Consider the following 72,089-nt stretch of genomic DNA (forward strand, 5'->3'; position numbering starts at 1 on the left):
GGCAGTATTATAGTAGTTATATTCTTGTACATAGGGGGCAGTATTATAGTAATTATATTCTTCTCGGGCAGTTTTATAGTAGTTATATTGTTCTCGGGCAGTATTATAGTAGTTATATTCCTGTACATAGGGGGCAGTATAGTAGTAGTTATATTCTTGTACATAGGGATCAGTATTATAGTAGTTATATTCTTGTACATAGGGACAGTATTATAGTAGTTATACTCTTGCACATAGGGGGCAGTATTATAGTAGTTATATTCTTGTACATAGGGGGCAGTATTACAGTAGTTATATTCTTGTACATAGCGGGCAGTATTATAGTAGTTATATTCTTCTTGTACATAGCATTACAGTAGAAAAGGTAGATTTGGATCCAGCACTCTTATGCCAAACACGGAGACGGTCCAATGCAGAAAAAATATGATCCTTTATTGAAGATAAAATCATGCGGACACACAAAAGCTGATTGTAAGGGATCAACGCGGTTCGGCAGGAGCTGCCTTAGTCATGATCATGACTAAGGCAGCTCCTGCCGAAACGCGTTGATCCCTTACAATCAGCTTTTGTGTGTCCGCATGATTTTATCTTCAATAAAGGATCATATTTTTTCTGCATTGGACCGTCTCCGTGTTTGGCATAAGAGTGCTGGATCCAAATCTACCTTTTCTACACGTTTGTTGGGCCTGTGGACGGAGGCCTGTTTCCGGAGCACCTGCCGTGAATTGGAGTGCGGACTTGTTATCTACACCAGTGGTACGGGTGAGCCGGCGTTTCTTTTTTCTTGTTTTATGCTATTAGCATTACAGTAGTTATTCTTGTATTACAGTAGTTATATTCTTGTACATAGGGAGCAGTATTATAGTAGTTATATTCTTGTACATATGGGCAGTATTATAGTAGTTATTTTCTTGTACATGGGGGTAGTTTTATAGTAGATATATTCTTGTACATAGGGGGCAGTATTATAGTAGGTATATTCTTGTACATAGGGAGTAGTATTATAGTAGTTATATTCTTGTACATAGCGGGCAGTATTATAGTAGTTATATTCTTGTACATAGGGGGCAGTATTATAATAGTTATATTCCTGTACATAGGGGGCAGTATTATAGTAGGTATATTCTTGTACATAGGGGCAGTATTATAGTAATTATATTCTTGTACATATGTGGCAGTATTATAGTAGTTAAATTTGATGAAAGGGCAGGATTTTAATATATTCAATATTAAATTTTGTTCTTGTAATAGTGGTACAGTAGCTAGGAGTACATAGGAGACAAAATCCATCTCTGTTTTCTCTGTGTTATACATATATGAAACTAAAGAAAGTTAATTAAAACTTTGTTATGTGGCTCTGAGTAACATTTTGCGAACTCCACCCATATCACATGACCCTGCCTACTACATTGACTCCACCCACAACAAGGGCCACTCTTAGAATTTTTTCCAGGGCCTCTTTAATTTCCCAGTCTGCCCCTGGACATCAGCTCAGGACACTGAAGCCAGAGCACTCAAGGTATACATATGAATGAGGACAGCATGTTTGTAATTGAATGACCTGAAGCATGTAATGAGTCACATGCTTGTGACATCACTCCAGGTCCTATTTTCTTGCTACAGCTCATCCCAACAAGCCTCCTCTCTTCTTCAGCCTTCCTGTGTGGTTTCCCATGGTGACCAGAATACATGACAAATGGAGATTAGCCTGGTAGGACAAGATAATTCCTCTGCTAGCAGCTAAACACCTGCAGGTTACAGTAAATTAAAGTAAATTGCTTATTTTTGGTTAGTGCAGGGGTAGGCAAAAGTTTTTATACTTTACAGTTGCACTTTAAAAAATATAGACCCAATTGAAAATCCCTTCTTAAAAAGAAACCACTATGGCAGTCAAACACATTGGCAATATATTATATAGAGTTGGTGTACAGTAGTTGTATTAAGTTGAACTACTCTTTAAAGCCATTGCTTATGCTCCCTGATATATAGTAGAAGTGAGTTGTCCTCAGACGTCCTCAGACGTCTATTTGTGGCTTATGAATGTGTTTCTGTCACTCATCTTTGTTCCATAGACACTTGTTAGCACTTGAGAGTATCTTAACAAAAGTATTTGTGACAGCACATTTAATATTTGGTTGACAAAGGAAAGGTTTAAAGCCACTCTAGTAACTCAGGGACAATAATCTCTAATCAAGAGTTGTCTATCCGGTCCACTACAGGCATAAAATGGTCTCTTATATCCAGGATAATAATATTTTTTATTTCTTGTAATCATAAGATTGAAGGGTCAATTAGAGGTTGTTGGTCATTAAGTAAAGTAATGAAACAGAAGAAGGCTCTTCATTCCACCTGATTCAGTTAGCAGATGAATATTGATGCAGGCTTAGAGCCGCCCCGACACCGTACAGCTGCATTCTGTATATTCGGTTGTATGTCAATGACTGAACAAATTAAATTAATTGCTCACAAATATTCATAGCATATTCATAGCATATTCCAGCACTGGTGGATGCAATTGATGGCTGATAGACTCAATTGATTTTAACTATTTTATTTGTTATTTTAACAGTATTTTGTGTGTGCTGTGATAAGTAAGTGGACCATTGCTTTTATATCCAACACTGATGTTGGCTAAAAAAAATTAGAAAAAGTTGTTATTGCTCAGGCGGTCATACATAAAGATGCAAAAGTTTGGACATTATCTAAAAAGACTGACATTGAAAAACAAAAAAAAACCCAAGAACAACACAACTCCACTATAAAAGGTATAGGATTGAATCATATAAATGGAATATAGATTTGTAATATTACAACACTTCCATTGCTGATTAGGTTTGCTGCCTCTCATTAACCTTACTGCAGTATAAAGATCTTAAAAATATTCCATTACAAAAATACTGAATTCAATTTTTATGGCTCATATTCAAATATTAGTTTTGGCATTTAGGAATCCAATAATCTTATAAGAAAAATATGTTAAATGTGATGTATGTTGAAAGCCACCCATACTCAGAATGTAAAGTTATTCTTGGACCAGTGAAGTGCATTTCATAGGCACACTTACACTAACGTTCCTAGATCATGGCTGTGAATTTCCTCATTCTTAGTAACAAGCTAAATATTGCTGAGCATTTCCCATGCCACATGATATCATGATCATGATGTATATTTTATATAAATGAAAGGATTCATTTGACTATTCACACCATTGCTGCTTTCTGCCATCCAGATGTCACTTCTAAATGTGCCCCCATGTTTTGTTTAGTAGGTCCTCAGTATCAGATGCAACACCCACACCCAGCAACACCATAGCTCAGCTCTTCGCAGCAGTTGATAAACAGAAATTAAAAAATTGAGCAGACCGCTCTGAGCAGTGGTCATACCAGGTTACTGAATATCAGCTTTGATGTAACAATAATTAATCTAGTGCAGTGGTGGCAAACCTATGGCACGGGTGCCAGAGGCAGCACTCGTAGCCCTCTATGTGGGCACCGAGCCATCACCCCAGATTACAGTTCACCAGACAGGGCTCAAAGAATGCTGGCCCGATGATTCATCCTGTACACAGGGACTCTGGAGAGAAGCTGCAATAGTCAAAATTTGCTCTCCTCCTTTCGACTGTGTTGCTGTCGACAGCAATAAATTACTGCCTAAATTTCTGTGCTGACGCTTTGCCATAAATAAGTGGCCTTTGGTTGAAGTTTGGGCACTCGTGGTCTAAAAGGTTCGCCATCACTGATCTAGTGTGTTCCACTCAGCTATTATGCAGAGAATAAAGCTGTCTGTTTCCTGTTCTTTTAAGGGGTGATGGCTGTTGAGCCCCGCCAATCTGATATTGATTACCTATCCCAAATAAATTTAAAGACCCTTCCCAAATTATGTAATTTATATCCTTATGTTTATCCAAGGTTACTCTCTACAAATTATTCACCTGTACTCTGATCCTGAATAATTTTGCCTAGTTTTCACACATATAGACAGAATAGCTAATATCCGGAGATTTCTTTTGAGTGGACACGAACCGCAAAGTTCAGGTTTATTCTACTCGTTAAAAGTCAATAGCGAAGGCACTGGTGGCAGTTAAATCAATGGAGCATGTTAAATCAAAGGATGACGTTATCAGGAGCGATGACCCTCTCCAAAATGGCTGCATGTCACTGTCATGTTAGTCCTGGCACACACGTGGACACAGTGATGTAAATGCAGCCAGAAGTGGGGTCTGGGTTCAGTAACCTAATTCAAACAGATTTTCCACATTTGGGTTCGGCCGAGCCCGAATTTTCACGGGTCCAGTTATCACTAATGAATATATAAACAAGGGATGGCTAAGGAATCAGCCTGTACAGGGGTATTTGTTGTTGCCTACAATCAGGGAGACAGATAAGTCTTTGTAGGAGCTGTATAAATAAACATGTAGGATATTTTTTTTTTTTAAATTGCTATACAAACAAAAATTTGGTTTTATTGTATTGTAAGGCATCTTGCGTTTTTTGAGCTGATTTTGCACCAACCTTCCAATTCCTTTCCAACAGAATAAGAGATTCATAATAGGGAGCTACCAATACAACCTACAAACCGCAGCCAGAGGCTATAACGGTCACATGGCTGTCTATGTGATATTAATGCTCAGCCTATGTATACAAACAGAAGACAGTAGTGACAAGTACTTTCCACACTGCACTGGAGTGCTTAGGTACAGTCAGTCCTTGAATTAAGAATCTTGGACTTACAGACTATTTCTAAATGGGAAAAGACAATGGGCTTCAGGGGTGCTTTGATTATATTAGGTGTAGACACACCCCTGCACAGCCCCAGGAGGGCTTTGAGGACCCTCCTACCTGGTATTAAATCCAGAACCTTGGAGAAGTCATAGCTTCTCAAGGTGAAGTCGTAGGGTCAGGGTTCTGGTATCATTGGATCCAGGTGAATCCCTGGATCGCATTGATATCAAACTTGACCCATTTGCTAAGGTCCCATCCCACGTTATTTATATCTCTGAACACAAGGATGCTATAATCTAATTATATCTATATCTACTCATATCTATATGATACCCCGGTAATACCAAATCCAAAAATCTATTTGCCCCTAGGCTGAGATGGACCATAACTCCATAACCAACATGTTATACTGGGATTTTTTAGAATCATTTGTCTGTTGCCAAAAAATATGGAGGGAAGCCTCTTAAACAGTGGGTGACAGGCTGGCTTAGGGAATGCTCTAAGGCCAAATCTCCTGTGGGGTTCCACTTCCAGCTTTAACTCAATTGGACTTATCCAGATGAGGCTGATGGAAGTAAAGGGCTATATATGGCTTGATGAACAGCAGAATGCCCAGCATGTGAATTACAGGCAGTCCCCGGGTTAAGTACAAGATAGGTTCCATAGGTTTGTTCTTAAGTGGAATTTGTATGTAAGTCAGAACTATATATTTTATAATTGGGACCAAAAAAATTGTCTGGAGATACAGAGACAATTGGATTTTTTGCTGTAATAGGACCAAGGATAATCAATAAAACTTAATTACAGACACCCTACAGCTGATCATTGCAGCCTGGGACTATAGTAACATCCAGAGAGCTTCACCAGAGGGGTCTGTCTGTAACTAGGGGTCATATGTAAATTGGGTGTCCTTAAGTAGCGGACCACCTGTATGTTCATCACAACCATGCTTTATGTCATGTATGTGTGTAGATCGGTATTTGGCTGTTCAATATATACTAGTTAAAAATAGACTTTTGTTGAAAAGAGATCCTGCCTGAACCCCTCCGAATTCTGGATTTATCCCTTTTTTGTCTTTTAGCCAATGAACACTTAACCTTTACTTTGGCAGTCAATATCTTAAAAAAGTAAGTGCTCCAGGCCTATGGCTGAGAATACTTTTTAAGAATTTCATTCCTATGATGTTTTAAAGATGTTTTTTCCACTCTCGTGGAGGTCGCTGTGGTTGATAAATTCTAGAGAAAACACCAAACAAGGAAACTGCAGAAATTGGAAACAATTCTCCTTTTTTGCATACAAGTAAACAGTGATTCTCTGTTGCACACACCACAGGCACTGCTATGGTAACACCCGATGCATTGAGAATGATACTGACAGTGCTGAAACAAAGAGAATGTGCACATGCCAAAAAAAACCTTTAATCCTCCTAAATTTACATACTATTTACATTTACAGTTATTAAGTAGCTAGAATTTAATCCAAACATGCAATGCTTATAGTTTACTTATCTGCATGCTTTCAAAAGAAAAATCAAAATGTAAAAGGCACGTCAAAAATATTGCACCCCTTCTTCCTAGTTCTTTTTCTGTCTAAACATATTACCCATTTTGTTCCTTCCTCAAACTGTCCTTAATGAACCTACCTCTGTAAAGATGGCCAAATACTTTACAGTGTGTTCATATATTGCATATGCTACAGGGTTGTCTGGGATTAATTATCTTTTTTTCTATGGGGCCACGGTGTACAAAAACGATAAAAAGAATATACTTATGCAACACCCCTGTTAATGTATTAGCAAGGGGGTAGGTGCGAATAAGGCCCTCTACCTGTCAGGATGCATCTGGTGAGCCTGTGCAACTCACACAAGGGATAATGCAGGGAGATCTCAGGTAATCTGCAGCTATAGCCTCTGCCTGGACAGGCAATAATGAAATGGGTGTAAGATGTTATCCAATTATGTGGCTGTATCTTAACCTGAAGTGTGATTGGAACCTGACCAGGGGGAGAATAAAACCCCTGTGGAGTGGAAGCACATGGTCCAGTCTGCAGTGGTCTTACCACAGAGTGAACAGAGAGACAGTGTTCAGTACACCCACAGAAAACAACCCCAGGATCTGAGTCAGGAGACTCTAATCCAGAGTTGCAGCTTCCACAGTTCTGGTACAGCTCCATCTCAATTAATACAACCTGCATCTACTACCAGGCTGGTGCATTATTCCTGTGGACCCCTCTCCATGACCACTCCAGTATCAGAATCCAAATCTACTGTGAGACCATTTAGGCCTGTTGCCTGCTACCTGTTGTTCAATAAAGAACCATGAGTTGATTTGCACAAAGTTGCCTCCGTCTGATCCCTGGATACGGCCGTCTACCACCAGGGGCTCCCCATCTATTACCCACGGACTAATCTTACAAACACTCAGAGGTTGCCCCAGGGAGAACCAGTACATCACCCTCTCCCTCCATATTTCTTGCACACACCACCTGCTGGAGACGTGCCAGGCTGTAGGACAGCCCTCTGGTTCCCATACCAAGCACCGTGACACCAGCGTGCCCTAGGCCACAATCGCCAGCCACTCCTGTATTCTGGGCCCCGGCTGCCTCCAGGCCCCAAGAAAAGGGGGGATGTTGCACTGACCTCCCTCTGGTGCTCCATTGCAGCACCGCCTGCCACTGTTTGTAAACATATCAACAGCTGCATGCCCGTGACAACCTCTTGCTATATACAAACGGAGTAGGTGGTGCCACACTAATAATGGATGTTTAATAGAAGGTTTTGGCCAGTCTATTAAAATCAATAGGGAATGGAAAGTGAATGAATGATCCACCCTTATATTATGTCCCTATTAAAAAAAATTAAAACAAAGTGTGGGCCCTTTGCAGAATAATCTAGGGGTCATGGTGGAGGGAGCTTTGCAAAGGGTCAATCTACTGAATGTCGCCTTCTCAACTGTCTTTACTCAGGAAAATACCATGGTGGAAGACATGATGAGGAATAATGTAAATCCTCCATTCTTAACCCGGGAAGAAGTATATCTGTATCTAAAATACACATATTGGGGCTTATTTATTAAGGGTCCCTCGGCCGCATTTCCGTTTGGTTTTCCGTCATTTTCGGGGATCGCGCCGCTGGGACAGGGGTTTAGAATGGGATTATGTCACACGTGATCGGACTTTGGCGCATCGGCGCTGGCTTTCATGTGACAGAGATCGGGGAGCGGGCCGTTGGACGGTCTGACTGATTTGGACAGAGCGTGGGATTTAACTTTAAAATTGTGTCACAAGCCAACCACTTACATGCACCGGGAAGAAGATGGTGAACTCCGGCGGACCTGAGCGGGGAAGCGACACATGTAGGATATCGGGAACACGATCTTAGTGAGTCGCGGCAGAGTGCTTGAGCGTCCGACACTCTGGATCAGGGAACGCGCAGGACCGGGTAAGTAAATGTGCCTCATTGTAAGGCTCAGATGGCATACTCCCCAGGGTACTCATTGAGTTATGTGCTGAATAGACATACCATTATCTCTAATATTTGAAGATTTGAAGATGCCTCAATGCACATAACCTTATAACACAGTAGTGGCATGGGTTTATGAGGGATTTGTCCTATCAGACCAATCTGATGGACTTTTATGAGGAGGTAAGTTCTAGACTGGACCTGGGGGAATCTGTGGATGTTGTGTATCTGGATTTTTCCAAGGCATTTGTACAGTGGTGCATAAAGAAGTAATCCTGTTCTACCATCGCCATAGATAGGGGGCATTTTCTACACCTAGAGGAGAGGCGGTTCTACCATCACCATAGACAGGGGGCATCCTCTACGCCTAGAGGAGAGGCGGTTCTACCATCGCCATAGACAGGGGGTATCCTCTACACCTAGAGAAGAGGCAGTTCTATCATCACCATAGACAGGGGGCATTCTCTACACCTAGAGGAGAGGCGGTTCTACCATCGCCATAGACAGGGGGCATCCTCCACGCCTATAGGAGAGGCGGTTCTACCATCACCATAGACAGGGGGCCTCCTCTACACCTGGAGGAGAGGCGGTTCTACCATCGCCATAGACAGGGGGTATCCTCTACACCTAGAGAAGAGGCAGTTCTATCATCACCATAGACAGGGGGCATTCTCTACACCTAGAGGAGAGGCGGTTCTACCATCACCATAGACAGGGGGCCTCCTCTACACCTGGAGGAGAGGCAGTTCTACCATCACCATAGACAGGGGGCATCCTCTACAATTAGAGGAGATGCAGCACTACCATCACCATAGACAGGGGGCATCCTCTACACCTAGAGGAGAGGCGGTTCTACCATCACCATAGACAGGGGGCATCCTCTACACCTAGAGGAGAGGAGGTTCTACCATCACCATAGACAGGGGGATTCTTTACTGCAAGAACAGTAAAAAGAGTACAACTCTCTGCCACAAGATGTTCTAAAGGCTGATGAATTGAAAATGTTCAAGAGCGGTCTGGATGCCTTTCTGGAGATCAATAATATACCATATTATGGGAATAAAACTTTTTGTAAATAGTTTCTGTTGTTCTAGGGAGTTATTCTGACTTCCATATTAGAAGTCGGGAAGGGATTTTTTCCTACGTTGGGCAGCATCCTCTGGATCAACACTGTATAATGTAAAGTTAATAGGTTGGACTTCATGGATGGATATCTCTTTTTAAACTTTTTTTACTATGGTACAGTCTAAAAGTGACAGCATAGATTGGGCAGTGCCAGAATCTTCGTTCAAGTCTCTGTGTGATAACATCAATGTGCCAATTTATCAGGACTTGGGCTAAGTGGCCTTGTGGTGTTTTTTTTAATTTATTCTACTTACGGGGCCCCCCACCAACAAATGGTGGATTGGTTTGTAAAGTGTGGGGGAATCGCCCACTAGGTGTGCAGGGAGAGAACTGGGTGGTATACAGTACCAGCCCGATCATCAGGATGAGAATGCTTTCCCTAATGTGAGCATTCTCATCCTGTATACTTAATGGGGCTCATTTACTTACCCGGTCCTGTCGCGGGTCTGCAGGGATTCACTAAGGTCGCGCCCCAATATCCAGCAGGTGTCGCTGCTGCGCCGAAGTCCGGCGGAGTTCACCTTCTTCTTCCCGATGCATGTAAGTGCTGATCTTGCGACACATTTCTTTTTTTAAATTTCCAATGTTTTTCCAAATCCGTCGGGTTGTCCGACGGCCACGCCCCCTGATTTCTGTTGTGTGGAAGCCGGTGCCGATGCGACACAATCCAATCGCGTGCGACGAAGTCCCAGGGCAATTTGACGCAAATCGGAAATAATCGGGAAACCCGAAGAAAAAGTGCGGCGTACGGACCATTAGTAAATGAGCCCTAATCATGACATGCCAGCGTGAGTAAAAGAGAAATAGCACAATGTAGAGTTATGAAAAATAATGCTTTGGAATGCTTTGGAGAGGTAACTCACTAAATATGCTTCAATACATGTGAAGAATACAGAAGATATACGGACATTTTCCTTTCTAAATAGAGAATGACAGAAAACCATATCCAGATATCCGGATTATGATTTATTGTCAGTCCGTAGTCAAGGAAAGACTTTTCCACCCACCACTTGTCAGTGCACGTGCTGGAAGTTATGGCAGAACAAAGTTTAAAAATACCAGACTCTCATCACGTAAATTATAACCTTAGAGGAAGCACTGTACCATTATAGCTTTTTATAGCGTGTACTATGATACGATTATACACTTACGCTTGGTATTGTGTGTCTATCATAATAAGGTTGGTCACATTACAAAGAACGACAAAGCAAAAATTAAAGTTGGTAATCATTTTCATTAACACGTGGGGTCACATTTCCTAAAACGTCTTCTCTACCCATTTAGACTCCACAATCCTATATCCTTGTTTTTTTTCATAGATTTCAATGGGCAAAAAAAACGTCCTACCATTACTTCTTTAAATAAAATCTTGGGTGGTTGTTATGGTCATTCCATGTGTGAAGCTATGCTTATAACTGGGTTCTGTGATGATTATATTGTGTGGAAGTGGTAGATGCACTAAGGTTTCCACAAAGTACTTTGGCTGCTTGGAAGATGAGGTAAATTGCATAAATTTTATTTTATTTTGATTATATTATCTCTGTACTGTTACATACTATCACAGTATATAGTATATGAGTCTGGAAAAAGAGGCAAATCAATCAAGTCTAACCTTTAAGAATTAAACAAGTGGCTTTTCCCCATAACCTGTGATATTTTGCTCTCCAGAAAGTCATCCAGGCCTCTCTTAAACATGTACATAGAGTCCGCCATTACAACCTCCTGCGGCAGAGAGTTCCATAGTCTCACTGCTCGTACAGTAAAGAACCTTTGTCTATGGTGATGGTAGAATCGCCTCTACTCTAGGCGTGGAGGATGCTCCCTATGATAATAGTAGAACCGCCTCTCCTCTAGGTGTAGAGTATGCCCCTTGTCATTGGTGATGGTAGAACCGGCCTCTCCTCTAGGTGTAGAGTATGCCCCTTGTCATTGGTGATGGTAGAACTGGCCTCTGGATCTGTGGAGTGATCCTTGTTCAGGAATTTGTACATTGTAATGAGGTCTCCCCCCAGCAGTCTTTTTATCTAAACTGAATAATCCCAAATTTTGTAATTTATCATTGTATTCTAGTGCCCCTATCCCCTAAAAAACTTGGTTGATCTCCTCTGCACCTTTGCTAGTTCCACTATGTATACCCTGGTACCCAAAACTGTACATAATATTAAGGACCGGATTAAGGTTGGTGGGGGTCTCTGGGCGCAAAATCTGGTGAAGGCCCCCATTGAATGTAGTCTAGACAGGGAAAAGAAATATCTTTATACAGTAATAACTATATACAGCTCACAGTATTCACTATATAGAGCCCCATTTAATCATTATATTCAGCTCCCCCAGCAATCACTATTACAGCCCCCACTAATCACTGTATACAGCTCCACCAAAAATCACTATATACAGCCCCCAGTAATCAGTATATACAGACCCCCCAGTAATTACTATATACAACCCTCAAGCAATCAGTACACACAACCCCCTAGCAATCACTATACACAGCCCCCAGTAATCACTGTATACAGCTCCCCCAGCAATCACTACATACAGCCCCCAGTAATCACTATATACAGCTAACCCAGCAATCACTTTATACACCTCCCAGTAATCACTGTTTACAGCCCCCAGTGATCACCATATACAACCCCACAGCAATCACAGACATCAGTCATCACTATATACAGCCCCAAGCCTTCACTATATACAAGACCCCAGCAATCACTATATACAACCCCCAGTAATCACTATATACAGCCCCCCAGCAATAACTATACACAGCACCCCAGCATAACTATATACAGCCCCGCAATATTCACTATATACAGCTCCCAGTAATCACTATATACAGACCCCAGCGAACACTATATACAGCCTCCCCAGTAATAATTATATACAGCCCCCCAGTAATCACTATATACAGCCCCTTGTTATCACTTAATACAGCTTCCGAGTAATCACTATATACAACCCCCAGCAATCACTGTATACTGCTCCCCCAGCAATCACTATATACAGCCCCCAGTAATCACTATATACAGCTATCCCAGCAATCATTATATACAGCTCTCAGTAATCACTGTTTACAGCCCCAAGCATTCACTATATACAAGACCCCAGCAATCACTATATACAGCCCCTGGTAATCACTATATACAGCCCCCCAGCAATAACTACATACAACCCCCCAGCATGACTATATAAAGCCCCACAATATTCACTATATTCAGCTCTAAGTAATCATTATATACAGACCCCAGCGACCACTATATACAGCCTCCCCAGTAATATTTATATATAGCCCCCCAGTAATCACTATATACATATTTGTACACTCATACATGTTTATACAATCACATACATTTATACACACACACACATTTATACACTGTTACACACACATATATATACATTCATTTGTACACTAATTCACTATACAGTATATACACTTTTTATATGCACATACAGAATGTGCATATAAATACCCACATACTCACAGTATTTACATATCAAATACAAAAGCAGTTACACATACAGTCTATACACACAATATATACACATCTATGCAGTATAAACACACATAAACATATATACATACAGTACCATTTGCAGACATAGGGGGCTATTTATCATTGGATTTCCTTGGATTATCATCAAGGGTTTTTGAGACTCTCACAGGACTACATACACCTCTTCTTTAATCTGAGGTAAATAAATCAATTTAATGATAAATAACCCCCATATAGTATATGCAAACATACATATATCATATCCACACCACATACATTCATATACAGATGTACACATCACATAAACACACACAGCATATAGATACGTTCATACAGTTGGGCTCAATTATTAAGGGTCCGCGGAGAGCATTTTTGCCGAACAGCGCCCCATTTAACAGGGTTTTTAACGCACGTGATCAGATTTTGGCGCACTGGCGCCGGCTTTCACGCAACACAAATCGGGGGGCGGGCCGTCGGACGATCCAACGGATTCGAACAACGCGCAGGATTTAACATTGTAAATTGTGTTGCAAAACATACACTCACATACACCGGGACGAAGAAGGTGAACTCCGGTGGACTTCAGCAGGGAAGCGACAGATGCAGGATCTCGGGCGCACGATCTTAGTGAATCGCGCCGGACTTCATCTTCATCGGACCGTCCAGATTGCGACAGGACCGGGTAAGTAAATGTGCCCCAGTATATACACACCATACACTATACATTGGATACACATAAATATACTCATATACATAATATGTATCTAATGGTTGCTACCACTGGGCATGTGCAACATATCAGAAATGAATGTTATATTCTGTGTCTCAGTAGTATTTACAATAAACCATGTACTAAATTTTCTGTTTCATAAATTCATATAGAAACGCTTTCTCAATTGAACATGACCTAATAATGTAATACAGGCATCTACGTATAACACAACCTGCATCAATTAAGTTGATAAAAAATGATAACAATGTAAACAATAATAAACAACTTACTACATTCTATAAAATGGATGTGTTCATTGCGCTCTTATTTCTAATTATAGTAAAAGAATAGAAAATGTTGACATCTTTGCATACATTAACACCCACAGGGCTCTGCTGCATCCTTGTGTTTGCATTGGAGGCACTATACATTTATTTCATCCTGTCATGGGGTGCAGCTGACCTACTATGTGATTTGCATTACGCTTGTGTCTGTTTTCCTTGCATTCCAGCACTGAGTGGGTTAAGTGAGAGATCTGCGACCACAAGTCCCTAGAAGCTAAAGGGCAGTGAATGAGCACAAGGTCTGCCCTATCCTCCAGTGACTCCTCCTCACCCTGACAGAGCCACCCCACCCATACATTACCTGCCCCCTGACATCATCACCCTACACAGACACCAAGGATCTTCACCACATCCACAGACCTCTGCAAAACTCGTGCCTGCAACCTGACACAAAGAAGCTTGTGCACACAGCTCCCCTCCCTGAGACACCATCCTGACAGCAGCAGGAGGCATCTGGAGGGCGTCCTGGGAGGCGACTACAGAAGAGCTGTCACAGGTGGAGAGATGCTGCTGCTCATGTAGAGAAGGGAGGTCCTCCAGCCAGCAGCTGCCCCTCTCCTCCACACTTCTGCTACTGCTGGATATACTGGATGACCCACATATCCACATTGGAAGGAGACTATGCTCAGCTGAGATTTCCATGTGCCAAACAACAGGAGGCTGAAGCCATCTCCAGACAGCGCCCGCAGCCCTGTAAGTAAACCATGGATGCTGTGCATATGTGTGACCCCCTCTCTGCAGACAAGAAGCACAGCCTGGACACGACTCCATGTATATTCATTGAAGCCACATCTGCTCTTCCCCTCTGCATTGATCTGCTCAACATCAATCTCATTTTAATGTGATTGTGCTGTGCTGTCATTTACTTGTGAATGTGTCCATTATTGATCAGTAGCCATCACAGGGAATATATTCCAGTTCACAACTGTCTATCTGTATTTATATCTTTCATCTGTTCTATATCATCTGTCTTCCTATCTATCTATAGTTTGGCATTCTATTTATCATCTTTTTTATCATATTTTTTATTAATGTATGTTATATACATATCTTTATATGATCTATACACCTCCTGTATGTATGTATCTATATGTATCATCTGTCCTATTGCCTTTCTTTATGTTCTTCCATATATCAGATATCTGTCATTTTGTCTATCTTCTATTTATTCTAAGTTATCTGTCCTTCTGTTCATCCATATCATCTGTCCTGCCTTTCATATGTTATTCTATTTATCAGTCATTTCTTTATCTGTCTGTCTATCTATCTCATATCTTTCTATCTCTATTAAGTCTACATGTGTAGACTATTGCATAGCTTATAAAATAGGCAGCATACTACTAGGCTCCTTGCGTGTACATGGAATGCTTATAAAAATGTCTATAAAATTAAATATTGAGGACATGCAGTATATAACTGTCCTCTTGTGGCAGCGGCTTAAGACATTTTATAAGTTAAAATAAGGTGAGTTTGAACCATGTATTCAGTGTATTAGACACGCAGATTCATCACCATTTTTCTTAATAATGGGATGTCTTGGATAATGTTAATCTATCACTAAATACTTATCACCATGGTGACTTAAATTTTGCTACATGACTGTTCCTGAATGATAATTCTAAGCGAGGCACATTCTCTTAGACTGCCACTACTACGGAAAATTGTATTGGCACTACTACAAGAACATATTTTTCATGTGCTGGAGTCAAAAATGGTACAAAAATATTGGATCATTGGATGTAGTTGCTATGTGTATGGATGGAATTGGGTTCCTTAACCCTTATCTCTGATGAGAAGCCAGTATTCAGCCTTTTTGTGAAAGAATCTCTGTTCCACCAGATGACTTTGTGTTTTTAGCGACTTTGCTTGGATGGCTTGGCACATACAGCTGAGATGACACTGGCATTCATGCATTGCAGATGTTGTGATGACTATATCATTAAAGAGCCTCTGCAGGGTAAAAATAGAAGACAAGGGATCAGATTTTAGCACAGCTTATCTACATGCTGCACTGAGCACATGTCTGACAGGCTCTAACTGTCCAGATCTGTGATAGTTTCTGTATTCTTTGCAAGCTTCAGCATTTCCAGAATTCAAGTGAAAACAGCAGCCAATAAGATGCAGCAGGGAAAAATAATTCAGCTGTGAATAATGCTGATCCTTGCCATAATTATACTGCAGTGCAAAAGCAAGGGTTCTAGTCTGCTGACTAACTGACTGGCAATGTACGGTATACTGCAATGCGTTGTGCCTTGCTCAGTATACAGTTATGTCCTCTACATCTTATCTATGATACACTGCATTGTGTAAGGACAAGTTGCTGTGTATAGACCTAGTCATGAACAGTGTAATCTCAGTGTTGTAACACATTAGGTATTGTTTAAGATTTACTATATAAATATTCACCATGTAGATTGGTATCTTATGTAATCATTATTATCTTTGTATTTACAATCATCAAAGAATATTGATTGTTGTCATAAAAAATGTCAGGAAATATTGCTCAATGTGTATGATCAATATTTGCTATAATATATGGCAAATATTGTACAAGGTGAGTGTTTTATGTCTATAAGACATCAACTTACTTCTGGACCTCTATGTACTGCACAGGGGTGGGTGAAGCCTGCAATGGGCCCCGGGCTGTATGTGTATCACAGCCCCTACAAGTCCAGAATTCACTTCATACATAAGGTACTAGAATTAAGCTTCTTGGAGAATGGGTCATGTGTCCCTTTGACCTGCTTTCTATTTGCGGATTCAGGACCTTTGTTGGACCTCAAATGGCTTTGAGAGCAGGAACAGATGTGAGGATTTCATGAGTGAAGGTCATTCTGAGTATAAAATTGGGGGCTGGTTTGGGTGGCCTTGGGCCCCAAGCTATTGCCCAAACTGCCTATATAATAATCCATTACTGGTACTGCTTAAGACCTTACGTCACTTTGGTGGCCCATGAATAGTAATTAATCCACTATTAATAGAAAATTTAGAAATATTGCTTTAAAAATATCATCATGATGACTAGGTTGCCAGTAAGGAAGTCTGTCCCATAGAAATATATAAGGAGGGGGGGGGGGCTATGGGCTGGGTACTATGTTATGGTTTATTCTGTTGCACACTTAGGCATCATACAACGCTTTTTTTGTAGCACAATACATAGTTTGTGGGTTTGTGTTGTACAACCTTCTTATGGGGATAAACTGGACCTAAATATGCCCATGATTTCTGTATGTCTCTGAGACACTTTATCAGATGTATAGACTACATATTTCTCAGGCTACATGTTACTGTACAGGCTCCTTACATATGCCTTTGCAATATATATATATATATTATATATATATACATAGCAAAGACCTCAAGACCCTAGCTCCCATCCCATAGCACAGGTCAATGTATTATAATGTGTTCCATACTCATGTGTTCCCAGACTGTGCATGCTCTAGGGTGGAATCAGGGTCAACTCCAGGTTTCAGTAGGCCCCTGGGTGGCAGAGCCTAAGTGGGTCCCTTTGCAATAAACTCACATGGCAGGATTAAAAATTCAGAGACTAAAACAACCTCTTGTTCCCTAAAATATTTCCTAGTTCATCATACCAATCACCCCCCTTATGGTTATTTTATATACAGACCCCTCATGGGTATTTCATATAAAGCCTCCCTCACACCCTATGAATTTATTAGATACAGCCCCCATCAACCCTATGGTTTCCATTTGTACAGCCTTATGTGGGCCCCCCCAGCAGCTCTATGCCCGGCTCTTGCCTGGGCATGCCCAGTGCTGGCGCCACCCCTGGGTGGAATAGTTGTCTCCCTAAATATATGTAATTTTAGCTCTACTGGTAATGTTTCCATCCTTCAATAACACCTTATATGAAGAAATTTCTGTACTCAATAGCATTTTTTTCCAGACTCAATACTTATTAACATCTGTTCATGAGCACCAGTCATATGTTATATACAAACACTTTGTGAGTCTTGGAATAGTCTGGACTACATTACAAATCCTCTCACCTGCCGTGTTGTTTTGTAATAACATTTGGCAGATAGCAATCTGACTTTGCAAGTCTTTTATCATTATAAGGTTGGTGACTTCATGGGTTCTATAAACATGTTATGGTGATTACACGTGTAATTATTTATTGTGGCGAGGGTGGAGTAGGTGTGTGGTACGAATTTGCTGCTGAGTAAAGGGTGGGAACTGGAAATCATGTTGTATATTTTAATAGCTGGTCATTTGTATGATAATGTTCATTGTCTGAATGTTTGCCGTTCATGAAATGAGATGTAGAGAATGTCCTGGGAAGATAAAATGTGTGAACCTAGGCATAAAGAGAATTTATGTGGTACCAAGGCATAAAGAGAATTTACTCTACAACAACCGTCTGGTTTACTATAAATGGTTTTGCCATATTTCTAATCAAGAAGGCATTTTTTTTCCACTTTGGCCAATTGGCATTAGCCTTGTAGGTTTGTTTGCCTTCTTTTGGAGCAACAATGTTGGATTACAAGTTGGACTAAATGAACCATCTACTATCTATCTACTATCTACATATACTATGGTAATATAATATATTCACCATAAATGCACAAAGCATACTAAATTAGCAAATTAAGATAGCCTTTAGTAAACTATTGCTGCTCTCAGGTTTGCGGGCATTCATGTATGTCCTGCCCTGGCATCACTACCGATCCTGCATGGGTGATGAATTATGGAAAAAAAACTGATGTCAGAATGGATCTCAGCCTTCTATACAATACTTGTTACAAACCACAAAGCCACACCTGTGCAGAGGCAGAATCAAAAAGCACTACATGCAGCGTTTTATTTTTCTAAAAAGGATTTACTGTGGATGGTTGCATCAACCGCATCAGAAAATCATCACTTGGGTCCATCACTGGTATTTGTGAACACCCCTATTGGTCTACAGATGTGTCATTTAAACACATGACTGCTGCAGCCTATCACTGGCACAGTGCTAAGGTCAGAGATTGACTGCAGTGGATTTGTGTGTAAAAGGTGGAGCGTTGGGGAGCGTTGGATGCAAGGGAAGAAATAGGTGAGAAGGTGTTGATGATGCTATATTTGTGGACCATACTGATGAGTATAAGACATGGTTATATCCGTAATCAGTTTAGGAGTCAATAAGGGGGAGTTGTATGATGGAGGCAGCGCCCAAGGATGCATCCAACAGCCAGCTTGCACCGATGTATCACCTGTGAACATTAAGTAGTGTACACGACTTGATAAATCTCCCCAAATGTTTATTAGCAATGGCTTTCAGTGTTAAGTTCCTAAAAATGTCTCTATTTCTGTCAAACTTACTAAGTCAAGAAGAATTTTGGACAAGTTTATTGAATCCCAGTGCTTTTTTGTGCAGATTATATTAGTGTTTATATGCTTACAGGAGAATTTTGGAACTATTGAAATAGTTCAGGCCAAGAACATATAATAACACCTGTTACCCACCATTTATTAAAAACTTACAATTTTCTGCTGTGCACACAGTTTATGGAATGGGATGACATTGTTTTTCAGTAAACACTGAGCTTTGTGACCATAACACAGGATTTCCTGACGGATGTTGTTTGCTTTAAACAACATCCTGGAGGAATGCTGTGAATGGGAAGTAAGGTTGACGTTTCTGAGCCGGCCCGTGACAATGGACTCACATTTACATCCTTCCTGGTTGTACATGTATCATACAGGACTGCATCTTACTGTGTGTTCCAAGATATTATAACAAGGGGACTGGCATTTTATTATCAGATCCACTTCCTATAAAATCTTTATACTGCCTTTCGTAGAATTTCATTAACCCCATCTCGTTGGCTGACAAACTAACTGAATCATCTTCAGTATGACTACAGCTAGCATAAATAATTCCCTTGTACAGTCTATGGGGATTTCCAGGTCTTCATTTATAGAGGCCAGAATAAAGTATGGCAATCGGTGTTGGTGAACTAACTTTAGTTTATCTATTTGGAGAAGCCAGTTGATAAAGTCCAGGGTCAACTACACCTCTCCAAGCCTTCTGTACATGTGTGTAGTTATTGTAACTCTATTAATGCAGTCTCGTTCAAGTATGAATGAAAGGCATTTGACTAATAAACCCCAGTGAAATGGACAGTCGTGGTCTGCAGTGTTTACCATGGTCCATTTGTTCTTCCTGTTAATGGAGGTCCATTTCTCATCATTTATAAAGTGATGGAAAACTTCTAAAAAAGGCCAGCAAATAAATATTCAATAAAAGAGGTAACTTAGCTAGAACATGGGGAAATTTATTTTATTTTCTTTACAAAATTCAGGGATTAGAACTTCTGTTTAAACAAGCTTCATACTTTTTTGTCTAACACTAGACATACATAGTGATGTGTATCTGATCTGTTGTGCTCACTAATTTTGTTGGTATCAGCGGATCATCTGTTGTGTATGGTGGTCTGCTAACTATTCCCTGATTCCAGAAATTGAGGGAGAAAAGTATTTGGGAACTGGATAAGGACAGCTCAATCCTTTTTTTCTGCTGGGGAGGCCTCATTGTCAGACTGGTGTTATTTGGGCCCACCAGATAAAAGTATCCTGGGGGTCCACTCTTCATAGTACCATCCACCCTAAAAATTAGGTTTACTTCTGCTGTATCTTTGGTTTTGAGTATTAAGTTACAGTTTAGGCTGACCAGAGGACCCTCTAGTACTTTAATGGGCCAGTCCATCCTCTATCCAAAGTTTTATTGGCTTTTTTTCCCTCTCCCTGCTCAGGTCACATGCACCCATTGGCTGTGCTGAGTATGCATGTGTTGGCTTAGTTTAACAAGCATTTGGTTTTAGCTATCTGAAATGTATGGCTAGAATTAGATGAAGAAGACACTGGCAGACATAATAAGGCATGATGGGTAATAGGCTGAAGGGAGAACATAGGATTACTCCATAGCTTCCGCTTTGTACCCTGATATTCCAATAATAGACTATTGAATAATATTTTATGTGACTGCTGGTGAATAAACTCTTCACTCCTTCACTATTTTATATATGCAGCTCTTGTAAGGTAAACACTTGTTCTGCCCATTGATGTAATTAATATATGGAAGTCTGGCAACCCAAGCTATAAATGTTAAGTGTTACTTATATAGGGGCAACACCTGGTATTTGTTAATGTTACAAAGCCCATGAGTGAAGGGTCTAGGTAAATCATTCCATGTAAAGCTACTATATAAGGAAATTTCACTGGCCACGCTTCAGCTATAACACAGTATAACATATCTTGGCTGTGTTATATTGGACATGCTGTTTTTTCTGTTTGGGACGTTTGCTTGGCTTATCATAAATCACATCTGAGTTTCATTATTTCTTTTTGGAAAAGAGGGATAATGGACTTAATAGTTAATATACATTTTATAGAAAGTTATTAATATTCCAGGAGACCTTTCAGCTTTTTTTGTTGGGATCCATCAATTATAAGTTTACATTTTCTTCCAATGATTTGCTATGTTTGGATTATTGAAGCTGACATCTGTATGATTGACAGGGATAAAACTACAATAAATATTTGGATAATCGTATCTTTTATGGGTTTGATATGGATGAATTTGATTTGTGCATCACCTTACATAATTTAGGATTTGGTTTTCATTATTGCATGTGTCACAGAACATTTTCTATAAAGGGGTCTAGCACTAACTGTGTACAGTAAGTCAGAAATAATTCAGATTCAGCAATTTGGGGAGGGGGAGACTTCTTAGAGTATTCCTTTGCCACATGTACATATGGATGCTTTCAGATAGAGGACAAAGGAAAATGAGTATTTTTGTACTTGACCTAAATTTGAAGTCCAATGATATGTACTGAAACAAGGGCACAAATATAAAGTATTCAGAGCATGCAGTTGAACCCCGAGGCAGCTTGAAACTTCTTTGACTGATAAGAGAGCGAAAGTCTTTAGGGTCAGAAATGAGCCAGATTATGAATGGGCATTGGTTAACGTGGCCTTGTTCAGTTCAGCATCAGTTCTGATTTAGAAAACTGGCATTGGTGTAATGAGACATGCTATATGTTTGCAATAAAGCCTGAATAATTTCTTAGAACTTAGAGTAATGGTTGAGCAGGAATTGCAAAGGCATAACACAACAAAATACTATACCTATTGTTAAAGATATATTCCTCTACAGCAGCCATTTTGAAGATCAAGCGGACATTTTAGTCTTAGCAGGGGGTCATGCTGACCACTGTCCAGCTAATGTCATGATTCAGCCATTTTTGTGTAACCTGCCTGTAAAAGTTTCTCCTTGACACATGTGAGAAATAGTTGTCCTTCAGACTGTTTTTCTCCCCCTTATCTTGTTTTGGTTAGCAAGAAGCTTTTGGAGCCATTTTCTGTACATTTTGTAGCTGGGATAATATAAACATATCTGTGAACAAGGCCTTTGAAAAACACAGTGCACAATGTATTAACCTTTTCGAAGAATGTCTTGGTAAATTCATTATGGCCAATAGCATTGCAGTATTCTATCTCATTGTCACACCCCGTGTGCTGATGATGATTTTGTGTTTTATATATGCGCCTGCTTGTCAATAAACTGAGAGATTCTGCATCTTCTAAGAGACTGGTGTGTCTTAGTTTGTGCTCTTGTCCCGGTACCGGGAGCCATGAAAGGGTTAATTAGAAAGTCACCTTGCAAATGATAAGGGCGGTTTAAGCCCTAGATAAAAATCTCTATCAATGTAAATTAGGAACAGTTAATAACAAAAACAAATGTACACTACAAAATAAACACAGATAGGAGAGGAAGACAGCGATTAAAGCCCACCAAGGTGTAATACAAGTCTAGACAAGAACCAGGCTTTTTATCATCAGTAACAACTTTGCTGGAGTTGAAACCTGAGCCAGAACAAATGCTGTATTCTTCGTCTGTTTTCCCTAAGTGGTTGTATAATTAAAACCACATTGTAAAATAATATTAATTCATTAACCAATATACATTTATATATATACATATGCATATATTTCTGTATATACCGTATACATAGCACATATACTATATCGGTTTGCATTTTATTTTGGCCAACATATCATTTTGTATCACAATCATCCATCATTAATCATAGTCATATGTGTACCTGCTGCATCTATTTCTTCATAAGGGAACCTATATATTACGTCTGCCTCTTCTTGCCTAGGCCTACAAAATGACATAAGGATAAGTAGGATTCAGCTGCACCCTTCTCTAATTAAAGGGGATGTTCAGGAATTTATTTGTATTTGATGCAAATAGGCTGCCATATGATCATGGCTGGATGACATCTCACCTGGAACCTGCAGGCTTTCAGCCTCTACACGGAGCATGGAATGACCTGCTTCTAGCTCGACATCCTTCCCTTATGGTAGGCTAAACATGTCATGGGAGCAGGGACTGTGTACTGGACCCCCACGATCATTTGTTTATGGTCTGTCCTCGTAGGTCATCAGTACATCACATTTAATGGAACACTACAGGGCCTGGAGTTCTAGGAATACAATTAAAATGATTCATGTTCCTCCCTTCTTGTTAAAAAATTTATGTTAGTAATATGAAAATTATATTTCTGGGGCGTGTATTAGCTTTAGCTTCCAGAGCCCCGTCAGGCTAGTACACGCCCCAGTAACCTCTGCAGTTAATCTACATGTTACTAAAATAAAGTTTCTTAAATTAGGTTCCAAGATTATTAAATAACAGATTAGGGCAGAGGCTATTTTGTTTTATTGTGCTTCTCTACAAGCTTCTGTGTAATGGAGGTGTCTGTTTTTGATGGCTAGGATACTTCCACTGGGAACTGCTTGACAAACAGGAAACTGACACTATATAAATATCTTCATATCCAGTACGTGATGGGATGCAGCACTTGAAATGGACTCTGTAGAATAGAACTGGCTGCTGAAATACTGATAAAGTACATATGCTGAAAGTACTATTCATACATACAGCTTTAGAGGCTACATGCAGTCATGGAATGTTTATCTTATGTATAAAGCAAAAAGCCCAAGTTATTTAGTTCTCATTCTTGGAAAAGTAACAAAGTTCCATGAAAATATGACATTTAAGTAATTTTGCATAGTATGTAGAGTATAAATTTTAAACATAGAAGTGACAACTTTTGGCAACAAGTCCTAATTTTTTTTTAAAAAAAGCTTCTGAATTGAGATTATTACATCCAACTATGGATATATAGATTTCTCCCTGATCAATGAACATTCAGATCATTTTTGTGGGTGTATTTATAAAAGTGTATATATAAGTATAGGTTCACATGAAGTCAGGGCAGATTGTAGAGCAAATGATGTATCAGACTACAGGGATTTTTGTAGTCTGTAACCATGGTGACAGGTCTCTTAATATCTTCCATTAAAATTGCAAAGTTGTATTCTCCTGTAGAAGATTATCATACATTCAATTTGAAACAGACTTATAAAGGAATGCTATAATTATAATATAATAACCCTCTTCTTATTGGTCTCAGAGATTAAAGAAAATCTACCATCAAATTCAAACATGACAAACCAGGGGCCCTTACTCATAGATCAAGGCAGCGTGACTGTTGCAATCTTCTTATATTGGTTATCCATAGCCTCCTTCCTTCTAAAATCAACTCTTAAAACTATTTTAATGAGACTGATGGGCTCTGGGGGGAAGTTTCAGAGTCCCTCCATTATGTATTTTCACTCCTTGTCTCCCTACCCCCTGCACTTCCTGCTACTGCTAGATTACATAGGGGGGAGACATGTTCTGCTCATTGTAACAGCCTGTGACGCTGAAGCACTGAAGGGCTCAGGAGACACCAACCAGTAGCATAATTGTTAAAGGTTTTTTTGGAAGAAGGAGGCCACGGATAATAAATAGAATATTGCCACAGTCACGGTGCCTGGATCTATAATTAAGTTCCCCTGGTTTATCCATGCTTGATTTTAATGGTAGATTCATGAAAAAGTTATCCTTTTTAAAAATGTATACTTTGGACATGGTTCTAGGCATTTTTATTGTCCTGATGGTATGCACTCACACCACAACTGACCGCTCGCATTCAAGGGGTTGTGTCATTAGGATAAATACTGCCCTTATTCCAGCCTATAGAGATAACTCGGCACTCATATAAAGATCAAACTTAATTTGTGTTTTTATTTAATCAAAAAGCAATCCAAATAATTTTGACATTTTGGTCAATTCTTGATCTTCTACGGTTTTTGAAATGTCAAAATATGAGTGCCGAGTTATCTCTCTACTATTGGATTGGGGCTGGTACCCTACTCGTGCACCTATTACCCAAGTGGAATGACGTATATAAAGACGCACTTATGCCAACCTATGACATTTAGTTCACAACTTCCAAAATCATACAGGGCATATAGATGCTGCTGCTCTGTGGACCTTAGCACAACACACATGTTTTGAATTTAGTGTCCAGCAGATCCTCATTTAGTCCAAGGAAAAATGTAATGTACTCAAAATATGGCAAGAAGCAGGTGGAGATGTAAGTTCAAGGTCACAAAAAAAACAGCTTGTCTCAAGATTTACTTCTGTTTAGGACTATGTAAAATGTTAACTTCCTTATACTTGACCTACAAGAAGTCCTACTCACTGCTGCTACATCCACCGCGTCAGTAAATATGTCTGAAATATATTATGTTTATGTGGAAATATTTTGGATTTTATATCAGGCTGTAAAATAAAAGTTTTGGGCTGGAGTTATTGTTTAGTTGTGTGTTCCACAGCATTGTCCTGCCAAGATTGAAAAGAATTATAGGGGTGTTATGCTGGGGATTATATTGGTTATTGCAGCTAAGCTGTAAATTATACTTCCTCTGCTTAGTCTTGCAAGTGGCGTTCTTTTCTTAAGGAAACATAAATGCTGTATGTTATTACTAATCTCGTTGTAAATTGCCAAGTCTCTGAGGAGGATTGAATCATTACTGTTTTCTTTGTGAAAGTTTATGTCACATCTATCTATAGCCTTGTGTCTATTGTCTGAACTGTTATATTTGCTTCTGGTGGAAATGTAGCAGACACTGATAAGGAGCAAGTAGTCAAATGGAGTTGATCTATAAAAAAGTGAAAAGGTTTTCTAGAAGTGATATATAACTCTTTATTATTATGCTTTTATTTGGTCCAGTTTCTTTCCTTATGACTGGCAATTGCTTCAATAAAGCTGGTAGAATATTTGTGATTTGAATATTGGAAGAGAGTCGCTTACTACCAGTGTTTTTTTTTTAACTTAGCCTTTATAAAAAGTTAATGAAAATAATCTGTAACAGTTGAATGCTGTGCCGATTCCATCAGGTTTGCTCTTATGCTAATGGGTGTAGCTATCTCTGAGTTACTTCCTCAAAAGGCTCCTCAAAAGGTTGTGTGGTCATAACCATTAGGGTAAGATCGCTCATGGATCAAAGATCTTAAACACAGCCAACTACTTTACAGACAATGAATGTTGTTATTAGTTGGCCAAAATCATTATTCTTTCAGACAAATGTTGCTTTTGGTTGAAATGTTCTATTTTCATCCACTGTTATCTTAAGTACTGCATCTTTAGGCACATACATCAAACATAACCATAGTTTGCCATTTATCTAATGAAAGCCATAATATTAGTCCACATTTATCACACTGGCTGCACCAGTTTTCCAGACCATTTTCACATAAATACATGTACCAACTGCTTTCTCCAGTTTTGTGTTGAGGCTGCACTTTGTCTGCCGTGAAAAAACCCCTGCACCTAAAGGGGAATTACGGTGCCAATTCTCCCAGGACACCACATTTACGTCGAAAGTCCGACATAATTGTAGCTCAAGCCCGTTAAACTGAGTGCACTAAAAAAAGTCTAGTGCACTCAGATTAAGCGGGATTGGTGTGTGCAGGGAGCACTAGATTATTATTATAGTCTAGCACACTCATTAATGAAAATCTGGGCCATTGTCTTTTAGAATCTGCCCAGGTGCAGACTGGTGCAATTAAAAGGCACTGTGCATGGTACATACAAGAGCATGCAGGTAAAATATATAACTGTGTCCTTTTATATAGAAATCCTGAACTAACCCCAAAGCGTATTCCTCCAATGAACCATTGTATAAAAGAACTCTAGCCTCCAAAAATGTAAGCAAAAAAAAGCTTTCATTGCATGTATGGGTTATAATCCCACATGGGCACAGGAGCCTTAAAGGGTTCCTAAAAGTCTATCTTCCCTTAGACATACACCAGTTTGGGGTGGGTGGGTCATCTCTTAAAGATTTTGCATTTAACCATTAGTTATGACCACTGGGTCAAAGTGGTGGAACCTTATTCATCGATAGCACATTCTTATAGGGTACAGTCAGACGGGATTTCTACAAGCGCAATGAAAATTGAAATATGATCGATAATGAGTACCCAGTGTTTCGCATTGTTTACATGCAAAACACTAGGTGCTTGTTACTGATCGTATGCATTTCATCATGGCATATGCCATTGGGCTGAGTCCCGTCCCCAGGTGTCTGTGTTGCGTTTCTAAACGCAATTTAAATGCTATGGTTATTTTAGAGTCCTGTGGGATTGAATAGTTTCCCACAAACTTTGATTAGCATATTTCAATTCATGTTACAAAGAATAACATTCTTTAACAATGTAGATTTATTTGTTGGAACATAGGTGGGTGATTGCCCCTAATGCTTTCTATTAGTTGTCGTAATCGAACTACTTTTGGTAGAAGACCAAGACAACCTAGAAAGGTGTAACTAGAATATAAATGACTTTATGGAACTGTATTTGGTGCATTTATTGAGTACTATTGATTACCATTACATCAGGCTTTTTAAAAAGCATACCATTGGAAAGAGCAAAAACCATGACTCAGAGAGAAGGTCCCATTCCTCGATCAGTAGTCATTGATCTGTAGTGCACTGGTCATCATTAAGCACATCCTGAAGCTGAAAGGAAGTCCCTTTACTGCTCGTTTTATGATGTAAGGAGGGCTCTGTGCAGAAGTCAGTTGTTAGCACAGATATTGGTCATTTCCTGGCTTCTTGGCACAAAGCTATGTCCGACTTTGACAAAGGATGAAGTCACTGATTTTCTAATTTGTTGTCATTAACCCATTACGGAAGTTTGACATGCTTTGTAACTGAAATGAAATAATGATTTCCTTTACTTTTTATAGCAAATGAGGACTGGAGGTTAAGTAGCAAACACATACTTCATTTATTAAAGGGCTATTCCAGACATATTCATGGTAGCCATTCCAAAGGAAAGGCCTTCAATATGTTATTGGTTGGAGTCTTTTGCTCAACACATCTCTAAATGTAGCTGTGCCCAGCCATTTTTTAACGCCATGCCCCATTCTTTCTCCCAATCAGTGGTGGTGGTGGAGGTCTAGTTGTCAAACTTATAACAATTATGCACATGGTCAGCCATTAATGGTTGTTCATTAAGTAAAGTTAAAATAAACTTAATGGGATTATTGTTACGTTCATTTGGGCTCCTGGATTCATCTCTTAATTCTGTCAATACCTGTGTCTTAAAGGGGTTGGCAACTTTAGAAACACATCCTACATTTGTATGTTGCACATCAAAATAGTCATCTTTCCAAAAGATTAATTTTAGTTTAATTGACTTGAATTGTTACGTTTCATCTTTTACGTTATCTTCTTCCTGACAACACTGTACTCCACCAAAATTATTGGCACACATTAAAGAAACCTCTACAAATAGAAACCACTGTGCATGTGCACGCATCTATACTATCAAGGACCCATCGAAGCGAAAAAGAAACTAAAACATGGTTTCACATACTTGGCCAGTGTATAAGCATAATTTTAGGTAGATCAGTAGTATATGATTAGTTTAAGGGGCAATGATGAGATACTTCCTGTCCCTTCTCTCCATGCTGGTAAATTGGCGCAGAGCGGCAGTATGCTGCCACCACTGCCATACAGGGAATGGACCAACTGCTTCCTGTATCTGTAAGATACAAAAACAGCTGGTATTTCTGGGATTTAGGTGTCCAACCCCACTGTTATCATAGAGATCACCTATCATGATTTGGAACAATACCCCTTGAACATGTTTCAAACCTACAACTACTATGATACCATGCAGAATATCTTCAAGCCCTTTTACCTATACAATACACTTATCAAATGTGAATTCATGTGAAACTATTCTACTATGAATCAATTAGAAAGATGGAAACTGCAATATGACTCACTTCCTTATAGTATTTAAAGGAAAGCAGCAACTGAAGTTCTGTTTGTCTACATGCCAGAAATTACAGTCATTGTTATTCCAAAGACATTGCTGTCATTTGCCAAGTAAAGTTATTAAAACATTTTTATTATTTGACTCACCGGCTGTATAGCTACAACATCATTATTAACCATATAAAGGAGAGTATTGCTGCACCACAGACTCCATGTCTAAAAATGATGTTTAATTAAAAGTTGCTGGAAGTTACGATAATTATTACAGACATTTACAACTTAAGGGGATATTTACAAAGCTGCCAAAACTTATCTATGTACTTTAATGGCAACGAGCATTGCTAATGAAAATGCACAAAGATTGGGGCACATTTACTAATCCTGTCTAAAAATACACAGTGTAACAAAACATGAAAATAATTGAAAATTGCACACTTGTGGTGATTATTGCATTCAGGAACTGTGACCGTGGTAATCTTTTATATTTGTTATACAGTGTCTCCTTCCTGCTAAAATCAACTTTTAAAATTATAATAATGAGACTGAGGGGCTCCTGGGGATGTTACCAGAGCCCCTCTGTGCTGCAGATTCACAGGCTGTAACAGTGTGCACTTTTCAGTGTGTGCTGAAACTAACTGTGCTGCAGTAAGATTCCATGGGGCAGAAGGAGGGGGAAGGGCTGAGGGAGCAGAGGGGGAGTAGGAGAACAGCCAGTCAAGCTGCTGCACAGAGGGGCTCTGGTAACTCCTCCAGAAGCCCTTCAGGCTCATTAGACATTTAAAAGTTAGAAGGAGGGAGGCCATGGATAACAAAGATTACAGTAAGTGTTCTTGATTTATCATGCTTGATTTTCCCAAGAAGGTAGATTTTCTTTAAGCCCCACTCCTTTCCCAACAAGTGACATTCTTGTCCTGCCTACACCAGAATCCTTCCATGTTTAGCCTAGTATTTCTTCACTGTTTATATGTGCTGTTCACTTCAATCCACATTTGCAAATTCCAGCAAATTTCTTTTCAATCTATCGGATAGGTGATTAATATCAAATCAATGTCTGACACCCGACACAAATGATCACCTATATGAAGGACTGACGAATGAAGTGTTAAAACAAACACTTCATTGTTTCTTCATTGTCTATTGAGGATACCTTTGTTCCTTCATGGTATCAAAGGTGCCGCAGAAGTAGGGCTCACTGGAGTATTGCTGCAACAGCAGCATGGTAACGATAGATGATAAAAAAACAAAACTGAAATACCGCGCTATTGTTTGTACACGAAGTATCAGCATTCATCTACAATGCTGTTGATAGGTTGCAATATTGATTTATTTTCTTAACCATTTATTATACAACATAAACATATTATAGATCACTGTTCAGTGATTGTCACTATTCCTACAGCTCATGTCCTTATAAAATCCACATTTACTAGAATTTAATAGAGAATTTGGGTTTTACTAACTGTATTAATATGTTTTTTGCAATGTGGGATTACCGTAAATCTAAACAATCCTTATGAGCAGTTACAAATCCCCATGTTTGTTTGAATTTGAACCCAAGACACCATTGCGACTATGCTGACCACTGCCCTTACTTATAGTTTCTGCAATGCTTTGTTCATTGTGCAATATAATGATTGTTTAAAACAACGAGGGGCATTTATTAATTTAGGCTCAGGGTGGCGCTGGAACCTAGCTATATTTTTCAGTGAGATGTAAATTTGTGGCGCAAGGGATTAATGAATTGGTGCCCGGACTAAAAGGTTTAGAACTCCATAGATTTGCTTTTAGCTGCTCTCTTTTTGTGTGACAAATTGCAGCACAAAATGAGTCGAAAAAATAGAAGTGCCAGACAACTGTTGGATTCACAAAAGGCGCCACAATTTTGCGCCCAAAAATAGAACAAGTTGAGAGTGTCTGAAAACATCAATATTGTGGCGCCGACATTTCATAAATTAAGACGTAAGAGGTGCAGAATGGAAAAGAAAAAAAAACACTGTCAATTTTCCAATAATGTGGATCCATTGTTTGCTGCCCAAGAACAGCATACGTTTAGGGAGCCTCACCAAGATTGTCTTCTGCTGTGCCAGATTTATAAACGTGTCTGGTGTTAGGTGGTAAATCTGGAGTAGTTAAAGACTGTTGAATTGTACTCTGCACCATCCATTAGTTGGCCTAGTTTTCTGTGCCAATGGGGGATATTTATCATACGCTGGCGCTCGTGCGCCAGCGTATGATCGCCCCGCCGTTGCAGATTCGCAACCCAATACATCAAGAGGCTTCTGCCTCTTGATGTATCGGGCTGCCAGTAGCGCAGCGTTTATCCTACGCCAGGCAGGGCCTGGCGCAGAAAAAACCGCAGCCGGCGACTTTTCACGTTTGAAAAGTCGCTGGCAGCAGCAAGTGCGCAGGCGCGGGGACAGTAACACCCCGCACCGGCCCACTCCCATCCAGCCGCGCCCCCCGCTAGGCCGGCCGCACCCCCCCTTCACGCCCCTTCACGCCCCACTGGCGTGAAGGTGGCGGATTGGGGAAAATAATCGCAAAAGCTAGCAATAAGCTAGCATTTCCGATTATTTCAGTGCCTCTGCGCCAGTGGCGGTGCGCAGAGGTCCTGATAAATATGCCCCAATGTCTCCTTTTCAGAGGCCACAACCTATTAGTGGCACTAGTAGGAAGTATCAAGAAATGGTCTAAAAGCCTTGAGAAATGTGGCGCAAGGTGTTTTCCCAATGTATCTCATTATGTCACCTAAAATAAATAAAAGTTCAGCTGTGCCACATATGGGTCTATGCACACAAACTTATATAATTATAATCCTTATTACATAATTCATGGATAGTATCTGCACATGACTGAGAAGAATATTTTCTGGATATTCCAAGAGACAAACAAGCTATTTACCATCTATTCATACTAGATATCCATTCATATTGTCATGTGTAACCCTTGCTAATCACGACTGCTCACATTCAACTACAAAACTGCCATGGGATATTCAGTAATGTTATCTCGATCTCTACAAATAGTCATCAGATGTTACAGAAGCATGCAGCAGTCATCCCTTTATCTATGAAGATATTGTAGCAAACAGCTGTTTCGTAGTCATTCTTCAATCATCTCTTTATCTATGCAGAAAGGCCGCAGTTGTCACTTGACGTCTATTCATAGGGTATAGATTCACTGAGATCATTATGGGCCTGAGGCATAAACCATAAAAATACAATTATACTGTTGTCTAATAAATTATGATTTTCAACATATCAGATGACCTAAATGGCTTATTTCCTTTTTACATTAATGAATGTCTGTGTTTTTTTTTATTTAAGCCAGTATCTGACTGTAGTTAGTGGTGGTGGTAAAAAAAACGACACCCAGCATCAATCATCTGTTTTGGGTTGGAATAAGATGGTTTCATACTCTGTGTACTGGCGCTCTCCAGAACTGTAAGTTCAACGTCCATTCACTTTACCTACAATTAGGACACATAATCACTACACAGACCCTGTAGCCATCTGCTTCGGGCTATGTGCACTGAGTTGTGCACTGCTTGAACAGCTGATAAGTGTTGGGGTTCCAACCAGTAATTGGTGGTCTTTCCAGAGGACAGATTGAAATATTGGACAACCCCCTTAATATTGTGTTAATATAGCAATTTTTCAGCTGGATTGAAACCCCTACACACCAAACACCACCCCTTTTTTATTTTACAGTGGCTGGAGTAAAGAAAAGCTATGCTTTATCTTTTTTTACCAGAAAGATGTATGTGGACTTACCTGCAGACTGGCTAATCATCTAGACTATATGGGGTTTTCCATACTCTCTTGTGACAGCAGATTTTAGGGAAAATAAGCATCAGGTTGTTGAATAGTCTGTGTCGGCTGGAATTCCAAGTAGCCACTACATAATTATTCTGGGGGGTTACCCTTCTGTTGTACCACTAGGGCTCAATTATTCTGCAAGGCCACCCTTCTTCTGCTAGATCTCTAGGGCCCATAATTAGGTAAGAGCCTGGGCCTACCTGATGGTACTGTGGTGAACCATTCCAACACTGTGGTAGATTAGCCACTACCATATGAGTCTTCAATTCCGTATGGATGCCCTAATTGGATGAGTTGAGTCTGGTCAGATAGCTGTGGCCTGCATTAATTATATCATATTTTAAGATATGTATGGAGTTTACTCATAGTTATGTTAAGTCTGGGTACTGAACCTAGACTCGAAGCATCCGTCCAGTAACATTGATTTAATTCCTTTGATAAAGTCATAAAGGCATTTAAATCGATGCACACTGCCATTTGAGGAAGGATTGACGTTTCCCATGATGTTACTGGGGGGCGCCAATCCTCCCCAACATGGCGTTGTGCGGCTTTGCCAACATGCAAGTGCCGCTATTTAAATGCCGTTAGAAACTTTGTGCCATTGTGCCATTTAAATGGTTAATGTCTGCGATCATTGCCAGTGGTTGATTGAGCCGGACCCCGTGGGTGACATGAACTTTGCGGTTCAGGTCCTTTCATTACTATTTACTCACAGTTATCTAATTGCAAAATATGGGAGCTAGATTGTATAAAGTTAAGGGGGTGGACGTGGAGAAATAAAAATTTAAAATACTCCAATTGCTTATTAGGGTCATCTCTTCTCTCATCGCAATAATGTGATATGGAACATGTCCCTTTAATTCAGAAAATATATTAGGCCTCTAGACAGTATTACTGTACACTCCCAGAATTCACTTTTCTGATGATTTAGCACTTGCCAGACTGAGATAATTCTTTAGCATCAGTTCATTTCACAGGCTCTTTACTCCCATTTTCAGGGCAGTTTTCATAGCGGCAAAATGATTACTTTGGAGAGCAACATAAAAAAAATTTCCATCCATCAGCATTTCTCTTAATCTTTTTATTTCTGCAAGAACAAATCATTATGTAATAGCTTTAAGTACAATACATATATTGAGTAACAGAGCTTATTATTCCAGATGGTGCTATTGGCTGTTTTTTAATGGCACAGAACATATTTGAAGAATGTAGAAATTTGCTGTTGTTTCTAGATGGTATCTTAGAAAACAATACGTTTGTAGTAATGCATTTAATGTAAGCCTCCACTGTCTCCCACATCCCGGGTTTGGATAGCTTTTGGTAATGTGAGCAATTTTTGGCTTATTTATATCTGACACCATTGCAGCATCTTGGATCAAAGTGTCACTGGACATTTACCTTATATATATTTACCTTTTTCACACTTATATTTTTATATCTTAGCTGCTTTGGTCGAATATATATATATATATATATATATATATATATATATATATATATAATTTGCATATTGTACATTCTTCATTGATTTTGAATTGTGATTTCTTCCATTTATCTATGTCGGGATTTGGGAGACCTTAGTTTCTCCTCGCCCTTTTCTTGGGGTTTTTAAATGTTTTTATATATTTTCTCTACATTTAATAAAGATTGAATTATTTATCCCACTATTGCTTCTGCCTTTCCTTTCTTATACGAGTACTATAAAGGTGAGACAGATATCTTAATGCAATCTGTTCTTAAAGGTCTGTTTCGGCTTTCTATTTACTAAAGACAGTTTTATGAAGTTGACTAAGCAGGAAAGGGCTGTCAACAGGAGACATAGACAATTTTCATGGAGAGGACATATTACAAAGTTTCATATACAGTAACTATTAACCAAAACTATAAATTAAAAAAATAAATAAAAACAATTACAATTAGTCTAAGCTTGTATATCCCATAGGTCTTAAGATGAATACATTGTTCTAAAAAAAATAAAATACTGTATGTGGGTGCTGAGAATTCTTACCAAAATAAGAAAGCATTAGAGATTCCTTATGTATCTTTTTATTTATTTAAGAGCAGAATGAAAGGTTACATCAAGCGGACACTGAGCAGCTTATTGACCTGACAGATTTAGTGCTGGTTACTTTAAAAGTAGTTTAATACATTGTTGGATTTTTACTTGAGAGCCTTGGATGGTGTTATTATCTGCCTTCATTCAAGTGGAGTTAGAATAAAATTTTAATTGAGCTTGTCAATGATGTAGAGAGGACAGGATGAATCAACCAGTCTGTTCTCGGAGAACTGGTGCAAAGAAATTAAATGAAAAAATGTCTTGTGCACACGGTGTATAGGTCACCTTGGCCACAAATCCAGTTTGTATTTAATAGAAATGGTAGAAAAACGAGAACTCTCTCAAGTCAATTGTCTGTGTATGACAAGGAGGAGGATACTGTAAAGTCTAGAGTGCTGTTGCTAGAAAACTGAAAATAAAATGAGCAAAATTTACAATCAGAAATCAAAAATAGATTAAAAGTGAGACATTGGGGGAGATGTATCATTAGGTAGGATTTTGAGCAGTTGTCTATGTGTTAGACTGTCAGGTTTCCAACAGTCTGATGCCTTCCTATGTGTGTTCTCTATGCAAATAGACTGCAGCAGTCGCACGATGAACATCTGCTCAATTTCTGCCTTTTTGCAAAGTTTTTGCACAGGAAATTGTCAGATATCTCAAACATAAAATTGAGCAAAAACTTCCAAATTGTGCAAGTTTGAGATAAAACTCCCCCCTGTAGTAGCAATGGACCCACATATACCATCTCCTATGTGGTGTAGTTTTGCGATTAAATTTGCGTTCTTTTGAAAATTCTCAGTTGATAAATGTGGTGTTGCACGGTGTTGCACACTCTGTGGTGTATTTTTTCTGCCATTGCATGACTTTATAATTGTGTTTTTTTTCTCGTTTAAAAAACCTGTGAAAACTATTTTTGCTCAAAAATTTGCAATAATTATACGCCAAGAAGCTACATAGGACTAATGATAAATTTCCCCCATTATCTGGTTGTAATGTGTAGAAAAATAGTTGAAATAGTTGCTGCCAATCACTCTGCTTATCTGCAATCTACAATTAAAATTATCTACCCCCTCCATGCACATAGCATGACTAGAAAACCCACCACACACCTACTATTGATGTCCATGACCATGAGGCTGCTGTAAACTAAAGCCATTAAATAGATCATAACTAGAGATGAGCGAGCACTAAAATGCTCGGGTGCTCGTTACTCGACCCGAACATTTCCAGATGTTCGAGTGCTCGTTTCGAGTAACGAGCCCCATTGAAATCAATGGGAGACCCGAGCATTTTTCAGTAAAATTATAAACTTAACGAGCACAGTGAAAATACACAGTGCAGAACAGATTGCAGATGTTCGGGAACATCTGCAATCTGTTCCGGAGACACGCGTGCAGAACGGTGTTCTCTGCAATAGTATTTGAAGAACAATATGTGTGAAGAACAACTTGCAGATGTTTGGAAACATCTGCAAGTTGTTCTTCACACATATTGTTCTTCAAATACTATTGCGGAGAACACCGTTCTGCACGCGTGTCTCTGGGACATCTGCGATCTGCTCCGGAGACACGCGTGCAGAACGGTGTTCTCCGCAATAGTATTTGAAGAACAATATGTGTAGAGAACAACTTGCAGATGTTGCCAAACATCTGTAATGTGTTCTTCACACATATTGTTCTTCAAATACTATTGCGGAGAACACCGTTCTGCACGCGTGTCTCCGGAACAGATTGCAGATGTTCCCGAACATCTGCAATCTGTTCTGCACTGTGTTCTTTCACTGTTTTCTTCAATTAAACAATTAAATTAAATGTTTTAATTGTATCTTTTTACTGTTCTTCACTTTTTTTTTTTTAAATTAAATGCTCGTTATCGAGCAGGGCAAATACTCGTCCGAGCAACGAGCCGGTCCGAGTATGCTAATACTCGACCGAGCATCAAGCTCGGACGAGTATACTCGCTCATCACTAATCATAACGTTAAAAAAAAACCTAGAAAATGTAATATATTTCAGTAAAAATGAAAATTGATACATTTCCTTTAACCCGTGAAAATCAGCACCTGGGGCATATTCAGTACCATCACAGCCCCCAGCAGGGTCTGTTCTTTTTGGCTTTGTGTTGTTCCTTTACGTATTACTGTATCACACAGTGCTTGACCAGTTTTATGTAGAACAATCTCCATGCTTGAACAACCACAGTGCCTGCATCGGGATCATGAGTTAGCCACAATTTGTGCGTCTTGCTCACGGCCATGTTCGTGTCTCTGAGACCTTACTTCTACAGGAATGTCTCTGAAGCCAGTCATTGTAGAGGCATGACCAGTTAGTTTTATGCTGTTTTAGGGCTTTCCCTGGACAAGGGAGGGACTTAAAATATCCCATAACTTTAGATAGTGGAAGATATATACAATAAAGTTAGATTTCTACAAAGCACTTTGGAATATGCTTGTTTTTAACATGTAACTGTATATAGTACTATATTAAACCCACCCATACTTAGTAATTGGAATAATAAGTTAAAACTAAATCTTCTAAAATATATACTAAATAAATAATTTGTAGGAGCAGGGACAAATAGTAGCAAAGTCATTAAAAGTCTAACATGACCTTGCTGTGCTATTTCTTTCATGTGGTTTAGTGGAGGAAATCCACTTCAGAAAGTTAAGTTGCGGAGTGGAACCATCAGATCATTCTCTTAATGATGTGTTGAAAGAAAATGAATGACCTGTGAAAAATGTGGTATTGATGCATTGTCCTCTGTGTTTTCTAGGTTCACTAAGTTTGGGGAAAGAAATAAACATCGTGCCTATAAGTCCTCGAGCTTGTTCAGGAGACAGAGATTATCAGAACTTGAACTAAAACTTCATAATGTTGCTGAGATCATCTACAAAAAGCAACTGAGCCAAGAATGTGACTTTTCTACAGAATCATAAACTTTTATTTGAGTCATTTTATCTTGCATTGCTAGTTAATACCTCATCAAGATGCCCGCTAAAACCCCCATCTATCTGAAGGCTGGAAACAACAAGAAAGGTAAAAAATTTAAATTGAGGGATGTGTTGTCCTCAGACCTGATCAGCCCACCGTTAGGTGATTTTCGGCACACTATACACATTGGCAAAGACGGACAGCATGATGTCTTTGGTGATATCTCCTTTCTTCAAGGTAACTATGAACTGTTGCCAGGAAACCAAGGAAGACCAAGGAGTCATTTACATGGACACAATGAATTTTTGAGGGCAAACAGCACTTGTGATGCAATGTTTTCTGACACATCTTCACCTGTTCTTAAAAATGCAATCTCTTTACCAACAATTGGTGGATCCCAAGCACTGGTCTTGCCCTTGCTATCCGCTGTGACTTTTAACTCTAAAAGAGACTCTTACAGCCCTTCTAAGTCACCAAGACTCAGTTGCGAGCCTGTGTTAGAGGAAAAGTTGATGGAAAAATGTGAGTCTTATGACAGTGAGCACCAATATGACCATGGAAGCTCATGGAAGGTCAGTGGCTCTGCATCATGCTCCACAAATGGAAGGTCAAGCCATTCGTCTAGTCTCTCTGAACAATATAGTGATTGGCAAGGGCTTGAATTGTTTGAAGATAGCCATAATCCTTGTGAAATCGAGAATACTGATTTAAAACCAGAGGAATCTCTTTCTGACTTGGCTGGATCTCTGTTAACTCTGCAGCTTGACTTGGGCCCTTCTCTTTTGGATGAGGTGCTTCATGTAATGGACAAGAATAAACCATGAAACAAGTTAATTTCAGCCTTCATCAGACAAATGGTACATATACAATATTTAACAAACATAGCAAAAAGCAAGGCTTCGATTTGGTTCTACATGTATTTGGATATATTTTCACGAGCATGTCCTTTTTGACTAGTAGCAATACTGGAGTAAACAAATTCTGTTTCTCTTCTTCATACAAAAACAATGTAAATTTGAAAGTCAACCTTTCTGTTTTAATGTATTGTTTGAAAGTTGTTGGATAAGGTATGAATAATATACGTGGACTATGGCTGCTCAGTTACATATCCACTGGCCTGACATATTTCTGTAGGGCTTCAGTTTGACAGCAAATCATTTATATTCTAGTCCCTCATTGTGAGAGCCGTGAGTTTGATCCATCTATGAACTCTACTAATATAAGGACATCTGTAGGTATAACAAGATGCTCCCCAGGTTTGTACAACAATATTTTTACAACCACATAAGACATTTGGGGTAGGTTTGCTATCTGCATACACATGCAGACATTTCCTTTTACTTAATTTGTATTTTTCTATTCATGTCAATGAATGTTGCATTTTCTTATGTATTTCAAATGCCAATTCAGCTTTAGCAATAAGTGTCATTAAATTTCCATTTACATAAAGTTATGATGCCGAGCTTTAAGCTACATGAACTGTTGCAATGACCATAATAAGTTATTTCTGTTTAAATATCCTTTTATGTGCCTTTGTATTTTTACTGCAAAGTTTGTATTTTTTAGATATTGCATCACCATTTGTATTGCTTGCAGATTTTTCATTGCAGGTCTATTGTATATTTTTGTGAGTGTTCAAAGAAATGTGCATCTTTTTTTTTCTTATGTTTGTTCTACAAACGCTTAAAGCTTCTATGTTACCTTTGTAGAAGAAACATTGGTTAAACACATTGATACCTACAATAAATAGTTATCTGCTTGGTTGGAAGTCAGTATTTATACATTTTAGCTAACACAAGGGAAACTTAACTCTAATTTGTACTTAACATTATTTTGTATCAGTTACATATTTCATTTTTTTTTGCAATTGTAAACATACGGTATCATATGGGCTACCTTACTGAGCTGACTTTTTTGTATTTTCACTTTGTATGTATCTTTATCGGTGTCTAATGAGGTCCACTCATGTTATTGTTGAGTTTCCCTTTAGGAATACAACCAATACTATGTACAGTAGCCCATCTACAATACCATAAACAGTGTTTGTTGGATTTTCCCTGCCACTTTATGAACACAAATAAAAAGCACTTGTCATTTTGTTTGCATTGATTTTTGAAATACATTTCTTATATTTAGGAAATGTCAAATATTAAAAGTAAATAAATTTACTTTACATAGAATACAAAATGTGTGTGTAAAAGACTTATTTTAGAAGGTGATTTTTATTTCTTTAGAAACTTGGTTTTTAATGCTTGCAGAACACAAATTAAATTGTCCTATATCAAAGTTTTGTGTATACTAGATATTTAAGAAAAATGTTGAACCTCCCATACAGATAAGAGAACTTTAACTCAAACATTTGTTAGCCAACAGCTATCCCTGCCAACTCCCTTATACACATGCACAACAAATTGGCTTGGCCTCTGGCAGTAATTATGTCCTGAGAACTAAAGGATCAGGTAGTTGAATTCCAATTTATCTCTTCTGATATTTGCCATTGGAGGAGGGACAAGGGAAAGTAAGATAGGCCTTAGTATCCAACCACACCCATAAAATTTAGCTTTAAATGGACACAGTTTTCTCAAGGCAATTTCCTATAACAATATATAATTATGTATGTATTTACTGTCTGGGGCTCACATACCTTCGTACTATGCTACCAGCGAGTACTGATATTATAGAATACAATCTCAAACAATGAAGATTGGGATCTGCCCATCTGGGGTTACAAGGAGGAATTCCAGGGTGACCGGATTGCGTCCTATCTTATGCTGCATGATGTTGTCCTAAAGCTTTGCCTGCAATTCAGATTTTCAGACTTCTGTCATTAGCAGTCTTTTCATGTCTTAAATAACTTTGTGCCATTCCCCATGGCATAACACACATACAAACTGTCAATACTAGATCCTAGTCCGTCCTCTTCAATTATGTGAAACAGGTGTGAACTAGGAGGCCATCAGGAGAAGGACCGCATAAATGACCTTTGTAAATTGACTTCTCATTTTCTTTCGTGTAATACAATATCCTGCTCAGACACTGAGAAGGTGCAGACATTATTGTATGGTCCAAGGCCAATAAATATGTGCTTCATGTAGACTAGTCACATAGTTTGTGAAATAGTTGAAATTTTTACCATTCTATGCTTCTTTTCCTGTTTGACCCCAATGCATTGCTGAGACCCTCAGAATGGAGAAACGACCTTGGAGAAACGAAAGACATATGATACACACAAATTCTTGGGAAGCTGATGGAGTAGGTTGATAAATGAATCAAAACATTTCTTGGGAAATCCTGGCTATAAGACTGATTGAATCAGTTTTCACATTCTAAGAAAAAGCGTAGGGGAACAGGATTAAAAAAAAAACCTATATGGTCAAAGTTATCAGGGGCCCTATAAAAAAGCTTTGCTACTCAAAGATTACTTGTTGTGACCTCCCCTTGGGATTACCCCAAAGCGATTAAACAGCACAGTGGGTCCACAACCTGCTGCCCATTACAAGTTAGAAGAAGTTTATTTGCCATATTAAGAAAATTATCTTTTAAATAATTTTGCCAACAAGAAGCCAAAATCATCCGATCAGTGTCATATACAATGCACATATTATTAGTCTTCTAAAGGAATATTGGACTAGAGCATTGGTCAACAACCAATGGCCCTCCAGCTGTAATAAAAGTCCAGCTTTTGCATGTTATGTCATCATACAGCTGTCAAGGCATTCCAAAAGCTCTGCAACAACTGGAGACCCATATGTTTGTGTCTATGATTGTGAAACACCTGATAATTCACATGTTGGTGACAACTGGTTTAGAGCTATATTTGCATCACATCACTCCTTAAAGGAAACCTACCATCAGGAATCTACATATTAAGGTAGTTATGATGGTATGTTCACATTAATATCCTAAACTATCCTTGTCTAACCCTTTAGGTATTTCTAAAATCTACAGTTTACAGTTCTAATCTACAGTATATCTATCTAATATGCTAACTTTCCAGAGAGGCTACTGGGGAGTCTCGGAGAAAAAGATCATCACAAACCAATAGCCTATATGATACCTTCCTACCAGCACACGGCCATGATGAATCTGGCGCTGCATGGCGGGCGTGTATGTGTACATTGTCACAGAGGCTACTGGGGCGTGAACTAACCTTTGCTTCCGCTCCCCAGAGAGGCTTCTCATGCCCCAGTAGTCTCTGCTGAAAATTAGCATATTAGATAGATCAAACGTAGATTACTTTAGAAATTGTTATAGAGTTAGAGAAGGATAGTTTAGGGTTTATGATATTAATGAGAACCTACCATCAGATCTACCTTAATAGGTAGATTCCTGATGGCAGGTTTCCTTTAACATTGTTAACTCATCTTTGACAGTAAATGTATAACTCCCAGGTAGAATTGGGTGACTTTATAGGGGGGTTGTATGTGGGGACATTACAGGGGTGCTGTGTTTGGGGACATTACTGTAGGACATTACAGGAGGGCTGTGTGTGGGACATTACTGGGGGGCTGTTTATGGGGACATTACTGGGGGGCTGTGTGTGGGGACATTACTGGGAACATTACAGGGGGTTGTGTGTGGAGACATTACTGTCGGACATTACAGGGGGGCTGTGTGTGGAGACATTACTGGGGGACATTATAGGGGGTTGTGTGTGGGGACATTACTGGGAACATTACAGAGGGTTGTGTGTGGAGACATTACTGGGGGACATTACAGGGGGGCTGTGTTTGGGGACATTACTGGGGGGCTGTCTATGGGGACATTACAGGGGAGCTGTGTGTGGGAACATTATAGGGGGATGTGTGTGGGGACATTACTGGGAACATTACAGGGGGTTATGTGTGGAGATATTACTGGGGGGACATTACAGAGGCCTGTGTGTGAAGACATTACTGGGGAAAATACAGGGGGGCTGTGTGTGGGGATTACTGGGGAACATTACAGGGGGCCTGTGTGTGGGGATTACTGGGGGACATTACAGGGGGGCTGTGTGTGGAGACATTACTGGGGGAAATTACAGGGGGGCTGTATGTGGAGACATTACTGGGGGACATTACAGGGGGCTGTGTGTGGGAATTACTGGTGGACATTACAGGGGGGCTTTGTGTGGGGACAATACTGGGAACATTACAGGGGGAGGATGTGTGTGGGGACATTACAGAGGGGGCTGTCTGTGGGGATATTGCAGGGAGACTGTAGGGACATTTCTTGGGGCGTGTTCACACGTGGCAGTAGGATGGGGCCTCGGTTTGCTCACACATGAGTTTCCAGTGATGGTTATGTGATGGATAATGAGCGCCTGGTGTCTTGTATTTGTTTCGAAGCAAACATGTGAGCGCAGCCTTACAGTATTTTGGGAGAGTGTTAGGGCAGCAGCAGGATAACACTGCCAGGGTATGTTCACACGTTACAGTTACAATCAGCTTTGAGGTGGTTTTAGGTGCAGTTTTGTTAATTCAACATGTGAAAGACCTTATCTGAACGGGTGAATTTGAGTTTGAAGAGAAACCTGTTCCACAAATGTTGTTCACTTAAAATAACAAAACTGCACGTAAAACCACCTCAAAACTGATTGCGATGCATTTTTAACTGTAACATGTGAACGCACCTTCAGAGAACCAAGATATTGTGACAATGAAGAACATAAGATGTCTGTTTGGTGAACTCCACTGGAAGGAGAAGTGGTGATGCCTAATAGTGAAGTGGACACGTCACCAGCAGTCACTGTATGTAACACGTAGGGATTTCTCCTGTGTTTCTGTAACTGTATATATCCTCAGTAATGTTGTTATTGGCACAACCAAATGTGAGAGGGTTATGTACAGGAGGGGTTATTACTGAAAGTACATATGCATTGGGGCCCGTGCCCGGATCTTTTACCACCCTAGCAACGCCCCTGAAGAGGGTATTTTGAGAGTTTGACTTTGGTGCTGAGCTGTTTCACTCTGTGGTTTAACAGTTCTATGTTACTTCAAAGTTCATTTTCTGTATGATTCCGCTAAACTGGGCTATAAAAAAAACATAATCTGAAAAGTGTTATTTTTAATTTACTGCATATGAGTTATTTTAAGAAAGTGACCAAAAGATATAAGTAATTGTCTTAGAATTAAGATTTCTTGGACCACTATGACAATAGATAAATATCTGATGGTTATGTGTCAACGCAATCATGTCTACTGTAATATGTAACTGAAAAGTTAAGCACAGATTAAAACTAAATATGGAATTAAATGATTTTTTGGTGGACTAAAAAGTTATCTGATGCTTTAGGCCAACTATTAGAGTTAGGCTGGATTCACACGAATGAATGCCTGCTGGCCCATAGCCTTGTGGGCATACGTCTGGCGCGATGAAGAGAAGGAGACGTGACCCCTCCCCTCTCCATAGGGATGCACGGCATACGGCTGTGCACATGGAGAAAGATAGGACATGTCCTATCTTTTTCCCGTGTACGGAGCAGAAGGGTGCCACACATGTGTGGTACCATATCATTCTGTGCTGCCATTGCTATTTATGGGGGGGGGGGGGGGTCGTATGTTTGCGGCTATACAAACGTCTCTCATACAGTTGTGTGAATTCGGCCTTTTTCAAATCTCTCTCATTCTAACAGGACAAATTCATTTTTTTTGCTGTTTTTCTTGTCAAAAATACCATGAATGTAGCATAATGTGATGTACACCTAACACAGTAAGCACTAAGCCTAAATAACAAATTCATAACTTGTGCAATAAACATAAATTAGTTAATACTAAAGGGATTGGCCACTTTACCTCATATTTTTGTAATATGTGTGTAAGTTTGGGGGGCAGGTTATTAGGTTGGGCAACGTACCTGCCAATGCGCATGGCAGAGGAATTGCGAATAAGCCCTTTTCCTATGCAATACATATAGAGGCAATTGAGCAGTGGTAGATTCTGCCTGGATGGGCAGAGGGTTAAAAGCATGTTAATGTCATCATCCAATGATGTTCCACTATTGTAACTGGAGTGTGATTGGAGGAGGAGACCACCGGACTAGAGAGTAACTAAACCCTTAGTCAGGGGAGGAGTCAGTCTCTTCAAGCCGAGCTCTCAACAGGATGAGCTCTGAGCGCAAGCTCTGCTCACAGGCCTGTTAGGCCTCAGCTCATCAACTTCACACAGAGTGATACTGAACATACTCAGGATTAAAAGCTACAGCTTCCAGGATTGGACACAGCTACACCCCGGCCTGCCCCTGCATCCAGGTTGGTGAGACAACACCTGAGGTTCCTCTCCAAAATCACTCCAGTACTGCATTTGTACAGAATCGTTTTGTTACCGTTGGTTGAGTAAAGAACTGTAAGTTACTTTTATGCACAACATTGCCTATGTCTGGTCCCTGCTACAGCTGTATCACCACCAAGGGCGCCCCATCTATCTAGCAGGGACACATGCTACAGACTCTAAGGGCTGCCCCAGGGAGAACCAGCACTGCAGCCTCTCCCTCCATATAATTTCTTGCCAACACCACCTGCTGGTGACCTGCCAGGCTGTAGGACAGCCCTCCAGTCCCCATACCAAGCACCGTGACACTAGCATGCCCAGGCTGCAACCGCCAGCCACTCCGGTATTCTGGGCCCCGGCTGCCTCCAGGCTGCAAGAAAAGGCTAGGCCCCTGTGGGGGATGTTGCAAGTGGCGTCACGAACAGGATTTCTACTTCTGTGCCTTATGCTGGCACTATAGACTGTCCTTTATTGAAAAATCTACTGTGTTGCCTAACCCTGCTGCTATCCGGGTTTAGGCCCAAGTGACTTTGTGCTATTTTCCACATTGACTGTGTTATACTGCTGCCACATGCTGTCGAGCTCCGCTCCAGCACCCAGGAGGTTAAACCCTGCAAAGAACTCTGTCAGCTTTTCTACATCCAGCACTGCAGTGCCTGAAGTATTTACCTCTGGAGAAAATTCAGCCCGCCACAGCTCCTGGCGGGAAAGACTCGAGCTCCGCCCTCTGGCGCGAAACTCTCCCATGCTGCAATGCTGGTGAGAGCCCACGAGGTACCTCAGAGCCATCGCAGCTGGCATCCAGCATCAGAGAGGTTAATCGGCCATCTTGGCTTTCCCCACGTGCTGTCTCCTGTCCTGCCGACATGCCGTACAGCCGCTAAAATGAGGAACCAAGTGTCGCATGGTCTGCCCAAGAGCCTTGGGCACCTTCATCTGTTGTACCGCTTACTGCTGTCCACCACATGCTGTCTCCAATGGCGGATTCTCCACAGCGGCTGCCTTCTCCGATTCTGGACCCCCAGGGGACCACCACAGATGTGAGTACCATGGCCCTCAGGGCCTATATCACAGTGACTGTCACTATATCTCCCTTAGCCCCGGCTGGGGTACAGTACGGCCTCCCTGCAGAGGGCCAACATCTCCCCATAGGAGGCCCAGCTACAAAAGGGACTCTCTTAAAGGGGCCTGGCCCCTTATCTAATGATGCTGACAAGCCTGCTGAGTATCCAGGACCACCTGCTAAGAGGCCCAGGCTTTCCGGTGAGAACGCCCTGCCAGCTACAGAGGCTTCCAGCGCAACAGCGCCCCCAAGAGCTACAGGTCAGTCCAGGAACAACAGTTTTTCAGCTGTCAGCCATGGAGAAGTTACAGCTCCTGCGGTCATCATCATGCGCTCCACCTCGCCCCCAGCTATTGAAGGTCATTCAGAGAAGTGCCTGCCTCCTTTCTTTGCTGAGATGCCTATCGCCGCAGATGACCTCCCTGCTGTTCCAGCTCCAGCTCCTGGGTGCCCTATGTCAGCAGTTCCAGTTTCTACCACCAGATGTCTTCAGGTGACAGATCTCAACACTGCTTTCTTCACCCAGGCTGATGATGTCCATGCTGCAGTTTCTGCTCCCATGCCTGCAGCTATAGTTCTTGAGCATCAAGAATAGTAACCCTGCTGGGCTGTAGACCTAGCAGGTAACTTTATTTATTGTATATATTGCATATTTTTCTGCTATTCCCAGTTGGGCTGAGTGCCAGAGACTTTCCTGGGACTCTTTCCCCTATGTATTTATCTCAGTCAAGAGACTCTCCTTGAACTGCTCATCAGTTTTATATGCCACATTAGCATCAACCTCTGCTGATGCAGAGACCTCTGTGTAGGACTCTGTCCCTCCATCTCTGGAGGAGACCCTTCAGCTGCATTTTTCCCCACATCAAGGGCTGTGCCCAGAAGATGGCCTTTTCTTCAAAAGCCTTCTGAGAGACTTTTGCCAATTATTATCAAAGGAAAAGTTGCTAGTGACTTTTTGTGTTGCACTGAATGTTCATTATTTGCTTTTATGCACAACATTGCCTACGTCTGGTCCCTGCTATCACCACCAAGGGCGCCTATCTATCCATCTATCTACCAGGGACACATGCTACAGACTCTAAGGGCTGCCCCAGGGAGAACCAGCACCGCAGTCTCTCCCTCCATATCATTTCTTGCCAACACCACCTGCTGGAGACCTGTCAGGCTGTAGGACAGCCCTCCGGTCCCCATACCAAGCACCGTGACACTAGCGTGCCTAGGCCGCAACCGCCAGCCACTCCGGTACCGCGGGCCCCGGCTGCCTCCAGGCCCCAAGAAAAGGCTAGAACCCCAGTGGGGGATGTTGCAGTTGTTTACCAATAAACATCTATTAAAAGTTCAGCTCCGCTTTTATGATATGTAAAATGAAGCCTTTTACCTCCTCAGCTAGACATTCCTGTCCATAAATTGGCAGAAGATGGAGAATTATGTGGTCTTTTAACTGTCCAAGAGCAATCTTATATTCATTAACACTAATATAAGGTCCCGTCCAGGCAGTTGCTCATGGATAGTAAAGAGATTACATGACCCACCATCTGCAGCCATTTTAGAGCTATTTCTCTCTTGTAGTGATGTTGCACCAAATCTAGTGAGATTCTTACAAGTGAGTCCACTGAATACTCATATTGTACACACAGGACTTTATAGTGACTAGCCTGACAGTTTTTATCACATGGAGGAGCATTCAGCATGTCATAAGTAAAAGAAACCAGCAATGAAAAAGTGACATGGAGTGTATCGTAAGTACTATATCAGCACTACAGCTTCCCTGCTGTGATGATAGTGTATGGTGAGTGGTGGTGTTGAAGATGCTGCAGAGCAGTCTATGATAGCAATACATAGAAAGTTCTGTAGAATCACAGAGTAGGATGTAGTGACTGACAGGGGAGCCCTTTTAACTCACTATTTACCTCACTTATATATATCACATATATTTTTGGAGTGGCCAGTATTCTGTGCAATTTATTTTGCTTCAGTGTTACTGTTTCAGTATGAAGCTAGCCTGTTTTTACAGTGCATGTTGCATGAATTTTTTCCATAAAAGTAATATAATTTCAGGTTAAATTATTCCACTATCATAATTAAAATAGCCAGTATATAATTGCTGAGAAAATAGTCAATACTAATGAAGTGTAACATGAACAGCTCTCATATTCTACAAATCATCCCATAATATACTGGATGTATTCTAGCAGGTGCTGAATCACCAAACAACACTAGTATAGGAATTTATCTACAATGCTGTATTCTGACATCATGGAAAAGTTTTGTTAAGTACTTTAGCTCAAAGTCTAAGATCTGTGTCTACTATTTAGATTTCTGAATCAAATTGTGTATACATTGAGAGATTAAATTGTTATAGTTTCTGTATACCCCAGGTTCTCCAGACGTACACGCTGCCAGCCTGGCCTTGTCTGTTTAGGTTAGGTAGTATGTTGCCATTCTTCACATTTTCTAAGGACCTCTAGAGTTTACAATTTCTACATTTATATTAAAAAGTTCAATATGTTCAGTTTTCTCTCTGTCTGCCTTATTGTCTTCCAAGGGTATGCTTCTTGCATCATTTCTTGAACAGCAGTTTTCTATTGTGCACATCATGAAAAAGAAAGAGATTCTGGCGCACAGCATTTAAATTTCTTTAAATGTTTGAAAAGTGTTTGTGATCAAGGCGGGCAACTTGGGGACAATTTGGCCAGGCAAATTTACTTTAACATGTACTGGAGCAGGCTATAGCTGAAAACTAAACCAGCTAGGGACTGGCATATATTTCAGTTGTGGCATGCCAGTGCTGTGCAAGAATTACGAAGTGGGCAGAAGCTCTAAATAATGCTTGCACGCCGACTACACTTATCATGAGGTCTGGTGCACCAAGCATTATATTGACTTAATGGGTCTGATCTATTAAAAATGGAGGTATCCAGTGAAATTACTAAGAGGTACTGACCTTTTACGAAGAAAAGGTATGTCTAGGAGGCATCCTCATTGCAAAGCTTTGCTCCAAATGACACAGCAGGGAGTCTATTGCTTCATTCTCTGTCATAACTCTGTACCGTATTGATGTCCTGTGGAAGCTGTGGAAGCATTTCTCCCTGATTTCCTTTAACAACTGGTCTAGGAGAATCAGCTGCCTCCCAAAACTGAGTGGACTTACTTGATACTCTGGGCCCTAGACACTTGCATTGGTTGAATTATGAGTAAATGCACTCCTTCAATCCCTATTTCAAAAAGATACTGTATGCTATTAACTCTGGAAGCTCTAGTAGCAGACTATTGATTCAATACCATGTGATATAATGAATAGTTATAGTATATGATTAGATTCAATTTTATATACCATATAGACTCGTGTATAAGCTGAGTTTTTTTGGCACTTGAGTCTATAAAAAAACATTAACTCTGTACTCACCTTTCCAAAACCCCCCACAGGTCCTTTTCTTGCTTCCGGTCCTCCAGCCCTGTCTTCTGGTCTCTGTGCACTGCCAACACTGGGCACCAACATTATAAAGTCAGCCGTTGGGTTGCACAATGCATCGATACTTGTGCGATACTTTCTAAGTCAGAATGGTTTAATACTGGGTTTCTGACTTCTACTTTTCTACTGACTCCAAGTATCTGTCTGCAGGGGATTGCCCAGAGGAGACATTAGGCAAAGATAGATGTGTCAGGTTAGCGACAGAGCAGAGACCACATGAGGGTAATATCACCATCTGTCCATATTTGGTGTCTCTACATCTCCCAGGGCTTCCACAGGGGGGGGGGGGATTTATCACCTGCAGGCACCCCTGAGGCAGTGTATGATAGCGGCCACACCCCCCTCTTCCAATGGGTGACGCGGCTGAAGGGCAAAACTATGCTAGGTCAGATCTGTCATAGTTTTGTGTAAAAACCAGCAAACGAAAGTATTATTATTAATATATTTTTTAAGCATATACCGTATATACTCAAGTATAAGCCGACCCGAGTATAAGCCTAGGCCCCTAATTTTACCACAAAAAACTGGGAAAACCTATTGACTCGAGTATAAGCCGAGGGTGGGAAATGCATTGGTCACAGCCTCTCCAGTATGTAGCCAGCCAGCCCCTGCCCCAGTGTATATAGCCAGCCAGCCCCTGCCCCAGTGTATATAGCTTGCCAGCCCCTGCCCCAGTGTATATAGCCTGCCAGCCCCTGCCCCAGTGTATATAGCCCCCCCCTTCCCCGTCGTTCAGCACAACAATACCGGATGGATCGCACAGAAGATCTACGGGTGCCGCCAGAAAGGCGAGTTTTGATTTATTTATATTTTTGACTCGAGTATAAGCCGAGTTTGGGTTTTTCAGCACATTTTTTGTGCTGAAAAACTAGGCTTATACTCGAGTATATAAGGTAATACAGTTGAATTAAATTAATAAAAATGTATTTTGAAGACAAAAAAATAAGGGATCATTCAGACGGGCATGTCTGCAGCGCATCTGCAAGAAATAAGGACATGATGTCAGTGTTCAGTCCATGTTGTATCCATTTTTTTCACATATGCAAAAAAAGTGATGGGTTTCCAATCTAATTCTTGACCTGCCCAGTTGGTTGCCTAACAACATTTGAGGAAAAACAGTCTGCATATGCTGTTCATTTATTGGTGGATCCATTGACTTCTATGGATGTACGCCGTCCACATGTGGGACAAAATACATATACTGGGGGCAGGGGCTGCTGGCTATATACGGAAGGTAGGGGCTAGCTGGCTATATACTGGGAGCAGGGGCTGCTGATTATATACTGGGGGAAAGTGGCTACTGGCTACATACTGGGGGCATGGCTGCTGGCTATATACTGGGGTCAGGGACTATCTGGCTATATACTAGGGGGCATCAGCTGCTTGCAATATACTGAGGGGAGAGGCTGCGGTCTATATACTGGGGATAATTTTATGGTCACTGATCTTGTATACACTACACTGGTGCTTGTATTCATTAGCATTTATTTTCCCTTTTTCAGGATGAAGTTCTTTTAATCTTGAAGTTTTATTTTTTTGGCACACCAAACTAGTCTGTCAAATTTAAGGAAATTCTTTTTTGAACATTTGCAAAGAGCCATCAGGAGAGAACAAAAGAGTCACGTTTTTACTTGCTAATGTAAACAATATCAGGAATCAGATCATTCAGATGTGGATTTTTGTACAAGGGTGTGGATTCCTCTGATGTACGGGTGTAGTTGATCTGTTGTCTGTGTTTGGGGACAAACTAGTGAGATTACAAAACCATTCAACTGATGAGGGCTGCATTCCTCTAGAATCTAACCACAGGTCTGGTACCAGCGCAACATTCCAAACATTTCATACAGATGACTGAATTCCAAATCCCCTTGGTAATAGACGTCTTTTCCCCTTTCACAATATCCAAATTCCTTGGATTGTGCTCTTTAACATGGTCCCAAATCACGTATAGGACATATTGTTATGGTACAAAATCCAGATGAAAGAACATAACTGCCTTTCCTGTTTCCGTATATTGTATTTCAGACTATACACAATATATCCATAGGATATGGTAGTTGTCAGATTGTGCCATAACTTATGTATTAATAAAGGGATATTCCCATGAAGATAAGATTCTTAAATATAATCTGGATAACAAAATAACACATTCTCTACTCCACTGTTATTAATAAAAATATAGCATTTCACAGATATAATTCCAACATTTCTCTATCAATCTTGGTCGCTATCAATCCAACAATTTTGGTTGTCCCAGAATAGGACCGTAAATCTTCTGACTATGTTTGTATTCTTCTAAGTAATAGCTTCTTTTGTCTGCACGCTGCAGTGCTCTCTGCCTCTTGCCCCTCCCACCTCTGCATTAGAAGATCAGCTCAGACACAGGTACTACTCTCCACTACCAGTGTGCTCCTACCATTCCCATTTGGGATTGTTCCTCATTACGATTCAATTAATTGTGGCTACTGAGATTTGAGACCCCTAGAAAGGTAGCACCAGTTGGTACATACAAGAGGTGAAATTTAGATTAATGTGCTAAACTAATAAACAGTTTTTCTTAAGATCTTATGATATTCTAAATATGATTCAATTCAGATTCAGGAACAAGTTATGTGGAAATCAAATATCTATCTGTCAATTGTGCCAAAGTTTACCCCAAATCAAACTAAAAAATGTTTGTCTTTGAGGTTAACACTTTTCTACAATTTTTCAAAAAGATATTTAAATCTCTGTTCACCATTAAATATATATTTCATTTTTATCATATATGATATCTGCCAAATAATGTGGTTAAAAATAAGTATGATATGTATGGGAACCATTTGTAGTCACATTCCTGACACTTTACTGTCATATAAGAATAATGATATCCACTGGTTAATAAAAGCTCAGGAAATTCAAGTATGCAAATATTTTACCAAACAGGATGTATAATTTCTTGTAATACACCAGTGCACAAACATCTAATATTCCATATAAAAACATTTGAATCCCGCTCCAATATTTTCTAAATAGTGTGTTGTTTTGTGTTCTATTTTCCATTTCTTTCATTTCGGGAGGTATCAGTGCACTTATCGAGTAGGTTAATGGGGAATCATGGTGCCACTTATGCATAATTTACCAGCATATTTTACATGTCTCTAAAACAAAATTCTGCTGAGAATATAGGGTTTGGTCATCAGCTGATTGGCTCCACTTTTTGCTGGATAACAACTGCCAAGGGTATCCAATCTTTGTTTCTTGCTACAGAGAAGGTAGGGGGAAAGGAGAGCAGTCAGTTATCTTACAGGCACATACAGAGTGATGATTAAAATAATATCCGGTTTGGATAGTTCGCGAAGTGGGTAATAGCTGATTAAGTAAATTTATTAAATAGAAAATCATGATGTCTTTATATATTAGTTATAACTTAAACTTTTGAGTTTTAGTTTTATTACAAATGGGGCAAATATTATCCCTATGTACTAACACTCTCCAGCTTAACAATATTTGTAATTAATATTCATGAACAATTCAATCTACCTCTTTTCTTTCCTGACCTGGCAATATCACTCTCTGAAATGACCCCTTTCATCACACTGTAGAAACACCCTATCATATAAAAAAAAATAGGGGTGTCACACAGTAGAACATTGCTTAAACTGAGTCTTATGTGGCACAGATTTATCATTGTCTTTTCTTTGATGATAAATCTGGCATAGTATAATACTCTCTATCATGGTACTTTGCACCATGTTAGGATTAGTGTAGTTTACTACAGAAAACAGCGCCAAAAATTGTGCATTTAATATAGACTGTCTATAACCCTTTATTTTATTATAGTACATACTATCAGACTTATAATTTAAAAAGATCACATCATAGTAAGTCCTATAGTAATATAATATGTTCTAAAATCTTAGACCCTATTGTACAGAGAACCAAACAGCACCTTATATTTACGCATACTCTGGTAAGTGCTATCTTCTTCTGCAACTAGCTCATAAAACCTACGAATGCCAGGTGACCATTTCCAACAGTTTGGGGGCTAGACTGACTCCTCTTTAAATCAGCTGGTTTAAAGGGAACCTGTCGGCAGAAATTGACTAAACACACCAATATGCTATGAAGTCTAATAATACCTCCAGATCAAGTTTCTTTCATGATCAAATGTGGAGGAATCATCATGAAAATCAACTTGGCTTTATATAACCAATTTACATCTCATTTCAAAATTGATTTTCTGAATTATACCACAATGCTGGACCATAAAAGAAGCATAATTAATTGCTACCTTAATTCAAACCTCTCATTCACATTTTTATGACATCTCCCAAGCTGCACCAATTCTCTGGAATGTCCTACCCTGGTCTATCAGACTAATACCCAACCCCCAAAGCTTCAAATGTGCTCTTTAAATTCATTTATTTGGCCAAGCCTATCACATTCACTAACTGCAAATAAGATGGCTGGTTCAAGCAGATGCATTTTTATGTATTTCATTATTTTTATTCCATTCCCTTATTTAAAAAAAAATGGCTTATACCTCTTGTGTCAACCCCTCATCCTTATAGACTGTAAGGCCCTCACTCCTATATGTTTTATATGTTTCTCTGTAATGTCTTATTTTATTTGTATATGTTCCCCAGAATCTGTAAAGCACTATGGAATTTAATGGCGCTATATAAATAAATATTATTATTATGATCTAGAAGGGCTTAAAGGAAACCTACCACTTGAAGTGGCAGGTTTCTGATGGAAATACCGGGCACCAGCTCAGGGTGAGCTGGTGCCGGAGCTTATTTTTGTTAGTGTTTTAAACCGCGGTATCGCGGTTTAAAACACTTTTTAAACTTTATAGCCAGCGCAGGGAGGTACGCGTTCGGCGCTTACCATGCGCGCGACCGTGCGCGCGGCTACATAGAAAGTGAAGGAGAGCCGCGCGCATGGTTAGCGCCAAGCGCGTACCTCCCTGCGCCGGCTATAAAGTTTAAAAAGTGTTTTAAACCGCGATACCGCGGTTTAAAACACCAACAAAAATAGGCTCCGGCACCAGCTCACCCTGAGCTGGTGCCCGGTATTTCCATCAGAAACCTGCCACTTCAAGTGGTAGGTTTCCTTTAACCTGTTTGTCAATATGCTGGCAGTTTTTCAATTTATACCAAACAAAAAATTAAGCAAATCCCCTAGGTAACCCTGTTTACGCTAGATCATACAGTCTGTCTGAAATAGTGAGTTTAAGATGTTTTTTTAATTTAGAGAAAGATGATGTTTTTATTTTAATGCATATAGCTATTCATGGACTGTAGCTAAGGGAATGCAAGAGAATGAAAGATCTAAGAAGACATAGGAAAAGTGACCAGAGAAAAAAATGATACATTAATGGTCATTTTGTACAGAATATTATTCTGTTGAGTAGAAGTCATTGAGGAGGCTTGAAGGAGTAAGCAGCGGCGTTAAGAAAATAACAAACTGTACAAGCCTGGCCCTTGTTTTACTATGACTAAACTGAAGCCTCAAAATACTCTTTAAATAAAAAGGCTTTCCAGCGACGCACACAAACACATGTTATTCAGGAAGAAGATGTAGCAATGGACTTTATGAGCACATTTTAAAAATATCATCATCTTGTCAGCATACAGCCAAAGTAACCAGCCGTTCTGCGCCGACATTTTCCACTCAGTGTGATGTCTTTCAGGCTACATAGTGTATGCCCTGTGCTACACACAAAGAAGCAGTATTAATGCTTGCTGAAATGAATTTGGAAAGCAAAATCCTTATGCTTTTCCATTTAACGTTCCATGTTTCAACTTTTTTTCACCTGAAATACTGGTCCATTCCACAAGATGTAAGAGAATAACAATCAGTTCATTGTTTTCCAAGTAATACATTTCACTTCCAAGAGAAGAGCCATGATATACCCTGCAGTGTTGGAACAGATTCATACATTTCAAGACTTTGCAGCAATCCTCAAGGGGTTCCTAGACAAATAATTTAAATTTAGAATAAAAATCATTTTTTATTCCTGGTCTTCAAATTATATTCAGATTTGGCTCAAACACTCATTTGAAATACGACTTCAATAAATAACAATGTACTAAGGAACATTACATACAACATTACAGAATTCTTCTGGCATTCCTACAGAAAATGCAGTACAGAGAATTAAGAAACTATTGACCCCATCATATAATGTTAACCTGGTGTCATATACCTACAACCCCTCTCAAATGGGTATTCCCATGAAGACAAGATTCTTAAATATACTCAGGATAACAAAATAACACATTCTCTATTTAAAAAAAATACAGCATTTCACAGATATAATTCCAAACTCTCTCTATCAGTACTGGTGTATTCAATTTTGGTTGCCCCGGGATCCAATTGTAGCTCTTCTATCTTCTATGGTTGGGCAGACTTAGTCTACAAGCTACAGACAAGATAAGGTCTTTATAGCAGGGGAAGAAGGCATATAGCAGAGCTGACAGTGTGTGTTATGGGTGAGTTAGCAGAGTGTCATTGTGTGTTATATCCATGTCATGGATCTCATCCTCTCTCATCTCTAATTTGTCTCATATCTCTTTTTCTAGTGAATATAGTGAATACTAGTGAATCTTCAGAAGCTAAATAAAAGTGTAGATAAACCCTGGACCCTGATAATCTAAGCACTGTGGCAACACACAGGGATCATAATGGGGATTATTTACTAAGGGCACGATTTGCGGTTTCCCGACGTGTTACCCGAATATTTCAGATTTGCGGCGATTTCCCCTGAATTGCCCCGGGATTGTGGCGCACGCGATCGGATTGTGGTGCATCGGCGCTGGCATGCATGCAACGGAAATCGGGGGGCGTGGCCGAACGAAAACCCGACGGATTCGGAAAAACCGCCGCATTTAAAAAAAAAAAAAGTGTTGCGGAGCTTGCACTTACCTTCACTAGGAATAGGCTGGTGAACTTGAGTGCATTCCGATGCTCTACAGCGCAGCTGAGCCATCTGGTGGACGTCGGAGGAACTGCCTTAATGAATCCCGTCCGGACCCGAATCCACCGCAGAGAACACGCCGCTGGATCGCGAATGGACCAGGTAAGTAAATCTGCCCCAATGTGTCTGCTTGGAGAGTCTCTACCCACACTCTGGAATTTGAAACTGGCCATTGCTGAGTAATAGAAGCTAAATCATCAATAAAAATGTGTGAAATTATAAAGTAAGGGGGTTTAAAATGATCTTTATGGTGAAATCATCACTAGGGGGTAATAAAAAAGAACATAAGAAAATTATAGTATGGTCTACAAGCTTTTTACTATAAAACTTATATATAATATTATTTATTACTACAGAATAGTGTCTTGTCTTCCCTTGTCTTGTCATTTCATCCTCCATTCTTCATTCCTGATCTGCTCTTCTGAATTCTGTCTTGCTAGCAACACAGCTATTCTTATGTGTTATAGTACAAAGAAGGGATGAAGGGGAAGAATGAGCTATAGTATCTGAAAGAATGACCAGAAACTTTGTTGTTTCACATGAGCTGTCACTAGGATTATGTTACCCATTCTGAGACCCTCATACCAGTCGCAGGGCAGTGACTTTTTTCTTGCCATTGTTAACAATATTACAGGCAGTCCCTGGGTTACATACGAGATAGGTTTTGTGTAGAGATGGGCAATCGGTTCTAACAATTCTAAATTTGCTTAAAATTTCAAGAAAACCTTGATTCGTTACAAGTTTACGGTGAGTTGCTGTAACGAGTTTCAATTTTTTTTTTTACCATTATTAGCAAAATGTGTTACATGGGGCAGAGAACTTGGGAAGAAGAAAGGAACATGGCGGTACTGTTCCCCACTGTATGGGGGTAGTGTTCCCCATTGTATGGGGGTAGTGTTCCTCACTGTATGGGGGTAGTGTTCCTCACTGTATGGCGGTAGTGTCCCTCACTGTATGGCAGTAGTGTCCCTCACTGTATGGCGGTAGTGTTCCTCACTGTATGGCGGTAGTGTTCCTCACTGTATAGGGGTAGTGTTCCTCACTGTATGGCGGTAGTGTTCCTCAATGTATAGGGGTAGTGTTCCTCACTGTATAGGGGTAGTGTCCCTCACTGTATGGGGGTAGTGTTCCTCAATGTATGGGGGTAGTGTTGCTCACTGTATGGGGGTAGTGTTCCTCACTGTATGGAGGTAGTGTTCCTCACTGTATGGGGGTAGTGTTCCTCACTGTATGGCGGTAGTGTTCCTCACTTTTTAGGGGGTTAGTGTTCCTCACTGTATGGGGGTAGTGTTCCTCACTGTATGGGGGTAGTGTTCCTCACTGTATGGAGGTAGTGTTCCTCACTGTATGGGGGTAGTGTTCCTCACTGTATGGCGGTAGTGTTCCTCACTTTTTAGGGGGTTAGTGTTCCTCACTGTATGGGGGTAGTGTTCCTCACTGTATGGGGATAGTGTTCCTCACTGTATGGAGGTAGTGTACCCCACTGTATGGGGTAGTGTTCCTCACTGTATGGGGGTAGTGTTCCTCACTGTATGGAGGTAGTGTTCCTCAATGTATGGGGGTAGTGTTCCTCACTGTATGGAGGTAGTGTTCCTCAATGTATGGGGGTAGTGTTCCTCACTGTATGGCTGTATTCTTCACTGTATGTGGGTAGTGTTCCTCACTGTATGGAGGTAGTGTCCCTCACTGTATGGCGGTAGTGTTCCTCACTGTATGGCGGTAGGGTCCCTCACTGTATGGGGGTAGTGTTCCTCACTGTATGGCGGTAGTGTCCCTCACTGTATGGGGGTAGTGTCCCTCACTGTATGGCGGTAGTGTTCCTCACTGTATGGCGGTAGTGTCCCTCACTGTATGGGGGTAGTGTTCCTCACTGTATGGCGGTAGTGTTCCTCACTGTATGATGGTAGTGTTCCTCACTGTATGGGTGTAGTGTTCCTCACTGTATTGCGGTAGTGTTCCTCACTGTATGGCGGTAGTGTTCCTCACTGTATGATGGTAGTGTTCCTCACTGTATGGGTGTAGTGTTCCTCACTGTATTACGGTAGTGTTCCTCACTATGTGGCTGTATTCTTCATTGTATGGCGGTAGTGTTCTTCACTGTATGGCGGTAGTATTCCTCACTGTATGGTGTCAGTGTTCCTCACTGTATGGTTGTAGTGTTCCTCACTGTATGGTGGTAGTGTTCCTCACTGTATGGAGGTAGTGTTCCTCACTGTATGGAGATAGTGTTCCTCACTGTATGGCAGTAGTATTCCTTACTGCATGGGGGTAGTGTTCCTCACTGTATGGCGGTAGTCAGGAGTGTAACTACAGGGGTAGCAGCCATAGCAGCTGCTATGGGGGCCCACAGTGTCAGGGGGCCTGGCATCTAGGGTATTGGATTTGTGCTTTTCTATAAAGGTGTATGCATATGTGATGTGTATGTACTGTATGTCTGTGTATATGCTGCATGGGTGTATATGGTACTGTATGTATATATGTATATAAGGTGTGTATATACTGGATGTATATTTTTAAGGGGTTTGTGGGGCCCAATTCAGAAGTTTGCTATGGGGCCCTCCCTCTCCTAGTTACACCACTGGGTAGTGTTCCTCACTGTATGGCGGTAGTGTTCCTTACTGTATGGCGGTAGTGTTCCTCACTGTATGGGGGTAGTGTTCCTCACTGTATGGCGGTAGTGTTCCTTACTGTATGGCGGTAGTGTTCCTCACTGTATGGCGGTAGTGTTTCTCACTGTATGGCGGTAGTGTTTGTGACTGTATGGCGGTAGAGTTCCTAAACAACAGCTTTCTTCCTCTATTGTGCGAAGGAAGATAACTGTCAGTCTGCAATTGCTCGGTGGTGAATTCAGCTGAAGAATAGTAAGGATTCCAGACATGGCCCTTGCTGCAGCAGTAATAATAATACTCAACAATGAAATTTATGTAGCAGCATTTCACAGCTGATTTCAACCTTTACAAGGCACAAGATGAATTGTTGTCCAGTATGGACAGCCCCTTAAAGCTTAAAATTACTTTGTCGCTTCATCATCAATTTGCCGTGATACCGGTACCAATCAATTAAACTAAGTATATAACACAAAGAAAGTGTAATACCGAGTCTGTAATTTTAGCGTTCTCTTTAAAAAAAACTCTTGATGGGTTTCAATGTTCTGTATTACATTAACAGATACAGCAATGCTGAAGCATTACATAAATGTATGTAGAGACTGGTGAAGGCTAATAGATCTAAAATACCACTTACATCATAACAATTACAGCAGGATAGATCTGTTGATAAATCTTGACAGGTGATAAATTTATTATACACTGTGACAATGCATTGTTAATAAACTCTGCTATTTTAGTTTTGCTATTGGGGTTGGGTGAAGTAGAAGCAACTTTTCTGAATTTTAACAAATGGCTGTCTGCACTGTAAATTATTCCCCTTGCCCAAAAAGGACACTGTTTGCAAAACCTGACAATTAACCATGGGGAACTGGAATTTCACTTACAAATCACTTTTTGACAGGATATTTCTTTAGCCAGCAGAGGTAAAGAATTTTCTTATTAGACATTTCCAAAAAAGGATGTTTAAGAAATATAAGCAACAGGGAGGTGGAATAACTGTTAGTATTAGCTACATTTTTTAGTAGCTATAGCTGGACTAAGCTTACACCTGGGATACATAGAATACAGGCAGAGAATTATATCCGCATTGATGCATGAGTCTTCAGATGTGCAGTAGATTTCTTATAGACCATAGCCATGAGATAGAGCAAGAATAATAGCAAGTTCAAAAACATTGTGCCTGATAAATCTTGCATTGTGCGCCAGTTTTCTGGTATATAAGGTTTGAAAAAGTCACAAATGTGGGTACACAGCACGTAATTTGCAACTTTATGTCCCTTTAGTGCTCTGCGTGCCACTTTTTTAATAATTGGGTGCTGGTCAAAAGGATATTGTGGCAAAAATCTGGTGCAAATAAGAAATTTGTGCCATGTTGGTGTAGATTTACATTGTGCACACAAGAACTGCACAGGGATAAAAAGACGTTGAAGCCTCTTTGTAATTCTATAGTGTCATGCAGCCGGCATGCAACGTGCTAGTCTTTATACATCAACCCTATTGTAGGATAGAAAATGGGGGGTATATCATTTGAGTTACCTTGGTCTTCTATTTTTTAAATATCTCAAAATTGTTGCCACTGACAATTTGCTCCAAATGTCTAAATCTGACCAAAACAGATTAAAGGCTTATTCACACTGTAGTGGGCCATAATGGGGATCGGTGTGGTGCCCGTTGACGCCTGTGGTGCCTGGCCTTATCTTACCACACCGTGACTGTGCACAGAGAAATATAGGACATGTCCTACATTTCACCATATTACGGCCCTGTGCTGCTCTGTGGAAAGGAGAGGGTTGAACAGCGCTCCTGGCTCCTCCCCTCCAGTGCTCACCTGGCAGTGTAAATGTGTGACTTTCAAAATTTTGGCTCAAATACATTCCATTTCCCCAGTGGTACAGGAAAAACTTTTTAGAATAGAGCAGAATAATACTATTCTCTGCTGAAGGCCCGAGGCTGTCTGGTTTTAACCCATTCATTACAATGTGCGATTTACACATTGTAATGAATAATGAACAAAATCCCCATGAAATGCAGTACTATGGTATGGTATGATCAATGAGACAACCTAGGGTTAAAGTACCCTAGGGGGTCTGAAAAAGTAAAAAAAGTTTTAAAAAATGATATTAAAAAGCCTAAAATTCCTTACAACTGATATCAATATAAATAATCAGTAAAATTCATAAATATGTTAGGTATCACCTTGTCCCAAAATGCCTGATCTATCAAAATATAATAAGGGTTATAAAAGTTATAAAAAAGTTATAAAATCAAAGTACATGATTCTTATTGAGGTTCCACTGGGCTCTAGGTGTGCATAAATTTTGTGCAGCAAGAATAGCACTGCATCATCCACTTTTTTGTTGTAAGTAAAGTGAAATGACGCCCCTGTACCATCCCTCTTTGGTGTCCAACTTTTACCCTTTCAAAGGCCTTCGTTAAATGTGTGTTTAGGGCAATAGGTCTGTAGTCATTGTGGCTATTCATTTTTTCAATGTCAAATATAATCCTGACTTTAACACTTCATGTACCACAGTTATTGAGCTTTCTAAGCTAATTTAACCCCCTTAATGACCAGGACCTTTTGGTTTTTGAGTTTCTATTTTTCAATCCCCACCTTTAAAAATCTTTAACTTTTTTATTTTCCCATGTAAAGAGCTATGAATGGGCTTATTTTCTGTGTAACAAATGCACTTCATAGTGACAATATTCAATATCCCATGCTGTGTACTGGGAATCTGGGAAAAAATTCCAAATGCAGTAAAATTGAAAAAACACATTTGTGCTATTTTATTGATTGGCTTGTTTTTACTGCTTTCGCTATGAGCCCCAAATGACGTCTACTTTAGTCTTTGGTTTGGTACTATCAAAGAGATAGTAAATTTATACAGGTTTTTATTGTGTTACTTTTTTGACTTTATGACCTTTTGATCACTTTTTTAAAACTTTTTTCTATGTTGCAAAATGGCAAAAAAGTGGCTTTTTGGACATTTGACCGCTATTTTCTGTTGCCGAGTTCAACGCTAGGAATAACCGGTATTATATTTTGCTATAGATGGGACACATGGATACCTAACATGTTTATGATTTTAACTGTTTATTTATTCTTATTATTTTTCAGACCCCCTAGGGTACTTTAACCCTTGGTTGACTGATGACTCCTACCATATACTGCCATACTACAGTTGATGATTTTACACAAGATGTATTACAATATGCCACTGGCACATTGTAACAGAACTTCAGAAATCATATAGCCTCTGGTCTTATAAAATCCCAAGGGTGTCATGGAGACAGATCATTGCTCCCCAATGGGAGAAATCATGGGGAGTGCCAATCTCAAGCAAGATGGCGGCATACACCCACAGTGACGTTGTAATATGTCACATATTAGTAAGGGGTTAGTAAATCTTTAAAAGAAAAAACTCTAAATAACTGCAGTAAGATGCCTGCCTAATAATAAATATGCCACATTCTGTCACATTCTGTCCAATTACTGGTGTTAAACCAGTTTCATTTGTGTAAAGTCCTAACATATGGACCAAATGTGGGTCATATTCCCAGGACTGACTAATGATGCTGTAAATCACAGTGTTCACTGTAGGAAATATGGCTCACATGTATTTCAAAAACTAAACATGGTTGTATGAAAGCAGCCTCAGTCTTAGGTGCTCTGGAAAGTAAACATATTAATTAATGCAATTTGACCTGAGAGATTCCAAGTCAATTGTCGCTGAAATTACATTTTAGATAAGATAAATTCATTATAATTTGTATTTATACATCAGATGCAAAGCAGGAACTGCTTGTGAATTGCAGTATTGTGGACACATCAGTCTCATAAAGTTAACTGTATTTATTTCTCTTATTGTGAAGATAAAGTTAAAAGTCTGGCTGATATTGATTATATTTTTGCTGCATTAATTGTAATTTTCTTCAATAAACTTGTAATTGTATTTACTGATCATGTCCCCCAGACTCTGACTAAGTGTTCTGTTTCAGTACAAACAGTACATGTTGACATTCATGGTCCTCTAAATGAACTATAGCTTCCCAGTGCTGGTAGCACTCATGCAGCCCCAAACCATGGCACTCCCACCACCATGATTGACTGTAGGCAAGCCCCCCTTGTCTTTGTACTCCTGGCTGCCACCACACACTTGATGACAACTGAATCAAATTTAAGTTTGTTCATGTTCAGATCACAGGACATGGTTCTAATATTCTATTTCCTTAGTCTGCTTTTCTTCAGCAAACTGTTTGTAAACTGGCTTCTTTTTGCATCATCTTTAGAAGAGGCTTCTTTCTGGTATGACAGTCATGCACAACAATTATATGCAGTGTACTGCGTATGGTATGAGCCCCGACTGGCTGCGTACCCCACTCCTTTGACCACTGGCATCACTCATAAGTCTATTTCAAAAAAGACAACTTTTGTATATTTGTATATGATGCAAATAAGCTTTCCAGTACAGGATAAGGAAAGCAACAGCCCAGATGTATGGCCCTGTGTAGTGTACAGAGGGTGCCAGATTCATGAATTCTGGCGCCCGTTCTTCATGAATCTGGCGCTCCCTGCATTGCCCCAACAGAGTGCTCAAAATTGTTTTTGGTGCACCTTTAACATTGGGCATGTAACACATTTCTGTCAGGCCTTGCATGTTGGAATGCCCATTTCAGTGCAGAAATTTGTGTTGTGTGAAGAAAAATGCAGCCATGCCATAAAATGATTGCATGCAGCACACATGTGGAACAGAAACTTCTTACATACAGTACATGTGCAAGCAGTTTGGACGTGAAAGAATGTGCAAAGTCTGACAGAAAACTGGCGCACTGCCTTTAGTAAATCTGGGCCAATGCCTCCTACCTTGTAAGACAGCCCCTTTAACATCAAGCATGGCTTTCAGAAAGCATAATTAAATGATGCAGAATTAAAGCCGAACCAGTATATCTATTCTATAAGGAACAGATTCCCAACTGTAGACTGTACTTTTTTTATTGATATTATCCTTTATTACAACCAAAACACATCTGGGGGGATTTATAAACGCGCTTGTACCACAATTCTGGTGGTTTTACGTGAAAAACAGTGTCCAAAATGCCTTGCACCACAGTTATCAAGGCTTTTAGACCTTTTTTGGGCACTTTTCCGCCTTGTCCAATTAAGGCCTTCAGCAAAATAGGCGTGCCCTCGTGTGAAAGGGGCGTGGCTTGCAGGAAATCAGTTTAGTCCAACTAAAAGTAGGTCTGCAGTAGGAAACAACAGTCTTATACTGAACCAGAATGCATCATCAATCTGGTGCAGAAAAAGACTAGTGTACCTTGATATCCACAGCTCGGTGTTGGTGAATGGCTGAAAGACTGACTTCATGGTGCTCTCCGGAGTCAGACAAGGCTCTCCTCTCTCACCTCTTCTTTTTGTTTGCGTTAGAGAGCTGTTCGCAGAGTCTATCCGGCAGAAAGAAGAGATCACTGGCATCACCGCACCGGGCCCGGGACAAGGAACATTTTCCAATTTGTCTGGGTTTCAAAGATGGACTGGGTCAAGTGAGCAGTCATGTTCAAGGAGCCAAGCAAGGGGGGCAAAGGCGTCCCGGACATCTCCTCCTTGCTCTGGATTTCTTTTGTTTGCAACTGTGGAGACAAGTGACTGGGACAAGTGGGACAGTTCCTTCACTTATAACTGGGGACGCGCCTTGGTACTATGCCCAGGTCATCCGCTTTGTGAGGGATCACCAACTGGAGGGACTCAAAACTGATCTGTGGAAGCCAAAAACAGTACACAAGTTCATCTGAGATTTGTTGGAATCTTTTCCAGGAGTCAACAAGGACTGTTTGGGCCAATGTGTCTTGGGGCAAACTGTTCAGGCACAAGGTCTTATCGTGGATGGCCATTCAGTGGAGCTGCCCCTCAGGTGCTTCATGTACGCCCGAAGACTGAGCAACACTCCCTACTGCTCTAGGTAGGAGGAAACCCCTCTGCACCTGATTTGGGAGTGCCCCTTTGCTCAGAGCCTGCCAGACGCCCTGGAACACAAATTTGCAGACTCTGTGCCCAGGAGTTCCATGATTTACTAAGCAGTGCTTCCTTAGTTATTCCCAGGAACCCATAAGATTTTGCACTTTGCATAGATTAGGCGTATCATGACAACCAGGCTGTGTTCATATGGATAACACTGAAAAACACTCAATTTGCGATCGTTTGGACTTTTGCAGGGGATTGTGGGTTTTGCATATATTATGCAAATCACGCAAACCAGGAAGTGGACTTTTGCCGGGTTCCCAATCATATTTTTCCCCCTTGTGTGTCTGTATTTCAATAAAGATTCGGGCACGTGTAACCCCCACCCTCTCCCCTTTCATCCCAAATTTACACTTGGTTGGTCACCATAATTGAAATGCCCCGGGTGTTTAGCTATGTTCATTGACCGAGCAGTGTGCCACGATAGCATTTGAAAACCATGGTAAAGGATTGTACTCCTGAGTGATGATAATGTTTAAGAGTGGGACTCCTCACTTGGCATAAGACACCTTTGATGACACCAGACTGCTGGATTATTCACTAGCAGGAAGACCGTGAGACAAGGAGGAGGAGCTCCTTCCCCCCTCTGCTAGGTTCAGTGCCTAAGCAGGAGTATATGTAAAATAAATAAGAGTTAATATTTATATATTGACTGAATAACACTCCCTACTGCTCCTGGAATGAGGAGACTCCTCTGCACCTGTTCTGGGAGTGCTCCTTTGATCAGAGCCTGTTGGATGCCCTGGAACCTCATTTCCAAGGCTCTGTGCCCAGGAGCTTCATGATGTACCATGCAGTACTTTATGGGCTATTCCAGGGCATCCAAGATACCATCTGGTATGCCAGGAGACTCCTCACTTGGCACAAGACAGCCTGCTGGATTATACACTAGTAAGAAGACAAAGAGGAGAAGCTCTATGGTGGGAGCTCCTTCCCTCTCTGCTATAAGTATACTGAGTGATGGAGATGATGACGCTGCAGTGCATAGGAAGTATGCAAATACAATGGACACCAATTCCTCCTTTTGCTACTTTGAAAGGCAGCCCCCTTAACACCAAGTATCACCTACAAGAAGTCTAAAAACATGATGTGGGATTAAGCCAAACCAGAATATCTATTCCATAAGGAACAGACTCCCAACTGTAGCCAGCACTGTTTCCACCTGGTTGGGTCTCCTCAGTACAGTGTAGGGAACTGGATTGGCTGTCTGAGAGGATGCAGTGCCTAAGCAGGAGTCTGTGTCTTAACTGTGAGTACACAGTAAGAACAGGTCAGGCTACGCCTAACCTGATTTGGACCCCTGCCGTGAGCTAGGTCATTGGATCCCCAGGATAAAAAAAAAATGTATATATTGTGTCGTGGTCTGTGCTGTAACACAGTATTTGCTGTGCAAATGTATGTAGTTTGACTTATGCTCTTTCAATTGAGATTTTGGTGAAGAGGAGCAAAACTGAGTATTGTAGCAATTTTTGCATGCTCCAGCTTAAAGAGGGTTCTTTGTCTGAGTAGAAAAACACTCATGGGAAATTTATCTGGCAGGGGAGATTCCATGATCACAAAGATGATTCTCACCTGAGATTGGTTTTCCCCTCTGCCTGTAGGTATTACTCTGAAAATCTCAGCTCAGGAACAAGGGAAGGAAGAAAATCTACATAGATCCACCCTCTCAGTAGACTAGCTCCATCCACTTGGGAAATGAAGCCTTGCAAGACTTCTACCAGCCCCCTAATAAAAGGAACAATAAAAGCCCTAAGACAAGAAGCCCCTGCCACCAAGTTTTCCAGCAAGAAGATGAAGTAGCTAAAAACAAACAAGAAGGCCCAGAAGAATCAAGTTGTGAAATTAAGCCCCTGACCCCATCAGTGACTTTTACCCCTAAAGTGACGCAGCAGCAGCAGCAGCAGCCAAAGGCGGCTAAGCCCACCAGCCAGAAACCACCCAAGCTCCCCCTTACATGAGGGACACTGTCGTGCTGAAGCCAGGGGAGGTGATTGGAAGGGTTCCCCTCCCTATCAGGCACCTTAGATGTTCTGTTGCAACTCTCCTGTCCCAACTCTCTCTAAGGAGATGCAGCACTAATGGCTTCCTCCTACCCTGCTGCCAAGACAGAGGCAAACTACCTCTCCCTTGTCTATCCTTCTGTCTTGGATGGTCCAAACAGAGGAAGAGGATGCACAGGGAAAGTCCAAAGGTCCAACACAGACCTGTCCCAAGAAGAGGAAGAGCAGGAGTCTGGTCACATGGACTACAATAAATCGTATATACTCAGCACTCAGTAGAAGTTCAATTGCAAATATTGTTTATTAAAGCATCACCGATTGGCAATCCACATAAATTTTTAATGTTTCGGTCCATGTTAAACCTTTTTCAGAGACAGGATTGCGGCACACTGACCGCATAGGAAGCAGGTCAGTGTGCGGCAATACATAAGATGCTTATCTATCCCAATTGGGTTGACTTTATTTTCTTCATCTCTACCCACCAGCAATTCTGTCTCTGAAGAAGGTCTAACATAGACCGAAACGTTAAAAATTAGATGTAGATTGCCAATCGGTGATGGTTCTGTATGTTCCTAAATAGACTTCGTGTTTACCTCCTGATCCATCAAACCATGCGGATACGCTATAGTCCCCTGCTTCTTCTCCGACCACAGGGCCTTTCAGGTCCAGCTAACTCTGGACCAAGGTTTTCCATCTACACCAGTCTCCTAGAAGTTAAACTGCACCCTGCTGGAAGGAGAGGAAGCTCAGGAGGAGCTTAGAGAAGCCTACATTAGGCTGAGAAATGACAAATGTTTATTTGATACCATCAGTGAAAGGTGGGAGTACACTTAAGTTCCAATCCCTTGTTTCTTTTATACCAAAGGCAGGCTGTAGGAATATGAAGCAAAGAGGGACCACAGAGGTCTACCCCTCTGGTTGTGCATGCATGCTTGCAATATGATCAACACTCCCTACTGCCAATTAAGGCTGTCTTTCAGGCATTTGGAGACTTATAGCCATTGATGCTTGATTAGGGAATTCTGGGAAATATGCAAATAGGTTTTTTTATAATAATTCCTTCATTTTTATAGCGCACACAGAGCTTGCCAAATCAGTCCGTCTCTATGGGGCTCACAATGTAACCAGCCTACCAGTATATCTTGGAGTGTGGGAGGAAACCCATGTGAACACAGAGAGAACATAAAAAAATCTTTGCAGATGTTGACCTGAATGGGACTTGAACCCAAGCAGCCAGCGCTGAAAGGCTGTAGCGCAATGCCTATTTAGCTACCTTGTAAGGCAGCCCCTGTAAGCATGACTATTACTTAAAGCCAAACAAATATATCTATTCCAAGCCAACTGTAGACAGCATTGTTTCAAGTGAAAAGCCTAATTCTCACGATATAAAAAAAAAACAAACTCAGCCTAAGAAAAAGTTGTTATGAAGTTTGTATGTTCTGGCAGTATCTATCCTGCACTGTGTAGCAGCCTGTATAGCCTGGCTTATCATGTTTGATTTTGATGGTAGATTTCCTTTAATGATAAGGAATCCAGATTGTGAGGCCTAACTTCGGACAGAGAGTGATAAACATGAAAGGAATTAGCAAAAAACTTAGATTGACATTGTCTGTGCTACTGTCAAGCACTTAACTTATGGCAATGTACTAAATAATGCACACTATTTGGCAATACATAATGTGGGGTATACAAGACATAAAAGTCGCAATTCCTTGTACATGACCATGCAGCTATTTGCCGGTTTGCCTTAATCCTCTTTTTTTGTCTGAAAGGGCACCCTGACCCTTTGAATTAGGATCCTGACAAAGTTATAGCTGACAGTACCTGGCATACATTTCATTCTGTCCAGAACCTCTTAATAAATCCACTGTGATGAAGCCAAAACCGTTTAGTAAATGCACGGGTGTAAATAAATTCCCCCCACTGTCTCTAACTAACTCCACAATATGTTGACAATGTATAAACAATAGAAACAAATAAATGAGAACATAAAACCTACATAAATTGAAGGCTGATAATAAATGCAATATGCAAGTCATAAACCTTTTGAAATACTCTTATTATTATTGTCATTCTAAATCAAAATTCATATACTTACGTCCTTGGGCTCGCGGGATGGCTTTCTAAAATGTGAAGATGGAAAATGGAACTTTATTAGCCTATTGCGGATTGCTTTGTCCTTATGCAGTTTATTGGTATAAATCCCTCATTGAACATTCACTAGGATGCTGAGTAATGCTGAGATATTTCTGTTCTCTGTTTCCCTCTGCTTATGCTTCAGACAAAGAAATAATGATCTCCTTGAGGAAGTAATGCATTAAAGCACCTTATATTGTAGACGCCAGCTCACAGTGCAGCTTAATATTCTCGTAGGTTAAAAGCCATAAAGTATTTTTTCTCTTTTTATCACCATCTCTTGATGATGGCAAGATGTATGTGTGACTTCACTTTCTGGCAGTAGGGAGTACCTAGAAATGAGTTTTAAATGATTTCTCAAAGCAGTTACTGTTAAAATAGTTTTACACTGTTCCACATATGCCACAGATATGCAATGCACAAACAAGCCAGGCTTTGAGTCATAGCATACAGATGTGAATATATGGGGGGAATTATAAATATATCTGCATCATCTGCACTAGTGTCTCTTGGGCAGGTCTTCAACTTTTCATTTTTTTAGGAAGGTAGTTGCAATGCTATTCAAGGGATTTTTCCCTGGGAAGTGGTCAGCTTTTATATTTAAAAAGGTCAAAGGAAAGTAATTTCTGAGTATCATCTCATACGACCAATTAGTGCAACAATAAAATTGTGTGCAATTCTCTTGAAAAACTCTCACAAATGAGAGGTAGCCTGAAATGTTATCAGATTTGGTCAGATCTGATAGATTAAACAACGTGCCGCTGTGATGAAAATAAATGTATCAAAACTAGTGCAAACTGCACTATGTAGAGGTTTCCTCATGCTTTAGAATTGTGGCACAGACAGAATTGTGTTGCACATCGGACAAAATAGTGGCCCAACAATCCAAGCGCTGGTGCACATTGGGGCACATTTACTTACCCATCTGGAAGAGTTAACCTAAAGTGCATTTTCCAGTGATAATGCACTGTGCCGCGATTCACTAAGATCGTGCGCCTGATATCCTGCATGTGTTGCTTCCCCACTCAGGTCCGACAGAGTTCACCTTCTTCTTCCTGGTGCATGTAAGTTACACAATTTGAATGTTAAATCCTCCGCTCAGTCCGAATCAGTCGGATGGTCCGGTGGCCTGCCCCCCGATTTGTGTTGCATGAAAGCCGGCGCAGCTGCTCCAAAATCTGATCGTGTGTGACACAATCCCCTGTTAAATACCTGTCACAGCCGTGCAATCCCCGAAAATGTCGGAAAATCTGACTAAAGTACATCCGCAGACCCTTAGTAAACACTGTCTTCTTGTAGCAAACACTTCATAAATACATGTGCAGGCAGCGCAAGGTCACAGAAAACTGGAGCAAACACTTTAATAAATGTGGGTCATTGGGGCACATGCATCATAAGTCAGGCTTTTTTCTGTCTGTTTTTTTGAGATTTTTCTTGGCTTTTCTTGCTGGTCAGATGTATCTTAGTGGTTTTTCTTTATTGATACATGTGGCATTTGGTCTGTAGTGAATTTGTGACTTTTTAAAACAATAGTCTCCAAAAGTCGCAAACAGTTCCCCAGCTAATTTCTACGTCTATTCAGGGGCATCCGTAGAACCCTGGCAGCGGCTGCTGCTAAGGAGGCCCTCTGGTCGCTTCTACTGTGCGGGTTCTCTGGTGGCTGCTACTTTTGCTGTCGGGCACTCTGGCAGCTGCTGCTGTCGGGCACTCTGGTGGCTGCTACTTTTGCTGTCGGGCACTCTGGCAGCTGCTGCTGTCGGGCACTCTGGTGGCTGCTGTTGCTGCTGTGGGGGCACTCTAACTATTGGCTTCTGTGGGGGCACTCTGACATTTGGTGGCTGCTGCTGTGGGGCACTCAGACTTCTGGCTGCTGCAGTGACACATACTTGTCATTTTGCTGTCTCAAATTATTTAACAATATGTTCCACTTTGTGGTCACTCTCACCTGGCTGATTGTAAGTGTATTACTGCATAAATGTAACTACTTAGCAGCTGGAGCTCATATATACAGTAATAAAATGACATTTGACCCCTATAAGGTAACCACGAGGCTGAAGTGGTCCCTGTTGAAAATGAGTTTGACACCCTGGTCTAGGGTAATTAGGCGGAATTTAATGCAGCATGAAAGTTATATGTACATATTTATGGATAACTGCATTAAAAAATTGTATTGAGTTGGGTTATTTTATCTTTTTCATATTGCTCAGATTGTTTCCATACAATGAAGAGAGCCAGTTCTTTAGAGATTATTGTCCTAATTAATTAAAAATACTTAAATGGCATTTTTCTTGTGCAGTGTGGGGATACCTCTCGGCTATCTTATTATAACATTTTACTGCATAATAGCACATGCTAATAAATGGGGTACCAGTGAACCATGAAGAGAACCTAAAATTAAAGGTTTCACAAATTTGTTCTTCCTTTCCATTGCTTGAAGAGCTGATAAGGGCAAGGTGTGAATATCTAGCCCACACTCATCAAAGATTGAGAACCAAGGCTAACAACCAAACTTCTTGGACACCATTAGCAAAACTTATGCTTGACATTCCAAATTAGTGGTTTATTTACATCATTAATCAAAAAACATTCTCATCTCCCCATATGCACACTTTAAATTCTGTATAAAAAAAAAGTTGTAATGCAACATGTGATGAATCCCCACTCTCAGGTTACATTATGGCTTGCACTTATGCTAGAGAGCCTCAATTTAGTATATAAAGCCCTGCCC

General features: G+C 40.4%; 1 protein-coding gene across 1 annotated transcript; it reads left to right on the forward strand.

The window, feature by feature from the left end:
* The first annotated feature begins 14,150 nt into the window (after positions 1 to 14,150).
* CDC42EP3 (CDC42 effector protein 3) lies at positions 14,151 to 39,957 on the forward strand. Its single transcript, XM_072140741.1, has 2 exons — positions 14,151 to 14,552; positions 37,697 to 39,957. The coding sequence occupies exon 2, from the start codon at positions 37,911 to 37,913 to the stop codon at positions 38,676 to 38,678; it is 768 nt and encodes a 255-aa protein (XP_071996842.1). The 5' UTR covers positions 14,151 to 14,552; positions 37,697 to 37,910; the 3' UTR covers positions 38,679 to 39,957.
* The last annotated feature ends 32,132 nt before the right edge of the window (positions 39,958 to 72,089 follow it).

This window comes from Engystomops pustulosus, chromosome 3, assembly GCF_040894005.1.
Source record: "Engystomops pustulosus chromosome 3, aEngPut4.maternal, whole genome shotgun sequence".
In the NCBI taxonomy this organism is placed as follows: Eukaryota; Metazoa; Chordata; class Amphibia; order Anura; family Leptodactylidae; genus Engystomops; species Engystomops pustulosus.

Coding starts and splice junctions, on each gene's coding strand:
- CDC42EP3 (XM_072140741.1), top strand. CDS start 37,911: ATGCCCGCTAAAACCCCCATCTATCTGAAGGCTGGAAACAACAAGAAA.